This window comes from Pygocentrus nattereri, chromosome 2 (genome assembly GCF_015220715.1).
Source record: "Pygocentrus nattereri isolate fPygNat1 chromosome 2, fPygNat1.pri, whole genome shotgun sequence".
In the NCBI taxonomy this organism is placed as follows: Eukaryota; Metazoa; Chordata; class Actinopteri; order Characiformes; family Serrasalmidae; genus Pygocentrus; species Pygocentrus nattereri.
The window spans coordinates 28,164,524-28,236,612 of NC_051212.1; the positions used below are offsets into that span (position 1 = coordinate 28,164,524).

Sequence of the window (72,089 nt, forward strand, 5' to 3'; positions counted from 1 at the left end):
TTCTTTACATTTACTTTACAGTTACTGCCTTAACCCAACTACTGCTGCACACATAATTGCCCCTTTCTACCCCACCCATCAGTGGAAAGGGACCACCACAGGACTGCTACTGACCAGGTGTTTTCTGGCTTGTGGACCATTACAGCCCAGTGAGGAGTGTGTCAGATACAGAGACGCTGATGAAGGATCAAACACTGAATGTTTAATTTGATACTCCTTCTTTTGATGGTACATCTTGAGGGTGTTCGATTAGGGACAATAGCTCATCTGCTGCACAGTTTGTGACCACTGTTAGGGGGATATGTTTAGGTGCAGCAGTGACACTAGGTGTGTACAAACTCCAGCAACTCTGCTGTGCCATAAACACTCATAATATGCCTAATAAACTGGCAACTCAGCATGTATTAATAGATATTCATCTCAGAAGTCCTACTGACATTCAAGGCTAAGCTTCTCAAAAGCATCACAGACTTAATATCATCTGTACTGTTACACTGAACGCTCAAGGTCACATTGAGATCTCTGAGGTTTCAGAAAGACGTATTTGAGGTGATTACATTATCTAATCACTTTTGATTCCTTAAAGAACCTTTTCTTTTTTATTTGACCAATATTCACATCTTCGTGCATGTAACCTTAGTCACAGTGCATGTGGCCCAGCTTTCTGCATGTGCAGTTTGACTGTGTGAACTGAACTTTATGGAAACTCCCACATGTTAAAGAGAGCTCACCATCACTTCCTTCCTCTGAAACGAATAGTGATTGAGCTGACAATGAGAAAATAAGTGAAGAAAGAAAAAAGGGGGAAGGTTTAGAAAAGACACTGACTTACATCGAGAAACTTTTATTAGATTAGAACATATGAAGAAGACATTTTTTTCTTCCTCTTCTTCATATCTTACTTAGTAAGCCCGTAGGAGGCTTGAACAGAAAGTGAAGAGGAAACAGTCTGACAGCGTCTGCATCAACGACGAGCCATGAATAAGAATTCTCTCCGTGTGTTTTTCGTCGTTGCCTTTCTGCAAGCAGGTATGTCTAATCTGTGAGGAACTTTTGTGAGGAAAGGTGCTGGAGATTATTAACAGTACAATGCCGCACATCATGACATTATTAAGCGTCATCACCAACGCATGACATGCATAAGCATTGAATACCATGTTTATGATGTAAATTAATTATTAATACAACACTTTATTTATAAACAGTTTATGCCAATATTAGTAAGATGATATAAGATATTTTATGAAGTAAATTGTATTATCACAAGGGCCTAAAAATTGACAGATTGAATTTATGATTAAATGTATAACATTGTGGTAAAGTATAATTCCCCAGTGATGGAACTTATAAGATAGAGGCCTAGTTAAGAACAGCACATATCAATTATATATGTCTCTACATGATTTAAAAGTACAAAAACAACTATTACAGGCCTTTTTGCTGTTATTATAACTTTACATCAAATAGTAAATCAAATATCCATATTGTCTATACGTGATTTTGCAATTGTAAAAGTAAACACAGTGAATAACATCTTTTACCAGAAAAATACTTTTTCCAGGTTTTTACACGTTTTTTATGCATATTGATACATTTGGGAAAATACATGGGAAAATAATCACTTAAATTTGAGCAGATCAAAATAACACACACCAGGTGATCTTAGCTAGGCCTCTGCTTTACAAGTTCCATTATTTGGGAATGATGTTTAATTGCAGTTTTATAAATTGAACAAATGTGTGTCACTTTAGTTTAAGGCCCAGTATTTCAACAAAATTACTTCTTTAAATATCATGTCAGACGGTGCATAAGCTGTTTGTACCTGAAATGTTCCAATTCAAAACGCTATGCAACAGTTTGTGACAACTTTGGATATAACAAGATCAACAGTCATCGAATAATGCAAAATACATTTTATTTCTCATATTAAAGTGATTTTAAACTAAATATAGTGTACTTTATGTGTAAAGCTCACACCCAGCAACATATATCCTAAAAAAAGAAAAATCCTGAAAGTGGCCTGGAATGTGATTTGCAACAAAACCCTTCAAATATTCAAGTATTGCTTTATATACATGTTATTTAATGCTTATGCAAGTGTTATGAAGACTCTATAGATTTGAAATGAAGTGTTACTGAAAATGCACTGTGGTGCAATGAGGTTCTGAAACTTGCAATGAGGTTCTGAAACTTGCAATGAGGTTCTGGAATTTGCAATGAGGTCCTGACACTTCAAAAGAACTTCACAGATGTTAATAACATCTAATGAATGTGGTAAACAGGATGGCACAGAAGATCAAGAGAAAACATCGAAAGCCATCAATTACTACACGGGACCAAATCACACTGAGGAGAAATGAAAGTCAGTTAATCACCTTTGTCATGTGGAAATATGTGTGAATTTTATTTGCAGAGAAAGCTGCATTTGTAAGGCAAAGAATCATGTTTCAAAAGTGACAGTCTGAAAATGCATGAATGTGAATTTTGGAATACATCATAGGGATTTTAGTCAGATCTTGTATTTTTGGCCTGATCACTCATTTCAATGCCTTATAAACGCTGAAGATATCTAGTCTTAAAAGGCAGCTGAATCTTCACTGATTAGTGCTCGGACAAATCATTTCAAAATAATCAGCGACTGAATCATCTCTTTTTACTTAGAGCGCACATTGTATGTCTATTACAATCACAATGTAATATAATTTAGTTCAATTGTTTACTTTTTATGTTGCTGGACATATGAAATGAAAAGAACATCTGCAAGTGCATGACCTACAGAGACACTGTAACCAGTGCAAGACAATATAACACATTTGACTTGTGCATTGAAGCCCTGATAAAAGCAATGGCCACTGAGCTGTTTAAGTGGCTTGAAAACGCAAACCACAGCCACAGAATCACTGTGCGATACATACGATACACAGACAGGAAGAGGGTTTCCATCGAAATTCATATATACTGGGTGTACATCATGACCATAATATTTAGGCCAAGTTAAGAAAGCCTCTCAGGAATAATATTAAAAAAGAAAACACCATGTAAACTATCTGTTGTAGCCTTTTAATATTTCAAGCAAGAGCATGAATCAAAGTCAGTGTGGGCTTTTTCTTTCAGCCGAAACCTCTGGTAAAATAGACAACAAAAAAGCAAATCTCCAGATATCCCAATAGAGCAATAAATCATTAGAAAAACATAGTAATTCTTTTTTAGAAACCATAGATGGCCATATTATCATAAAAGAGGAATAAAAAATGACAAACACACTTTTCTTGGCACAGGGCCTTGATTTTTCATGTTCAAGTTTCTATAGAAACATTTTGCTTACACTCTTAAAATGCAGGAGCTCAATAGGCTCTTTTGAGTAATGTCTTAGAAAAAACACTTTTGGTTCCCCAAAGAACCTTTAACATGTTCTTTAGAGAGAGATGCACTCTTAAAAATAGATGCCAGGAGTAATAGCATGCACCATTTTTAGTTCCCTAAAGAATCATGTGTGAAAAAGAGATGTGTGAGCGCAAAGAACATAAGGTTTTTAAAAAAAATGAAAGGTGAAGGTTCTGTACTGATATAAGTGTGTTTTTTAGCACAAGATGTTCAGGTTCTTTAAACTTTAAAAAGGCTTTTAAAATGGTTTTCTTTAAGACAATACCCATTGTGCTAATAAAGAACCTTCTTTTAATTAAAAAAAATGGCACATAATATAAAACCTTTTTTCCTAGAGCCATATGTCCAAGCCAAGAACCATTTAGTAATGTTTACTTTACTTGTTATAATGTCAGTTTTCTGCCTAAGTATAAACAAATTCTTAATATTTTTAAAATTACATTAATTCATGATAGAAAAGCTCCAGAATGAATGGAATACAATCGCTTTACATTAACTGACTTTGTTTTTGGCCTCACCTGTGAAGTTGCCATTTTGGAGATAACTGAGATGCAGAATGTGGTATATTTTTGCAGTTAGTGTTGACAGTTTTAGTGGGTGTAGGTTTGATATTTAAAAAAAATCAATTTTTTTTTTTACAATTTCTGTCTTTTGTTTTACCCTGGGGAAGAAGCAGCTTAGAAAATGTGTGTCTTTTGTTTAGCTCAATTTGACTAAGAACTGTGTTGATGTAACATGTACAACCAACTGACAAATGTGAACAATCTAAATTCAAAGTAAGTCTAGTCTCCTCAGGGGTCCTCATGACGAGCTAGTCTGTAGCTTCAAAGCCATTGTACAAAGATTCTTATCGACTAGCTAGGCTGTGACTGAGAAGAAAAAAATTAAACCTAGGCCTGATGTGCAGCTGATATGATTCAAAACAGCACACCTCTTTGCACGCACATGAGAGAACACTCTAATTTACATAACTTTTATAGCATGCATATATCAAGAGGATAAGACTGGTATTACGAACTACTGTCAGCTAAATGATAATCACTCTTTCTGAAAACCATACCTACATTTTTCTTTTCTTTTCTTTCTTGAGGTCAACTTATAATATTTGTTTGGTTGTATGTACAAAAAACAGTCTTATTCCATTTTTTCTACCTAGTTTTATTCCATTCAATTAAACAGGCTGTTTTTTGTTACTCTGCCTTTAAAACTGATGTAGATAAATGGTCTCTGTTCTGACTGGCTGCCCTGTATTGTGCCTCATTCAAAAATCACTAAGAGCTGAAACGTTACAAGGTAATATTTTCATGCAAGTAGTTGAGCTAGAGTGAGAACTAGAGTGAGAGCTGTGTTCATATACTCGGCATTAAGTCAGACTCTTTCAGTGTTAGCGTTGGCCAGGGTTGTGCTCTGTCTCCACTCTTGTTCGTGATATTCATGGACAGAGTGTCAGGGCGTAGCCGGGGTCAGGAGGGCATTATGTGTGGAGGCCGGAGGGTGGCGTTTCTGCTATTTGCAGATGATGTTGTTCTTTTGGTGGAATCACATGGATGCCTCCAGCGCCATGGTCTTGGCCCGGAAAAGGATGGCCTGCCCACTCCAGGAAAGGGGAAAGGACCTGCCCCAGGTGGAGGAGTTTAAGTATCTTGGGGTCTTGTTCACGAGTGATGGGAAGAGGGATCGTGAGATTGGCTGCAGGCTGGGACAGGCGGCAGCAGTAATGCGGTCACTGTACTGGACTGTAGTGGTAAAGAGGGAGTTGAGCCAAAAGGCGAAGCTCTCTGTTTACCGGTCAATCTACATCCCAACCCTCATCTATGGTCATGAACTGTGGGTAATGACAGAAAGAACGAGATCGCGAATACAAGCGGCGGAAATGAGCTTTCTTCGTCGGGTGGTGGGCTACACGCTATGCGATAGAGTGAGGAGCTCTGTCATCCGGAAGGAGCTCAGAGTAGAGCCGCTACTCCTCCGCATTGAGAGGAGCCAGCTGAGGTGGTTCGGGCATCTGATCCGGATGCCCCCCGGACGCCTCCCGGTGGGGGTGTTCCAGGCATGGCCTAAAAGACCCCAGGGTCGTCCTAGGACCCGCTGGAGGGATTATGTCTCCAAGTTGGCCTGGGAGCGGCTTGGGGTCCCCGGGAATGAGCTGGAGGAAGTTGCGGGGGACAGGGTCATCTGGGATTCTCTGCTCTCCCAACTGCTACCGCGACCCTGTCTGGACTAGCGAAAATGATGATGGATGGATAGTTGCATATTGTGAGCTGCCTGCATCATAATTTACATGGAACTTGTTATAGTTATATGAAGCAATTAAAAGACAACAGTGCTCCTCTACACTGTTAGAAATAAAGGTACTGCACAGGTACATTTTTCATTCATCAATGTAAATGTTACCTCAAAACTACAACAGTGTATAGCACCACATGTACTACCCCAGGCTCAAGGAGGACGCTGGAGGCAGGGTTCAGAGCTGCAGCAGGTATTTTTAGTTCACAGAACACAAACAAACCCAACCAATGCTACACTGGCCACTTTTCAGTGGCTGATGCTACCTAGACTTTTCAGTCCTTTCTTCACTGAGCTTTTCAGCTCTTTAAAGTCTTTTTTATCTTGTTGCTGCAGCTTGTCCCTAAGTGTGAGCACCCGAGCCGAGAGCTAACAAGAGCTCACTGCTCCACCTCCTCGTTATTGCCCCCAGCTGGCAGCTCTGCCACCCGGGTCAAACGTGAGATGTAGTGTGGCGGCCTTGCTGTGTGATCGGGGGGCGGGGCCCAGGTGGCGGAGCTCGGGACTTGCTCTTTGCCGGCACCATCGTCGTCCTCCTCCTCCTGCCGTCACTCCCATGACTTGCGTCACTCTCATCTATGGGGGGAGCACTGGCTTTGCACTCCACCCCCTACACAATCGCAGTTCTCTCCTCAGTGTCCTCGCTGAGGTTCGTCACTGCTAGGTATTCAGGCCCCACCTTGCTGCCAGCTCTTGTGGCCGTTATTGTCGGGGCCTGGGGGGTGGGCGCATGCCACACAGTGGTTTTAAGGTCAGGTTGTGTACCTCAAATACATTTTTCCCAGGTGAAATGTACCTTTTCATAACCTAATGTTTTAAAACAGAGCAGTAAAATTAAAAGCCTGGGAACGAGATGGGGTGTGTGAAGTCAACACAACTTAACACATGTAATTTTAGTGGATTATGGTACAGTTATGTTCCCTGACTGTAACGGGGAGCAAGGAGGCGGACGCACGTGCTGAGATAAGCGAGATTTATTAAGGGCAAATCCAAAATCAGGGTCGAGACAGTCCAGGGTCATAGAGCCAACACGGACTGATCGGAGGACAGACATGACAGACACCAGAATCCAAGAAGCAGAACAGTACAAAGACTACAACACAACCAAAATACATAAAACAAAGACCAGCACTAGACTAATGAAAATGCAGGGCTTAAATACAAGAGATTCACAAGACAGAGGTGGAAACACAGGTGAGAATAATCAGTGGAGGAGTCACCAAAACAAGGGGCCAGACTAGGAAACCAAAACAAATGCACATGGAAGATCAAAACACAATATGAACACATGGACAGGACTGGGAGGGGCTAATCGTGACACTGACTAAAGGAACTGAGATGTGCCCTTGAAGGTACTTCCCCAGCGACAGTTTCATACTGAACACTACACTATAGCATTCTCACTATAAAAACATGTGAGATGTGTAATTTACGTATCTGCAACATTCTTCTTGTTTTTTTTGTCGCTGTCATTGTCATTATTGTTTTCCTTACCTACAAAAGTCTTTACCTTTGTATGTTTTTTTCATTAAATATTTAATTTTTATATCTGTTGAGTGAACATTAGGCCTTTGAAAATGAATGTTTAAATAGTAGTAACAGTTCTAGCCTACGTGTCTCACTCATACTGTCCTAAAAGCACAACAAGTTCATTATGGACTATGTGGGACTTACATTCCCTTTCTGTAATAATTTAATTCGAAGCTCTGAATTTTAGGGGGTAACAAAACAGAAAAAATATGAATCTAGCTATGTAGCTCATGATTACACAGGATAATACAGAATAAACAGTGGCGCACGCAGCTGTTCAAACAGCTGTTAGCATTAGCTGGCTAGTTAACATGGTTATAGAAATGTACCTCACGTTTTTTGTCATGGTTCAGAAAACGGACAAGATGAAAAAGAACCATCTTCATGCAGTTCAACATGATCATGTGATGTGTTTTTGCCGTTTTGATTGGCTGTTTTGAAATGGTTTGCAGGATGCTTTAAATTATGCAACTTGAGTTCAATTTAGTTTCATGTAGGTCTTCATCAACTAAAGTTGCATAAAAGCTTTCACAGTGTAAAGCCTGCCAAAACTAGTGTAGGCTGATTAGGTGGATATATGTAAATGAGTTGGTTTTTCGTGACATCACAGAAACAATGTATTCAAAACGGGCTGTTTTTACACCACAGTTTCCACATATGGGCCAAGTGGGAAGTGAATAGTATGTTTGAATCTGTAACAATGTTTACATATCAAACTCAAAAATTCAGTTTTCCATTATATTAGCTCTTAAATATTTATGGCATCTTAACCATGACTGTTGGCTGCAACTCCAGCTTGTCTTCTCTCTGTCCCTCAACAGGCGTCTCTAACAGCAGTGTAAATATCAGACAGAGGCAGGAGGGAGATCGCCTAAACGTCACCTGTGTCCTGTTTGGTAAAGAGAATCTAACCCAGGTCACCTGGGAGAAGCTGCAAGACACGAATCGCACCAGCATGGGTGTATTTCATCCCCACTATGGCATCCACATAGAATCCAGGCAGGCCGGCAGAGTAAAGATCGAGGGGACTCAACGTCCTCTTGCCTACTCGTCTCTCTCTGTGGAGCTGGAAGCTTTAAATAAGAGCGGGCAGATCTGCTGTGTGTTCATGACGTTTCCTTCAGGCAACCTGAGGCAATGTGCCAAGATTGGTGACAGTGAAGAAATGATTGACAGCAGTGCCACAAAAAGTATTAAGACTGTTTTGTACACACTCCCTCCTCTTTAATACATATTGTCACCTAGCATTTGAGCTGTTACTTTTGCAAAACATTAGATTATATCATTGATGCTGTTACAAAACCTTGTATTTCTGAAACAGCAAGTGTAGAAGAAAGAATAGCATTCTTGACTTTAATTCCAAGTCATTTTAGACTCATGAAACATTTACACAACATAAGGGTCAGCTGGTATTTTTAAAACCTATGAAGTTTTGAGGTTTTGACACGATAGTGGTGATATAAGGTTGAGGCTGGGGAAGGTTGTAATACATCTTAAGTGGTAACACCCCCAGTTTCATCCGTCATAAATAAACTGCTGGTGTGGTAAAATCATTTATATACAAACTCAAGCCCTTTATGTGACATAGTGATGTGCTTATGCAACAAAATCTGAGTTTCTGTGCTTGCATTGATAGGTTAATACACTAGATCATCTAAATCAGCATTTTCTCTAGTTTAATTTGATGTGTAAAATGTACGTTACTTTCAAACATATATGTTAAAAAAATCTATCGGTGTCACCAGGATGGAGAGGCTTGTAAGACACAATGTAATGTAGGGTGACTGACAGACTCACTTACATTTGTGACATGAACTCATTTGAGTAAGGTAAACCAAGTGTCCTACATCATCTGCAGCTTCGTTTTCTGTCCTACATTTTTCTTGTATTTCATCTTTTTCCTTGAGGTTATTGATATTGATTTATGCACCAAAAAGCCATAATTCATTCTAATAAGTATAATAATTTTCCAACCTCTCTATCTCTATGATCAGACGGGCTGCTTTTGTAACTGTATCTTTAAGGTCATTTATATATATATATATATATATATATATATATCCATTCTGATGGGATGTCCTGTATTGTGCAGTTTCAGTCTGTTTTGGGGTCCCTCAGTTCAGAATTGGATTCTAGAAAAATAATGAGTTCATTACATTTATGGAAATATCTGACAAGTCACCTCCCATTCTACTAGCAGAATGGCCACTAGAAGGTCTGCAAATGAAATTAAACTATCATGTATACACACAGCTGTATGAAGTGTTTACAACCCCCCTCGGTCTTCCCTACTACACTGTGCATATTTTTAGTTAGAATACAGAATATTGAGAAGTCACTGTGTGCGTATGGATGTGTACAGCCCTGATTTTCTCTCTATACGTTTGTGTGTCTTTGTCCAGCTGCAGCACATGGTGCCAAACATGAGCTGGGCATATTCGGACAGCTGGGAGCAGTAATAATCGGCTCCATTCTTTCCCTCCTATTCTTCATCACCTCTTTCTACTTTTGTCACAGGTGTTGCTGTAGAAGGTAGGACCACATTTTCACTCCTTTTGACACAATACAGTATTAGCTTCTAATGTGTGACCTGAATGTGTTAACTTGTCTAGAAATTCAATAAGAAAATAAAATTGAACTCTGGAAATTGATTGACAAATGTATTTGTACATCCTTGGAAAATGTAGAAAATCGCTCCTTAAAAAATGTTCCTTAATAGGTTTTAGCTTAGATATATTATTAATTAAAATGATTGATGAACTGTTTTTTTTTTTTCTTGGAACATCAGTTATTTTGTTTTCTTTTTATTTTATTAAAATTTTACATTAAAAAGCCAAACTATGCTTTATTCACATTTTAGTAATCCTTTTGTTTTGAATACAGGGCATCAAAGAATACCATACCATGCTTATTTACAGAAAAAAATATCAAATATATTGTTTGCAGATACAAGGGCATAATTGGTTTAGACCTTTTACAGGTTCTTTAAACTTAAAAAGAATCTTGATCCTAGAACATCTTATTTAGCAAAGTGATTCTTTAAAGAACCATCCACTGAAAGGCTTTTCAGGGAACCAAAAGTGGTTATCCTATGTCATAGCTTTCTATAGTTTCACTTCTAATAAAGTGGCAGAACTGACATTACTCTTTAATGTTTGAGCATTGAGAAGAAAGACTGTAAACAACCCAGATCATTTTATTCTTTCTACATATTACTGTAATATACAGCTTTATTCTGAAACTGATATAGTTTTGCAGTAAGTGTGACAGCTTTTGGGGGCGTAGTGTTGACATTTAAAAAATATCAAATCAGATATTTGACATCAACGCAATTTCCATTTCCAACAGCACAGTTTACTCCATTTGAGTAAGAACAGTGTTAAGGTAACATTAGTGCAACAGACTGACACATTAGAATGATGTAAAGTCTTTTCATTTTTAAGTGTGAAAGAGTGCTGTAGATACTTTTTTTTTGGAGTCTTCATACCAAAAATTTTTTTTCCCAGGAGACGTGTGTTCAATGTGGAGCAGCCGTATCTCACAGACCCTCCGGCATCTACAGAGGTAAGACTTTAGCTCAGACACAGATAAAATTAACCAAACTGCGTCATCTTAGCTTTTTTGAGAAGTCTTTTTTTGTACACAGTAATGTACTTTAAATTATGATCAGATTACAAATTATAAACAGAAATCTATTTCACATCTTCAAAACTGTGAAACCAAACACAAAACAGGTCATTTGTACACACTGATGTTTTTATTTCAGTCAATTGTTGAGTTCCAAACTGACCGTAGATATAAAAGCACATAGTTGTGGTATGTGAATTTCCTGTGTGTTTCTTCTGTCAGAGATACATGTAGTGTATGCAGTGTGGTTGAGGTGTTGGCCACTGCTCCACTCAGCATGTTCTCAAACACAGATAAGTCTCAACATTTTCCATTAAGTCACAGCAAAAGATCAAGGACAGGCACAGTTATGACAACCATGAGACGAATTGTTTGAAGACTTAACATTTCCTCAGAAGCTCAGACATGCAAGCATTTAATCAGCCTTTGAAAAAACTAAAATAACATCAAGACGTTTATATTTTTATGAGGGTACAGAGAAGCTGGGTGTGGCTCTTCATTAGCAAGCCATGCAATGCAAGATAGGCCATTATTGCAATAGGCTTCATAATTATTAGCGCCCCTGTTTTTCAAGCTTGACGCAACCTGTGCATTTCTTTGCCACTTCCTATGATGTTTGACAAGGTCCAAGAACACATGTGAGGGGACAGAGCTCCATGACAAATCTTTTGACAGTTATTACTGTGCTTGGAAAGCCCAGTCAATGTGCATTTATAGGATTTCTGATAAGCCTGCCCTCAATATATGTGAACATGTAAATGGTACACCAAAGCTGCTGTGAATTTCTCATCAGAATAGTGGCTGATTTGACAGACTGGTGGAGAATCTGTATTGCTTGGGTTTCAGTTCCTCTTTTCAAAGCATATTTTAGCGCTCACTACTATTAAAAGAGACAACTGTTTCGCACTGTGCTTTATTTTCCAGCTGTTGTCGGCCACAGCCATACTATAAATAAGAGAGTTTTTCTTAGACTCAAATCATGTCTCTTTCGCTCTCTCTCTCTCTCTTTCTTTCTCTCACATACACCCGCACATATCACACACCCAGAGCGGAGCCATAGCAAACAAACCACAGCAATAAATGCTAGAGAACACATTCCATAATACATACACATACACACACACACACACACACACACACACACACACACACACACACACACACACACACACACACACTATCATCTAAGCCGCTTCTCCTTCTGGGTCGCGGGGGGTGCTGGAGCCTATCCCAGCTATCATTGGGCGAAAGGCACATTCCATAAAACGAACAAATGAAAACATTTCTCAAACATGCTACAGTATTAAGATTTCTGCATTTTATTTGCCATTTGTGCTTTTTGGGAACGTAGAGCCTGGTCCATTTCTTTGTCAGCTCAAGTGAAGGGTGTGGGGTGAGCCACTTGAGGGGTGAAGGAACATGTGAACATAAGTATATGCCATAATTATATGACCTATTTAACCCCCCAAAAATCAAAGACAACGCTATTTATAAGTCTTAACAGGTAAGTACTTAAATGGATTTTCCAGGCTTTATATTGAAAAGTGCATCACAAAGTTTGCAAGGCCAGCTGATTAGCATACCAAGGCTAAACTAGCCGAAGAGAAGTGTGATCCGACTGAAAGGTGAGCTCCTCGGTGACCCCTCCTCCTTTTGAGCAAGTGCCCACTGACGTAGGTGATGGTGGATTCGAAGTTGTAGAAGTCATGTTAAAAAGGATTAAAAAAGGGATCCTGATCAGGCATAACATGTGCAATAGCCCCCTTCCCTTGTTTTTTCCCCTCTCCCTACACACTGTTGGTTGTCTGTAGGACTGTGCTGCTGTAAAATAACATCCATTGCATGAATGTATGTAACTTCATTCTGTGCAGGCCATGCATCATAATGCAGTCAATAAGAGGTCATTCTGCTTATCTTTCTTCAGACACACACAGAGGAGAGACCTGCACAACATGCTGCCCCTGGCTTTGACCCCACAAAACTGTATGCAAAGATTAAAGAGGATTTCTACTATGGCCGGCTTTGGAAGTCCTACCAAGGCAGATCCAGGATACCTACACAAGGATCTCCGTCTCCCCCGAGACAGATTTACTACCGTCTAGGTGAGAGGCCTGTACCACAGAGAGAGGAGGAAGGAGCAACCAAAGGCCCAGACACAGTGACGTCATCACCATCAGACACCAGCAACTGAGCGTGTCCTCACCCACTGCTGACTACAAGCCATCATTTGCTACAATACAACAAAAAAGCAATAGCCTGTGCAATCATGTAAGAGGAAGTAATACTGGAAAAGGATTACTATAAGCAACATAATGCCCTAGCATGCACTATATATCAATGCAAAAACTGCTGTTTTTGGTCTGTATGTCTTAGACTCTGATTTATAAGAGCTTGCTTGAAACTACGTTGGAATCGAATACACTTGCACACTTGCATGCAGCTGATACAGTAAATCTCAATGTGTACGAAGTTATTTTTTGTTTGAACTGAAAACAGGTTCACATACTTTGATTATTACATATGATATATTTCAGGTAAATAAACTATAGGTTAACATTTGTAATTGTGTCAATGGATTGATTTCAAATTCCCCTTATAAAAAAAAGGTAATAACTACTGAAACAGGACACTGAACAGGACACCACACAAGCATTATACATTATGTATACAATTCCTCACAGAAGCCAAAATATCACATATGTAGAAGTTCTATAAATATTATACTCATTTCTAATTTCCTCATAATACCACATTTGTTTTAGTATTACTGCGAATAAATAATTCATGTTACAGACAAAAATATATTGTTTTCTGCGTTTAACTCATAAACTTTTATTGTTGCCCCGTATATCCGATCTTACATGGTATTTAGCCTGCTCGTTTTAGCCTTTCTGACATTTATATTCCTTTTTATCACCTCGCAGTGTTTTTTTTTCCAGATGTAGGCGGCGTATGGCGGATGTGGCGTGCGGGTGCTGCTCACTGTAAAACGAGTTTCTCTCTGTCTAGTTTCTCACGCGTGGTGGCGACAGAGCTCAATAAACACCAGCCTGTGAAAATGGCGCCAAGTTTTAGCTCGACTCGTGAATGGCCTGCTCATCAAGCTGGCTTAATCGCTGTGAGGGAGGCTGCTGCGTCTGAAACAGGTGCTGGGTCACACTGCTGGCTGTCACCGCGGCAGCCATCTGCACTTAGATAAAGCTCGGTCGCGCTGTCGCCACTAAAGGTTCAAGTGCGCGTCTAAACCGCATTTTACGGTAGCAGCTCGCGCTTTCAGCACAGATATTTAAGGGAGGGGGGCTTGTCTTACAGCCTAATAAACACAACTAAAGCAAGTCTAATACACAAACGCACATCATGATATCACTCTGATTTGCCTGTTTTATAGGACTTCAAATTGTGGTCTATAGAACCGAATATACAGTGTAGACTTTTTAATAACAGATAATGTGTTGATTTCTAACGTGTTTGACTGCTCCACATATGTTTTATTTCTGGTACATGTGTGTTTGTGTATTACGGTATTTTAATATTTTAATTCAATTTTAATTTTAAATATCTGTGCTGAAAGCGCGAGCTGCTACCGTAAAATGCGGTTTAGACGCGCACTTAAACCTTTAGTGTCGACCGAGCTTTTTCTAAGTGCACATGGCCTGACCACAGTTGGCTGTGGACCTGTTGGGTTCATCGTTTTACCTCAGAGTGAAAGATTAACGTGCCTAAAAATACCAGCTGCACAAAAATGAAAGCCAGGCGTGACTGTCGAGAGAGCTGCTGTGTTTGAGGTTAATGAGCACCAATAACCGCGGGGTGAAGTTCATCTGGACGCAGCTCTTCCTCCACATCGACTGAACCTGTACTGTCTGACCAGCGTGAGGTCCAGGCCACTTCAGTCGAGTCACGAGGTAAGTTACTTCAAGTTTCAAGATTATTTGTCATTTGCACAACATGTCAGGACATTTATGCATTGAAACGCTTGTGGTGAGGCTCAGATAATCACTCTACAGAAAGTACGTAAATAAAAGTAAAATATAAAAAACAAATTGAAATATACACAAATATACACAACATATAAAGAGAATATACACAAAATATAGAGACAATATACGTTTTAAAGTGGCTTCAGCAGACTTACTATCTGAACTGCAGTGAGATCTAGGCTTATAATAAATGACTCCACTCAAACTATCACAAACTATAAAAATAGACTTTATGAGTTTTGATTGGCTCGATACAGTCGTGTAGGCTGCTGAATTAACAGTATTGTTACAGGTGCATTGACTCATGTGAAAGTACTTTTCCAAAATGAGTGACAATACAAAAGTACCAGGTCAGTAATGAAGCACTGTTATTGAGCCTCAGTTCACAGAGGAACTGAACCACCCTGCTGAAAAAAATAGCTGGTTTTAGTTGGTCATCCTACATGGCCATGCTGGTGGACCCACATACACAAATGCTGGTCTGTGCTGGTGACCAGCAGTGCTGGTCTGTGCTGGTTTTTCTAGCAGACTTTTCTTAATTTTCCCATGACTTTTGACTTTTAGTCTAAAATAAAATGATAAACCTCAGAATTCTGAGGTGCGACCACTGTTAAAGCTGTATAGATGCAGATGTCAATGTACAGTAATGAAATGAAACATGTATAAGGATTAGGGACTGAATAAAGAAATAGGAACTTAAGGTTAATAGTTGAAATATAACTAGTAAAATGTAGATTACTCACAAATACATTTGAGCAAAACTAAAAGTATCGTTGCTTGAAAATACTCAGACTTTAGTGTATGTAGATAGCAAGCATGTATCGGTTCACTGGCTTGATAAAGTTGGTAGTTTGCCACTGCTGGTTGACCCTTGGACAGTGGTGGACACTAACTAAGTAAATGTAATTCGTTACTGAACTTAAGTAGTTTTTTCTGTATCTATACTTTACTTAAGTATTTCCATTTTGGGTGACTTTTTACTTTCACTCCACTACATTTCAAAGAGAAAATATCTGACTTTTTCCTCCACTACATTTTGAGAAATCTGTCGTTCCTTTTGGTTTCTGTGTGTATAAAAATGTAACATGTCAAAACATAAGAAGTGCAAAGCAAGAGCACCAATCAGGGCACAGCGGTCACTTTGTTCTGAGCTTGTTTTGACCTGTTGGTCATACCGACCCAGTGCAGCACACAGTTCAACATCAGTGCAGCAGTGTAAAAATTTGGGAGCACATATGTCACCTAAATGATGAACTAACCTAACTTTGTGTACATAGAGCACAATATAGAAATATGTACACACATGCAATCGTGACTGACATGTTTCTTTTTTTCTGAATTCATACAAACACTTTGAGTTTATAGTAAATTAGTTTTGGTTAGTTTATGTTTATGAAGAGACCTACAGATCAACACAGTAAAGGAAACTCTTTTGTGAACCTGAGTTTAAAGCAAGTTTTTATTAAACTTATAAGTTACGAAGTAATTTTAAACTGAAACTTTGCTTGTTTGTAAAAGTGATTTCAGAGCCACTCGGTTCTCCCTGATGGAAACGGTTTTGTGTTTTGTGCTTATGATCACTTTAATAGACGTCAGCGTCACTAATTAATGACGTTCTATTAAAAGACTGGTTTACTAAGAGAGACACTGGAGGATTTTCACCTAAAATGAGCTCAGCAAGCAAGTCTTGTTATAAGAGTGATAACAGGACATTAGAGCCATAATCTTTTAGTACTTTTACTTTCGATACTTAGGTACATTTGAAGCCAAATACATTTGTACTTTTAGTGAAGTGGAGGTCTAGAGTAAGGACTTCTACTTTTACTGGAGTAATATTTTACCTTGGGTATCTCTACTTTAACTCAAGTGCATGATTTGTGCACTTTGTCCACCTCTGCCCTCGGACTACCCAGATTATTGTCCTGCATACACGCCCTAGTTTTTAATCTCCTCAAACAGATTTTAAATGCACAGTCTTATATTTTGAAGACTAAATTAAGAAAAATTTTACCAACTTCTGAGAGTACTAAAAATATTAACGACTAGACCTAATATAGAATAATTTTAATGTTGATAAAAAAATGTTGATTATAATGAATAATAATGTTGCTGCTGAAACAGTGCTAGATTACAACTAATTTACAAAGGGTGATGAAAGAAAAAAATGGAGGGAAAGTAAATTGGGCTACGAGTGGAAAATGAGCGATGAAAAGTGAAATTTTGTTTTATGCTCTGCTTACCTGTTGGTGGACCGGCCACAAAACGCTGAGCAGTGGGCCAACAGTGGCCTACTATCCTCTTGGGTATCTGGGTAGCTGAAAAAATATAACTACTTACTACACACCTTTGTACAGTATTACATTCAGAATAGGATTATAGGTTTTGTCAGAATATATTCATGCTCACCATTTACAACAAAGGATAAATGGACTTCATCAGCATTTGAGCTTGATTAGCTAATATCAGCCTTTGTAGCATTACAATTTCAGATCAGTAAGAACACGTATTCACTATTTGTCAACAGTTTTATTGCACTCTGTTTGTCATTCTTCTCTATATTCTGTTATAATGAGCATGGCTACTGTGCCATGCTTAGCATTTTATGTATATGTGTAAATTCATTGCCATTAGAAAGCCACACATCTGCTTATAATGGAAAAGGACTTCTACTGCTTAGCTGAAAAGAAACATCCTAATTCTTTGTCCCCAGAGAAAGCCATGGAATGTGAAATGGGAGTGTGTGTGGGAGAGAGTGATGGACTAACGTTTTGGCTGGCCAGACCACAGGACTATGATGAGGTGATGGCCATATCGAAAGGCATCTATGGAGGTACAGACTACCTACCTCATCGTTATCACAGCTGGATGACCGAGCCGAATAGAGTCACCATAATCGCCAGGAGAGATGGGAAGCTGGTAAGACATGCTAGGATAATTAAGTGGTTTCCAAGCTGCTTGTGGAATTACAAAAAATATGATCTATTCCATTTCGATGCAGAAAAAAAGTTGTATATTGTCTACAGAAGGGCTTCTATAGAGATTTATGGATAAGGGGGCTAAGCGTTTAGTAAGTGCATCTTTGGGCATGCTCCCCTAGGAGGTTGTCTTTTAATGGCCCCAAAATGTCTGTTTGTCACGAACCTGTAGAGTAGCGGTAAGCAGAAAATCTACCATACAGTGGCTGTTTGGTCAAGTTGGTCACACAGAAGATTTCTTCATAGTGTGTTAAGCAAAGATCTTTTACAACTTAATTACCTGCTCAGATCAAACTACTCAGATCAAACTAGATCACCTACTCAGATCAAACAAAGGTATCCAATTCAAGTAATGCTGTCTTCTCCACCTTAGATAAGCTGCAGGTCCTAAATATGTTCTGTAGTTGCACTTACAACAACAACAACATTTATTTGTGTAGTGCTGTTTTACAGCTAGTGCTGTCCCAAAGCAGCTTTACAGAAAAGCAGTTTATGGAAGGATCAAAAGAATATAAAAAAGCAGTTCACTTACATATTTCATAGTCTAGGTGACCTGGTTGGAGTGACATTTGACAGCACAAAAATGTTCTCTTTTTTATTTAGTGTCACAAATTAGCACATAATACTGACTAACATTTGACTAACATTTATATGAATAATATGACTAACATTTCTATAAATTCAGTATATATTTTTACTTATAAGTTTTAACAATACTTGCTTTTGTCTTGATCGCTAACCTTTTTCAGCTCTGTCAGACTCCTTCAATTTCTTAGTAACATGTTATTTTTGTTAAACTCAGATTTACATGGTTCAATGAGTTCATTTTTCAGGGATAGTCAAAACAATATATAGCTAACACTGGTGTGACTGTTTCATAATACTTAATAGAAATATGACAACAAATATCTGTAAAGTTTGTAAAGTAATCTGTAAAGTTTCTTAAAATTCTTAAATGGTTGGCTCTTCAGCTAGCTACCATTCATGCTTTATAGCCTATCCCCTTCCTTTACCACAGTTTCAGCCAATCCATACTGTAGGTGTAACCTGTAACTACTTACTGATTTAGACTGTATATTATATTTTTTGAATAAGGCCAATATTTATAGTAGGCTGTATAATACATTTATTTTAAAAATACAAACCCAATTACCAATGAAGTTGGGACGTTGTATAAAGCATAAATAAAAACCGAATGCAATGATTTGCAAATCTTTTTCAAATCTTTGTCTCCGTTGTCGTATTTTGAGCTTCATAATGCGCCACACATTTTCAATGGGAGACAGGTCTGGACTGCAGGCAGGACAGTCTAGTACCCGCACTCTTTTACTACGAAGCCACGCTGTTGTAACATGCAGAATGTGGCTTGGCATTGTCTTGCTGAAATAAGCAGGACGTCCCTGAAATAGACGTTGCTTGGATGGCAGCATATGTTGCTCCAAAACCTGTATGTACCTTTCAGTATTAATGGTGCCTTCACAGATGTGCAAGTTACCCATGCCATGGGCACTAACACACCCCCCCACACCATCAGAGATGCTGGCTTTTGAACTTTGCGCTGATAACAATCCAGACAGTCCTTTTCCTCTTTGGCCCGGAGGACACGAGACGTCCATGATTTACAAAAACAATTTGAAATGTGGACTCGTCAGACCACAGGACACTTTTCCACTTTGTAGTGGCCTTTGTAGTATATTCAATTGAATATAGGTTGAAAAGGATTTGCAAATCATCGTATTCTGTTTTTATTTATGTTTTACACAACGTCCCAACTTCACTGGAATTGGGGTTGTAATAAAATGACACAACTGAATAATAAAGAAATTATAAATAAATGCAAAATACCATTAATGATTTAAATTAATAATGGACATTCATTCTGGAGGGCTAAATAATATTTAAGGAGGGCTAGTATTGTGGAGTTTTCAGTATTGTGACATGTTCAAAGTTTTTTTTTTTTTTGGAAAAAGAAAAGGAAATGGCCTCTGTTTGACTGCAGGTGGCACTGGAGTCTGGACTGGTAGTAGATGGGGGCACAACAGAGGTGGTGACAGGGCTACGGGTGTGTCCGAGTGAACGAGGTCGTGGTCTGGCTGGAGTGATCCAGAGAGTGACTGACAGATACATTAAGCAGGTTTACCCAAGTGTAAATATCAAGCGGCTAACAAGAAGTGATGACCCAGGACCTGAAAAACTATTCACTGTTCTGGCTCGACGGGTGAGTTAGAACACGTCCTTATGCACAAATTCTATAGAGTTCCCTTTACAGACCACACTAAAAATTACAGTACTTCTCCACATTGTCTTTAGTCAAATCTTACTTGTTAGATGCTTCACCATTATTGGTAAGATGACCTTTAATTTCACTCATTTTAAATCAATGAGCAACATTTTATGTATCATAGTCTTCATAATATTGGCTCTGGCCAAACATTTTTAAGATACCAGCATAGATCCACTTAGTTCTTTCCTTCTGTACAGCTGTTTTTTCACACATTTCTCTTGCTTTTATATATCTCCCTGGGTCTGTGTTTTAGGCCGTGCTGTCTTTACAAGGAAAAGCTGAGACCTTTGATAGCTTTGTTTTAGGCCTGAAAGCAAAACTGGCCAACATGGAGAAGTCAGGTGAAGTCACAGCCACCTCCCACGAACTAGTTGTTCTGAAGGACAGTCATCACCTGAAGGCCTTACTCCTAGACCCTGACCTGTCGTCCAGATTGCAGCTTCCAGGAGGTGCCATCATCCAAGACTGGCTGCCTCTGAAGCCGATGGAGAGCAATTTGGAAGTCTTAAGAAGAAGTAACCTTTCCTGGTTAGCTGACATTTCCAATGATAAACCCACATTCATGAGCTGTTGCACACCTCCCTACCCTGTTCCATTTAATGGAGGGTCTTTAACTTTGAACATAGATATGTATGGAGAAGTTCTTTTCCTGGCAATAAAAGCAATGATAATCCATTTGGAGCAGGTAAGGGAGCAGATTTACGGAGGTGTGGTGGTTCATATCTACATACCTCATAGTCTATGGGAGGGCATGAAAAAGTTCTGTGAGGGAGATGAGGGAGTGAAGCAATACATGGATTTCTGGGAGCAGCTGTTTCTGGAGAGAGAGTTGTCATGATGGGTAGAAGAAGACAAAAAGAGAATCGGATACATCTTTGAGAATCTCAGGGCGAGCCCTAAACATTATTGGGAAAATCTAAGGCGTCACTTAGATCAGAGGGTATTAAGTAGCAGTATTTTTAGCAAGTACAGTTAATTGTGTCACAGCAGATATTTTGTGCCAACATCCAGAAACACGGTTGCTATGGTATATGCATATGATAGGAAGTCTTTTGTATTTATAAGCATATATTTTATACAAAAGCATTTTTAATGGCTTAGTCATCCTGTAATTACCTGCATATCAGGCATTAGTGGTTTTGTTAAAACTTGATGAAAAAAGCAGACACACTAAGCTCTATTCTTTATCCACATAAAATAGCAACAAATGCTTTATAGAAATGTTAGTGCATTGATATTTCTTTGTTCACTAAAAAGAATTTTATATAATATTCATGATTTTATAATAAATATTTACTTTATAAAATGCTTAATGTAATAAAAATAATGTTGTAAAAATACAGTTCAACCTGTTTTATTTTAAATATAATTGCTGTCCACTGGTATAACTGTCTGGGGTAATATTCCATATCTTCAACCTACTGTAATTTTAAGAAGAAAAAAAAATGGTATATATGGTACATATATACAAAAAAATATATATATATATACATACACACACACACACACACATATATGTATATATATATATATATGTGTGTGTGTGTGTGTGTGTGTGTGTGTGTGTGTGTGTGTGTGTGTGTGTATGTATCTGTGTGTATGTGTATATATATATATATATATATATAGTCATAAGTGACTATATATAAGTTTATGAAACTCTAGGTTGTAGGTCTTCATGGTTATCATTTACATAATCATGATGGATTGCATTATTGATTTATGATGGCATTATACAGATGATTACTGAAAAGGGTCTTTTTAATCCAGGAAATATGGAAGACCAAGAGAACAAGATAAGTTTCTATTATTTTATAGCTTTGTTAGAAATTAGACCCATCCTTTGGTGTGACAGTTAAAAATTTGTGGAAGGAATAATGTCAATAAGAAAATTAATTTTTTTAATATGTAGTCATTAGGACTACACAATACTCTTATATGCGAATGAACCATCTTACCAATCACAATATTTTTATTGAGTGCTCTGAGCAATCACAGCTTCAGATGGGTTTTGTGTAGGTGTTAAGTTCTACAATAACAGACTGTAGTCCATCTGTTTCTCTGCATATTTGTTTAGGCCCCTTTCACCCTGTTCTTCAAAGGTCAGGACCCCCATAGTTGTCACTTCACAAACACACTTTTATTGCTGAAAATTTTAATTCATCCAACTTTCTAGTCTCTTAATTGGTCATAATCTGCTTGTTTCTCAAACCACCTAGCACAAAATAGCATATTTTATTTGTTGCATTTAAACATTTAAACAAAACCTAATCAACATGGAAAAACAAACACTATCATGGGTGTAGGTTTGATATTTAAAAAAAATATTTTTTTTTTTACAATTTCTGTCTTTTGTTTTACCCTGGGGAAGAAGCAGCTTAGAAAATGTGTGTGTGTGTGTCTTTTGTTTAGCTCAATTTGACTAAGAACTGTGTTGATGTAACATGTACAACCAACTGACAAATGTGAACAATCTAAATTCAAAGTAAGTCTAGTCTCCTCAGGGATCCTCATGACGAGCTAGTCTGTAGCTTCAAAGCCATTGTACAAAGATTCTTATCGACTAGCTAGGCTGTGACTGAGAAGAAAAAAATTAAACCTAGGCCTGATGTGCAGCTGATATGATTCAAAACAGCACACCTCTTTGCACGCACATGAGAGAACACTCTAATTTACATAACTTTTATAGCATGCATATATCAAGAGGATAAGACTGGTATTACGAACTACTGTCAGCTAAATGATAATCACTCTTTCTGAAAACCATACCTACATTTTTCTTTTCTTTTCTTTCTTGAGGTCAACTTATAATATTTGTTTGGTTGTATGTACAAAAAACAGTCTTATTCCATTTTTTCTACCTAGTTTTATTCCATTCAATTAAACAGGCTGTTTTTTGTTACTCTGCCTTTAAAACTGATGTGGATAAATGGTCTCTGTTCAGACTGGCTGCCCTGTATTGTGCCTCATTCAAAAATCACTAAGAGCTGAAACGTTACAAGGTAATATTTTCATGCAAGTAGTTGAGCTAGAGTGAGAACTAGAGTGAGAGCTGTGTTCATATACTCGGCATTAAGTCAGACTCTTTCAGTGTTAGCGTTGGCCAGGGTTGTGCTCTGTCTCCACTCTTGTTTGTGATATTCATGGACAGAGTGTCAGGGCGTAGCCGGGGTCAGGAGGGCATTATGTGTGGAGGCCGGAGGGTGGCGTTTCTGCTATTTGCAGATGATGTTGTTCTTTTGGTGGAATCACATGGATGCCTCCAGCGCTCGCTGGAGCGGTTTGCAGCTGAGTGTGAAGCAGTTGGTATGCGGATCAGCACCTCCAAGTCTGAGTCCATGGTCTTGGCCCGGAAAAGGATGGCATGCCCACTCCAGGAAAGGGGAAAGGACCTGCCCCAGGTGGAGGAGTTTAAGTATCTTGGGGTCTTGTTCACGAGTGACGGGAAGAGGGATCGTGAGATCGGCCGTAGGCTGGGACAGGCGGCAGCAGTAATGCGGTCACTGTACTGGACTGTAGTGGTAAAGAGGGAGTTGAGCCAAAAGGCGAAGCTCTCTGTTTACCGGTCGATCTACATCCCAACCCTCACCTATGGTCATGAACTGTGGGTAATGACAGAAAGAACGAGATCGCGAATACAAGCGGCGGAAATGAGCTTTCTTCGTCGGGTGGTGGGCTACACGCTATGCGATAGAGTGAGGAGCTCTGTCATCCAGAAGGAGCTCAGAGTAGAGCCGCTACTCCTCCGCATTGAGAGGAGCCAGCTGAGGTGGTTCGGGCATCTGATCCGGATGCCCCCTGGACGCCTCCCGGTGGGGGTGTTCCAGGCACGGCCTAAAAGACCCCGGGGTCGTCCTAGGACCCGCTGGAGGGATTATGTCTCCAAGTTGGCCTGGGAGCGGCTTGGGGTCCCCGGGAATGAGCTGGAGGAAGTTGCGGGGGACAGGGTCATCTGGGATTCTCTGCTCTCCCAACTGCTACCGCGACCCTGTATGGACTAGCGGTCAACGATGATGGATGGATAGTTGCATATTGTGATCTGCCTGCATCATAATTTACATGGAACTTGTTATAGTTATATGAAGCAATTAAAAGACAACAGTGCTCCTCTACACTGTTAGAAATAAAGGTACTGCACAGGTACATTTTTCATTCATCAATGTAAATGTTACCTCAAAACTACAACAGTGTATAGCACCACATGTACTACCCCAGGCTCAAGGAAGACGCTGGAGGCAGGGTTCAGAGCTGCAGCAGGTATTTTTAGTTCACAGAACACAAACAAACCCAACCAATGCTACACTGGCCACTTTTCAGTGCCTGATGCTACCTAGACTTTTCAGTCCTTTCTTCACTGAGCTTTTCAGCTCTTTAAAGTCTTTTTTATCTTGTTGCTGCAGCTTGTCCCTAAGTGTGAGCACCCGAGCCGAGAGCTAACAAGAGCTCACTGCTCCACCTCCTCGTTATTGCCCCCAGCTGGCAGCTCTGCCACCCGGGTCAAACGTGAGATGTAGTGTGGCGGCCTTGCTGTGTGATCGGGGGGCGGGGCCCAGGTGGCGGAGCTCGGGACTTGCTCTTTGCCGGCACCATCGTCGTCCTCCTCCTCCTGCCGTCACTCCCATGACTTGCGTCACTCTCATCTATGGGGGGAGCACTGGCTTTGCACTCCACCCCCTACACAATCGCAGTTCTCTCCTCAGTGTCCTCGCTGAGGTTTGTCACTGCTAGGTATTCAGGCCCCACCTTCCTGCCAGCTCTTGTGGCCATTATTGTCGGGGCCTGGGGGGTAGGCGCATGCCACACAGTGGTTTTAAGGTCAGGTTGTGTACCTCAAATACATTTTTCCCAGGTGAAATGTACCTTTTCATAACCTAATATTTTAAAACAGAGCAATAAAATTAAAAGCCTGGGAACGAGATGGGGTGTGTGAAGTCAACACAACTTAACACATGTAATTTTAGTGGATTATGGTACAGTTATGTTCCCTGACTGTAACGGGGAGCAAGGAGGCGGACGCACGTGCTGAGATAAGCGAGATTTATTAAGGGCAAATCCAAAATCAGGGTCGAGACAGTCCAGGGTCATAGAGCCAACACGGACTGATCGGAGGACAGACATGACAGACACCAGAATCCAAGAAGCAGAACAGTACAAAGACTACAACACAACCAAAATACATAAAACAAAGACCAGCACTAGACTAATGAAAACGCAGGGCTTAAATACAAGAGATTCACAAGACAGAGGTGGAAACACAGGTGAGAATAATCAGTGGAGGAGTCACCAAAACAAGGGGCCAGACTAGGAAACCAAAACAAATGCACATGGAAGATCAAAACACAATATGAACACATGGACAGGACTGGGAGGGGCTAATCGTGACACTGACTAAAGGAACTGAGATGTGCCCTTGAAGGTACTTCCCCAGCGACAGTTTCATACTGAACACTACACTATAGCATTCTCACTATAAAAACGTGAGATGTGTAATTTACGTATCTGCAACATTCTTCTTGTTTTTTTTGTCGCTGTCATTGTCATTATTTTTTTCCTTACCTACAAAAGTCTTTACCTTTGTATTCTGCCCCTACTCGTGTGTGTGTGGCTACAAGCTCGGCAGATAGACAACAGGTTTCCCAAGAAAAGCCGGATGCCAAAATTCTCTTCAAGATTCACTGTAAAACTGTAAGCAAACACACAAAATATATCCTTGTTACATTTATTTGCGTGGTGTAGTTACATGACACTGTACATTTAAAAGAACAGAAACCGAATCGTTAGCTTAAGGCTAATGTCTATGGAAAAGTCCATATAGATGCTAGCGATTAGCGTTTGCAAATTAACTTGAGACATAGAACTTATTTTCGTTCATTAACCAAGGTTTACATCAGAAATAGTCTCAGTATAAGGTTATACAGCAACTGAACATAAAAATACTCACAGGCAAATGTTTTCCTGGCCATAAAATTCAGAGTAAGAACCGTGACTGTTTGTTTTCCTCATACAGCCTGAACTAACCACAGGAACACTGAAAGTGCAAATAAACGCTGCTGCGACAATCTTGACCACTGGAGGTCTCCCTTTTGCCCAATGTTAATAACAGAACATCACACTCCCCGCCTGTTATAATGCTTTATAACACTATTCCCTTTTTAAAAGCAGAATAACCTCTGAGATGGGCCTAGAATAAACCTTTTGAGTACCCTGTCTGACTACTTTTACGTCTACTTTGCGGACTTTAGAGTCTTTGCTGGGAATGGCGTTCACAACCACTCCAACAGGCCACTCGTTTCTCTTGACTTGTGTATCTTTAAGAAGCACAACATCTCCTTCTGTCAGGTTTGGCTTGTCCACGTGCCACTTTCGACTTGGTTGCAGTGACGTCAGATACTCTTGACGCCAGCATTTCCAGAAGGCATCAGCCAGAGCCTGGACCTGCTTCCACTGCTTGCTGTAGAGGTCTTTGACGTTGTACTCTCCTGGTGGTGGGGACACTGGATCGATCTTCTGTGTCAAGAGCATAGCAGGTGTCAGAAGAGTGGGCATGTCTGGATCAGAAGAGACGGGAACTAAAGGTCTGGCATTCATTATGGCCATAACTTCGGACATGAGCGTGACCAGAACCTCATGAGTCAGATGGAGTGTTTTTGTCTTAAGCAGCAGGGCATCCAGTATTCTACGAGCGACACCGATCATCCGCTCCCACACTCCTCCCATGTGTGAGGAGTGGGGAGGGTTGTATGTCCATGTGCTGCCTCGGTCTTCAAGATAAGTTGTCAGTTTGGGGTCTTCAGAGTTTATTTTGAGCTCCTTGCATGCCCCAACGAAGTTCGTTCCTCTGTCAGAGCGGAAGAGATGAACAGGACCACGGACGGCCGTGAATCTTCTCAATGCATTTACAAAGCTTGAGGAAGACAGAGATTCAAGCACTTCAATGTGCACAGCTCTTGAAACTAGGCAGGTGAAGATGACTGCCCAGCATTTATCCTCTGCAATGCCACCTCGAGTTCGTCTTGCACTGATGATCCATGGGCCAAATACGTCGACACCCACATTCGTAAAGGGGGGACCCGGGTCGAGTCGTTCAACAGGTAAGTTTGACATTTTTTGTTCTTCAATTCTTCCTCTTAACTTCTTACAGATAACACATTTATGTATGATGTTTGACACCAGCCTTTTGCCTCCAATCAGCCACAGACCAGCAGAACGGACAGCACCTTCTGTCAGATGTCTGCCCTGATGTGCGACCTGTTCATGGTAATGCCTTACCAACAAGGTAGCTATGTGGTGCTTCTTTGGGACAATGATCGGGTGTTTCTCTTCCCAGGGTATATCAGCCAAAGGAATGCGCCCTCCAACTCTCAGCAGACCATCTGCATCCACAATGGGGTTCAGCTTCCTTAGCGGACTGGACTTGGGGACGACATTGCCCCTGGAAAGACATTTAAACTCTTCTGCAAATGCATCATGTTGAGCATTTCTTATTATTACGAGTTTTGCTTGTGTCAGTGCATCCGTCTTGCTGTTTGGACGTTTCAGGCAGGATCTGGCTTTGTTTAGGAGCTTGGCTATAGCCCTACTGAGTGTCCTCCAACTGGAGAAGTATTCAAATCGGTGTGACCCCAACTCACTTTCTGAGGCACAGGTTGTGAAAGCTGCAACCTGTTGCGGGCGTATATCTTCATCTGCATCAGGGTTTATGAGCTCAAATGTCTCTGGTTGTGAGCAGGTGCCTCTGTACAGGAAAGCTGGGCCTTTAAGCCAGTTGGTGTCTTTCAACACAGCTGTTGCCACTGAGCGGGTCCCATGGTCTGCAGGGTTGTGTTCTGAGCTGACAAAGTGCCACTGTTCAGGGCTTGTGGACCTCCTAATGCGAGCAACTCTGTTGGCTACATATATATAAAATCTTCTGTTTGTGTTGTGGATGTAGCCCAAAACAATCCGACTGTCAGTGTAGAATGTGGTCTTGTGGATATCTATGTCCAGTTCGTCAGTGATCAAGTCTGCCATTTCAGTGGCCAGGACTGCAGCACAAAGTTCCAATCGTGGAATGGTGTGCGGAGGGTGTGGGGCCAGCTTTGACTTGCCCATGAGGAATCCAATGTGATTGTTTCTCTCCATGTCTGTTGCTTTGAGGTAGGCCACTGCTGATATGGCCATAGTGGATGCATCACAGAAGACACTTCTTCTCTTGTCTTCTCTGTGGCTTGCAGAGCGCAGAGAAATGGGCACATAGGTTCTGTCAATTTGAAGCTGTTCAAGATCACAAAGTGAGTTAGTCCATAGTCTCCACTGTTCTTCCTTCAGCGCTGGTAGAGGATCATCCCATTCAGCTTGTTCGGTAGACAGCTCTCTGACCAAAGCCTTCCCTTGGATAGTTACAGGAGACACATATCCCAGGGGATCATAAAGTCCATTAACAGTAGACAAGATTCCCCTTCTAGTGAATGGCTTCTGTTCTCTGGATACGCGGAAGGTGAAAGTGTCAGACTGTAAATTCCAAGTCAGTCCTAGAGTCCGTTGTAGTGGCAAAGGGTCTACAGTTAGCTCCACTAGGTTTTTGGCCCTCTCCTCTGGGGGAAAGGTGTCCATCACAGCCCGACTGTTGGATGCTATTTTGTGTAACTTGATGCTTGACTCTGCTAACATTTCCTTTGTTCTTTTCAGGACCGAGATGGCTTCGCCTTCAGTGGGAAAAGAGGAAAGCCCATCGTCGACGTAGAAGTTCCTCATAATGAATTGTTTAGCTTCAGCACCATGTTCTTTCTCACCATGCAGGGCCGCTTTTCTCAGGCCATATATGGCTACTGCAGGGGAGGGAGAATTCCCAAAGACATGCACTTTCATGCGGTACTCAGTGATCTGCTTGCTTGGGTTGTTATCTTCAAACCACAAGAATCTCAGAAAATCACGATGTTCTTCCTGGACGGTGAAGCAGTAAAACATCAGTTGAATATCCGCTGTCACTGCTATGGGCTCTTTGCGAAAGCACATGAGGACTCCCAGTAAGGTATTGTTCATGTCGGGCCCTCGAAGAAGAACATCATTGAGGCAAAGGCCCTCGTGCTTGGCGCTAGAGTCAAACACCACACGGATTTGGTCTCTTTTCTGTGGGTGATAGACACCGAAGATTGGTAAGTACCAGCATTCTTGTTGTGGTTTCAGTGCTGGAGCAGGCTCTGCTTGGTCTGCGTCAAACATTGCTTGCATGAATTTGAAGAAGTGTTCCTTCATGCCTTGTTTCTTTTCCAGCATGCGGCGCAGGGACGTGAGGCGATTGATGGCGTGTTGTATGTTGTTGGGTAGACGCGGCCTGTTTGGTCTGAAGGGCAGAGGTGCTACCCAGCAGTTTGCTTCATCCATGTAAACCTCTCTATCCATGAGGTCAAGGAAAAGTTTGTCTTCAATAGACATGCCAAGTTTGTCATCATACTGTGTTCTTTGAAATGCATTTCTGCTCAGACCGTCTACTTCGTTACTGTGACTGAATGTAGAGACACTTGGAAAGCTGTGGGTAGGCTCAAGGCTGTCAATCTTCTCCTTAACAACTAGGCTGCTGGTGCATGGGCTGAGAATGGAGTGGCGCCCACACGCCAGCGCACAGGTTCTGAAGACGCTGACACCAGTTGTCTTGTGAGTTCTTCCCAGGCACACGTCCCCGATAATCACCCATCCAAGGTCAAGCCGCTGGGCGAACGGTGAGCTGTGAGGGCCGTTACACTGTTCTCGCACCTTGTGCACCTGGATCAAGTCCCGTCCGAGGAGGAGCAGAATAGACGCGTCTGGGTCTACAGCTGGGATTCTATCCACCAGGTGCTCAAGATGAGGATGATGTCTGGCTACCTCTGGCGATGGTATTTCAGACCTGTCGTCTGGCAGCATGTCACATTCAATCAAGGTAGTTAAGGGAATTTGAGTGTTGCCATCTAGCGATTCCACGATGAAGTTGCTGGCACGTCGTCCTGCAGTCTCGAACACCCCCGAGCATGTCCTTAGAGTGTACGTTGTTCCTTCTCCTTTAATGCCGATGTGCTCAAAGAACTCTGTTCTGCCCAGTGACTTGTTGCTTTGTTCATCGAGAACTGCATAGGTCTTTATAGCTCTGCCTCTTTGTCCTGCAGGATACACAAGCACAAGCACAATTTTGGAGCATGACCTTGAGGTGTTAACACTGCCACAGACTTTTGTGCATTTGGGATTCACTGATGGGACAGCCTTCACTTCCTGTCGCTGCTCCCCGCCATGGTCTGTAGAAGCCTGTTGCACCTCAGCTTTCCATGGGGCAGGCCCAGGATGCAGTGCTGAGAGGTGTTTGTCACTGTTACACTCCTTGCACTGCACAAGCATGACACAGTCTTTAGCCACATGGGTAGATGATGCACAGCACCTGAAACAAATGTGTTTTTCCTTCAGATATGCTTTTCTTTCATCCAGTGTCTTGTTTCTGAAGCCGCGGCACTTTCTCAATGGAAGTGGCTTGTTATGTAGCGGGCACCATTTATCAGGATTATCATCAGGTTGGGTTGCAGTGATGCCGCTACTGCCATCGCTGAGCTGAGACTTCAGTCTTTTTTACAGCAACTGATGTTCTCACCTGGTTACTGATTAGGCTGCTCTTTTCTGTCTTGGCTACACACCATGATCCTGTTATGCTGGCGAAGCTGGGGTCATTGCGTGTTTTTGCTTGTTCACAAATGAAGTTTACAAAGACTGAGAATGGTGGGTATGGAATCCTGTGTTGTTCTTTGTAACGTGATCCAACAGTAATCCACTTTTCTTGTAGGGTGTGTGGGAGTTTCTGGACTATGGGGCTGACTCCGCGGGAAGTGTTAAGATATGAGAGGCCAGGTAAGTACCCATCGTCCTTAGCTGCTTCGAGCTCCATGAGAATGTCTCCAAGTTCTCTTAGCTTGTGATTATCCCTGATTGAGATTTTGGGGAAATCTTCTACCTTTTTGAGGAGGGCATTCTCGATCACTTCCGGTGAGCCATAAACATCTTCCAGTCTCTGCCACAACATCCTGACACCTGAAGGAGGATTGTGAATGTGTACTACTCTGATCCTTTTAGCTTGCTCAGATGATGTTGGCCCAAGCCACTTGCACAACAGATCAAGTTCCTCCCTAGCAGAGAGCTTTAGGTCATCAACTGAGCTGAGAAAAGATGTCTTCCAGGCCCAATAGTTCTCTGGCTTGTCATCGAACTTTAGCAGGCCTGAACTCACCAACTCACGTCGCATCAGGTACTTCCCTAGGTCACTTGTAGCCGCTGGACTGGATGGGTTGGTGTACATAGGGAATGAATGCGTTTGGTATGGCTGAGGAGGCTTGTACTCGTTGCCGATATGGTTCATGTTAAGCGGAGGTTCCCTGCTGCTGTATGGTTTATTCTACCTAGTGCTAGTGTGCTGTTGTGAAGTCCAGGTGGTTTGTCCTCTGGACAAGTGATGTGGGGCTAATTCAATAAACTCATGGTCACTGACTTCAATTGATGGCATATCACCCTGATTCCTGTAGCTCTGAACACCATTGTCCATGGTAGGCTGGCACACTGGTGAATGTGAGGTCATAGGTGGTTTTGCATCCGGAAGTGGGGCTGCGAATGAGTTTAATGTGTTGGCTGTTACACTCTGATAGAACTGGTGGCCTGGCTGTTGAACAGGCATCTGCACTGCAGCATTTTCACCATGTAGTTCAGCTGGGGTCTGAGGCAGCATGATGATTTTTCTTTGCTGAGGTGGGCTTGTATATTCATATTCTTCAGCAGCTGCCTCTAATATTTCAGCTTCTGCTTGTGCGGCTGCGGCCGCTTTTTCCATTCTCAATTCATGCAAGTTAGCTTGAATTGTAGCTTGCTGCTTTAACATCTCTGCTTCTTGTTTAGCGAACGCCAGCTCTGCACGTACAGCTTCGGCTTTAGCTCGTGCTTTCAAGGCGAGAGAGCTAGCTACAGACAGTTTGCTGGTTCGTGAGCAGCTGGATACTTGTGATCGCGTTTCCAGTTCCTCTAAATCCACATACTCTTTGTTCTGTGTCATGATGGCTGCTTGAGTTCGTTTTCTACTCACAGTTAGGAGGATCTCTGGCCGCTGGAAGAGGTGCCTTTTTACTATTCTGCCCCTACTCTTGTGTGTGTGGCTACAAGCTCGGCAGATAGACAACAGGTTTCCCAAGAAAAGCCGGATGCCAAAATTCTCTTCAAGCTTTACTTAAGATTCACTGTAAAACTGTAAGCAAACATACAAAATATATCCTTGTTACATTTATTTGCGTGGTGTAGTTACATGACACTGTACATTTAAAAGAACAGAAACCGAATCGTTAGCTTAAGGCTAATGTCTATGGAAAAGTCCATATAGATGCTAGCGATTAGCGTTTGCAAATTAACTTGAGACATAGAACTTATTTTCGTTCATTAACCAAGGTTTACATCAGAAATAGTCTCAGTATAAGGTTATACAGCAACTGAACATAAAAATACTCACAGGCAAATGTTTTCCTGGCCATAAAATTCAGAGTAAGAACCGTGACTGTTTGTTTTCCTCATACAGCCTGAACTAACCACAGGAACACTGAAAGTGCAAATAAACGCTGCTGCGACAATCTTGACCACTGGAGGTCTCCCTTTTGCCCAATGTTAATAACAGAACATCACACTTTGTATGTTTTTTTCATTAAATATTTAATTTTTATATCTGTTGAGTGAACATTAGGCCTTTGAAAATGAATGTTTAAATAGTAGTAACAGTTCTAGCCTACGTGTCTCACTCATACTGTCCTAAAAGCACAACAAGTTCATTATGGACTATGTGGGACTTACATTCCCTTTCTGTAATAATTTAATTCGAAGCTCTGAATTTTAGGGGGTAACAAAACAGAAAAAATATGAATCTAGCTATGTAGCTCATGATTACACAGGATAATACAGAATAAACAGTGGTGCACGCAGCTGTTCAAACAGCTGTTAGCATTAGCTGGCTAGTTAACATGGTTATAGAAATGTACCTCACGTTTTTTGTCATGGTTCAGAAAACGGACAAGATGAAAAAGAACCATCTTCATGCAGTTCAACATGATCATGTGATGTGTTTTTGCCTTTTGATTGGCTGTTTTGAAATGGTTTGCAAGATGCTTTAAATTATGCAACTCGAGTTCAATTTAGTTTCATGTAGGTCTTCATCAACTAAAATTGCATAAAAGCTTTCACAGTGTAAAGCCTGCCAAAACTAGTGTAGGCTGATTAGGTGGATATATGTAAATGAGTTGGTTTTTCGTGACATCACAGAAACAATGTATTCAAAACGGGCTGTTTTTACACCACAGTTTCCACATATGGGCCAAGTGGGAAGTGAATAGTATGTTTGAATCTGTAACAATGTTTACATATCAAACTCAAAAATTCAGTTTTCCATTATATTAGCTCTTAAATATTTATGGCATCTTAACCATGACTGTTGGCTGCAACTCCAGCTTGTCTTCTCTCTGTCCCTCAACAGGCGTCTCTAACAGCAGTGTAAATATCAGACAGAGGCAGGAGGGAGATCGCCTAAACGTCACCTGTGTCCTGTTTGGTAAAGAGAATCTAACCCAGGTCACCTGGGAGAAGCTGCAAGACTCGAATCGCACCAGCATGGGTGTATTTCATCCCCACTATGGCATCCACATAGAATCCAGGCAGGCCGGCAGAGTAAAGATCGAGGGGACTCAACGTCCTCTTGCCTACTCGTCTCTCTCTGTGGAGCTGGAAGCTTTAAATAAGAGCGGGCAGATCTGCTGTGTGTTCATGACGTTTCCTTCAGGCAACCTGAGGCAATGTGCCAAGATCGGTGACAGTGAAGAAATGATTGACAGCAGTGCCACAAAAAGTATTAAGACTGTTTTGTACACACTCCCTCCTCTTTAATACATATTGTCACCTAGCATTTGAGCTGTTACTTTTGCAAAACATTAGATTATATCATTGATGCTGTTACAAAACCTTGTATTTCTGAAACAGCAAGTGTAGAAGAAAGAATAGCATTCTTGACTTTAATTCCAAGTCATTTTAGACTCATGAAACATTTACACAACATAAGGGTCAGCTGGTATTTTTAAAACCTATGAAGTTTTGAGGTTTTGACACGATAGTGGTGATATAAGGTTGAGGCTGGGGAAGGTTGTAATACATGGTAAGTGGTAACACCCCCAGTTTCATCCGTCATAAATAAACTGCTGGTGTGGTAAAATCATTTATATACAAACTCAAGCCCTTTATGTGACATAGTGATGTGCTTATGCAACAAAATCTGAGTTTCTGTGCTTGCATTGATAGGTTAATACACTAGATCATCTAAATCAGCATTTTCTCTAGTTTAATTTGATGTGTAAAATGTACGTTACTTTCAAACATATATGTTAAAAAAATCTATCGGTGTCACCAGGATGGAGAGGCTTGTAAGACACAATGTAATGTAGGGTGACTGACAGACTCACTTACATTTGTGACATGAACTCATTTGAGTAAGGTAAACCAAGTGTCCTACATCATCTGCAGCTTCGTTTTCTGTCCTACATTTTTCTTGTATTTCATCTTTTTCCTTGAGGTTATTGATATTGATTTATGCACCAAAAAGCCATAATTCATTCTAATAAGTATAATAATTTTCCAACCTCTCTATCTCTATGATCAGACGGGCTGCTTTTGTAACTGTATCTTTAAGGTCATTTATATATATATATATATATATATATATATATATATATATATATATATATATATCCATTCTGATGGGATGTCCTGTATTGTGCAGTTTCAGTCTGTTTTGAGGTCCCTCAGTTCAGAATTGGTTTCTAGAAAAATAATGAGTTCATTACATTTATGGAAATATCTGACAAGTCACCTCCCATTCTACTGGCAGAATGGCCACTAGAAGGTCTGCAAATGAAATTAAACTATCATGTATACACACAGCTGTATGAAGTGTTTACAACCCTCCCCGGTCTTCCCTACTACACTGTGCATATTTTTAGTTAGAATACAGAATATTGAGAAGTCACTGTGTGCGTATGGATGTGTACAGCCCTGATTTTCTCTCTATACGTTTGTGTGTCTTTGTCCAGCTGCAGCACATGGTGCCAAACATGAGCTGGGCATATTCGGACAGCTGGGAGCAGTAATAATCGGCTCCATTCTTTCCCTCCTATTCTTCATCACCTCTTTCTACTTTTGTCACAGGTGTTGCTGTAGAAGGTAGGACCACATTTTCACTCCTTTTGACACAATACAGTATTAGCTTCTAATTTTGCATGTTCTCCCTGTGTCTGCGTGGGTTTCCTCCGGGTTCTCCAATTTCCTCCCACAGTCCAAAGACATGCAGTCAGGCCAATTGGACGTGCTAAATTGCCCCTAGGTGTGAGTGTGTGAGTGACTGTCTGTGTCTGTCTGTCTGCCCTGCGATGGACTGGCGACCTGTCGAGGGTGTATCCTGCCTTCCGCCCGAAGACTGCTGGGATAGGCTCCAGCATCCCCCCGCGACCCTGACGGAGAAGCGGCTTAGATAATGGATGGATGGATGGATGGATGGATGGATATCTGTGCTGAAAGCGCGAGCTGCTACCGTAAAACGCGGTTTAGACGCGCACTTAAACCTTTAGTGTCGACCGAGCTTTTTCTAAGTGCACATGGCCTGACCACAGTTGGCTGTCGACCTTTTGGGTTCATCGTTTTACCTCAGAGTGAAAGATTAACGTGCCTAAAAATACCAGCTGCACAAAAATAAAAGCCAGGCGGTTTACAACGGACGTGACTGTCGAGAGAGCTGCTGTGTTTGAGGTTAATGAGCACCAATAACCGCGGGGTGAAGTTCATTTGGACGCAGCTCTTCCTCCACATCGACTGAACCTGTACTGTCTGACCAGCGTGAGGTCCAGGCCACTTCAGTCGAGTCACGAGGTAAGTTACTTCAAGTTTCAAGATTATTTGTCATTTGCACAACATGTCAGGACATTTATGCATTGAAACGCTTGTGGTGAGGCTCAGATAATCACTCTACAGAAAGTACGTAAATAAAAGTAAAATATAAAAAACAAATTGAAATATACACAAATATACACAACATATAAAGAGAATATACACAAAATATAGAGACAATATACGTTTTAAAGTGGCTTCAGCAGACTTACTATCTGAACTGCAGTGAGATCTAGGCTTATAATAAATGACTCCACTCAAACTATCACAAACTATAAAAATAGACTTTATGAGTTTTGATTGGCTCGATACAGTCGTGTAGGCTGCTGAATTAACAGTATTGTTACAGGTGCATTGACTCATGTGAAAGTACTTTTCCAAAATGAGTGACAATACAAAAGTACCAGGTCAGTAATGAAGCACTGTTATTGAGCCTCAGTTCACAGAGGAACTGAACCACCCTGCTGAAAAAAATAGCTGGTTTTAGTTGGTCATCCTACATGGCCATGCTGGTGGACCCACATACACAAATGCTGGTCTGTGCTGGTGACCAGCAGTGCTGGTCTGTGCTGGTTTTTCTAGCAGACTTTTCTTAATTTTCCCATGACTTTTGACTTTTAGTCTAAAATAAAATGATAAACCTCAGAATTCTGAGGTGCGACCACTGTTAAAGCTGTATAGATGCAGATGTCAATGTACAGTAATGAAATGAAACATGTATAAGGATTAGGGACTGAATAAAGAAATAGGAACTTAAGGTTAGTAGTTGAAATATAACTAGTAAAATGTAGATTACTCACAAATACATTTGAGCAAAACTAAAAGTATCGTTGCTTGAAAATACTCAGACTTTAGTGTATGTAGATAGCAAGCATGTATCGGTTCACTGGCTTGATAAAGTTGGTAGTTTGCCACTGCTGGTTGACCCTCGGACAGTGGTGGACACTAACTAAGTAAATGTAATTCGTTACTGAACTTAAGTAGTTTTTTCTGTATCTATACTTTACTTAAGTATTTCCATTTTGGGTGACTTTTTACTTTCACTCCACTACATTTCAAAGAGAAAATATCTGACTTTTTCCTCCACTACATTTTGAGAAATCTGTCGTTCCTTTTGGTTTCTGTGTGTATAAAAATGTAACATGTCAAAACATAAGAAGTGCAAAGCAAGAGCACCAATCAGGGCACAGCGGTCACTTTGTTCTGAGCTTGTTTTGACCTGTTGGTCATACCGACCCAGTGCAGCACACAGTTCAACATCAGTGCAGCAGTGTAAAAATTTGGGAGCACATATGTCACCTAAATGATGAACTAACCTAACTTTGTGTAAATAGAGCACAATATAGAAATATGTACACACATGCAGTCGTGACTGACATGTTTCTTTTTTTCTGAATTCATACAAACACTTTGAGTTTATAGTAAATTAGTTTTGGTTAGTTTATGTTTATGAAGAGACCTACAGATCAACACAGTAAAGGAAACTCTTTTGTGAACCTGAGTTTAAAGCAAGTTTTTATTAAACTTATAAGTTACGAAGTAATTTTAAACTGAAACTTTGCTTGTTTGTAAAAGTGATTTCAGAGCCACTCGGTTCTCCCTGATGGAAACGGTTTTGTGTTTTGTGCTTATGATCACTTTAATAGACGTCAGCGTCACTAATTAATGACGTTCTATTAAAAGACTGGTTTACTAAGAGAGACACTGGAGGATTTTCACCTAAAATGAGCTCAGCAAGCAAGTCTTGTTATAAGAGTGATAACAGGACATTAGAGCCATAATCTTTTAGTACTTTTACTTTCGATACTTAGGTACATTTGAAGCCAAATACATTTGTACTTTTAGTGAAGTGGAGGTCTAGAGTAAGGACTTCTACTTTTACTGGAGTAATATTTTACCTTGGGTATCTCTACTTTAACTCAAGTGCATGATTTGTGCACTTTGTCCACCTCTGCCCTCGGACTACCCAGATTATTGTCCTGCATACACGCCCTAGTTTTTAATCTCCTCAAACAGATTTTAAATGCACAGTCTTATATTTTGAAGACTAAATTAAGAAAAATTTTACCAACTTCTGAGAGTACTAAAAATATTAACGACTAGACCTAATATAGAATAATTTTAATGTTGATAAAAAAATGTTGATTATAATGAATAATAATGTTGCTGCTGAAACAGTGCTAGATTACAACTAATTTACAAAGGGTGATGAAAGAAAAAAATGGAGGGAAAGTAAATTGGGCTACGAGTGGAAAATGAGCGATGAAAAGTGAAATTTTGTTTTATGCTCTGCTTACCTGTTGGTGGACCGGCCACAAAACGCTGAGCAGTGGGCCAACAGTGGCCTACTATCCTCTTGGGTATCTGGGTAGCTGAAAAAATATAACTACTTACTACACACCTTTGTACAGTATTACATTCAGAATAGGATTATAGGTTTTGTCAGAATATATTCATGCTCACCATTTACAACAAAGGATAAATGGACTTCATCAGCATTTGAGCTTGATTAGCTAATATCAGCCTTTGTAGCATTACAATTTCAGATCAGTAAGAACACGTATTCACTATTTGTCAACAGTTTTATTGCACTCTGTTTGTCATTCTTCTCTATATTCTGTTATAATGAGCATGGCTACTGTGCCATGCTTAGCATTTTATGTATATGTGTAAATTCATTGCCATTAGAAAGCCACACATCTGCTTATAATGGAAAAGGACTTCTACTGCTTAGCTGAAAAGAAACATCCTAATTCTTTGTCCCCAGAGAAAGCCATGGAATGTGAAATGGGAGTGTGTTTGGGAGAGAGTGATGGACTAACGTTTTGGCTGGCCAGAACACAGGACTATGATGAGGTGATGGCCATATCGAAAGGCGTCTATGGAGGCATAGACTACCTACCTCATCGTTATCACAGCTGGATGACCGAGCCGAATAGAGTCACCATAATCGCCAGGAGAGATGGGAAGCTGGTAAGACATGCTAGGATAATTAAGTGGTTTCCAAGCTGCTTGTGGAATTACAAAAAATATGATCTATTCCATTTCGATGCAGAAAAAAAGTTGTATATTGTCTACAGAAGGGCTTCTATAGAGATTTATGGATAAGGGGGCTAAGCGTTTAGTAAGTGCATCTTTGGGCATGCTCCCCTAGGAGGTTGTCTTTTAATGGCCCCAAAATGTCTGTTTGTCACGAACCTGTAGAGTAGCGGTAAGCAGAAAATCTACCAAACAGTGGCTGTTTGGTCAAGTTGGTCACACAGAAGATTTCTTCATAGTGTGTTAAGCAAAGATCTTTTACAACTTAATTACCTGCTCAGATCAAACTACTCAGATCAAACTAGATCACCTACTCAGATCAAACAAAGGTATCCAATTCAAGTAATGCTGTCTTCTCCACCTTAGATAAGCTGCAGGTCCTAAATATGTTCTGTAGTTGCACTTACAACAACAACAACATTTATTTGTGTAGTGCTGTTTTACAGCTAGTGCTGTCCCAAAGCAGCTTTACAGAAAAGCAGTTTATGGAAGGATCAAAAGAATATAAAAAAGCAGTTCACTTACATATTTCATAGTCTAGGTGACCTGGTTGGAGTGACATTTGACAGCACAAAAATGTTCTCTTTTTATTTAGTGTCACAAATTAGCACATAATACTGACTAACATTTGACTAACATTTATATGAATAATATGACTAACATTTCTATAAATTCAGTATATATTTTTACTTATAAGTTTTAACAATACTTGCTTTTGTCTTGATCGCTAACCTTTTTCAGCTCTGTCAGACTCCTTCAATTTCTTAGTAACATGTTATTTTTGTTAAACTCAGATTTACATGGTTCAATGAGTTCATTTTTCAGGGATAGTCAAAACAATATATAGCTAACACTGGTGTGACTGTTTCATAATACTTAATAGAAATATGACAACAAATATCTGTAAAGTTTGTAAAGTAATCTGTAAAGTTTCTTAAAATTCTTAAATGGTTGGCTCTTCAGCTAGCTACCATTCATGCTTTATAGCCTATCCCCTTCCTTTACCACAGTTTCAGCCAATCCATACTGTAGGTGTAACCTGTAACTACTTACTGATTTAGACTGTATATTATATTTTTTGAATAAGGCCAATATTTATAGTAGGCTGTATAATACATTTATTTTAAAAATACAAACCCAATTACCAATGAAGTTGGGACGTTGTATAAAGCATAAATAAAAACCGAATGCAATGATTTGCAAATCTTTTTTAGCCTATATTCAATTGAATACACTACAAAGACAAGATATTTCAAGATGTTCAAACGGATAAACTTTATTGTTTTTGCAAATATTCACTCATTTTGAATTTGATGCCTGCAACACGTTCCAAAGAAGTTGGGACAGGGCATGTTTACCACTGTGTTACATCACCTTTCCTTTTAACAACACTCAGTAAATGTTTGGGAACTGAGGACACTGATTGTTGAAGTTTTGTAGGTGGAATTCTTTCCCATTCTTGCTTGATGTACAACTTCAGTTGCTCAACAGTCCGGGGTCTCCGTTGTCGTATTTTGAGCTTCATAATGCGCCACACATTTTCAATGGGAGACAGGTCTGGACTGCAGGCAGGACAGTCTAGTACCCACACTCTTTTACTACGAAGCCACGCTGTTGTAACACGTGCAGAATGTGGCTTGGCATCGTCTTGCTGAAATAAGCAGGACGTCCCTGAAAAAGACGTTGCTTGGACGGCAGCATATGTTGCTCCAAAACCTGTATGTACCTTTCAGTATTAATGGTGCCTTCACAGATGTGCAAGTTACCCATGCCATGGGCACTAACACACCCCCCCACACCATCAGAGATGCTGGCTTTTGAACTTTGCGCTGATAACAATCTGGACAGTCCTTTTCCTCTTTGGCCCGGAGGACACGACATCCATGATTTACAAAAACAATTTGAAATGTGGACTCGTCAGACCACAGGACACTTTTCCACTTTGTAGTGGCCTTTGTAGTATATTCAATTGAATATAGGTTGAAAAGGATTTGCAAATCATCGTATTCTGTTTTTATTTATGTTTTACACAACGTCCCAACTTCACTGGAATTGGGGTTGTAATAAAATGACACAACTGAATAATAAAGAAATTATAAATAAATGCAAAATACCATTAATGATTTAAATTAATAATGGACATTCATTCTGGAGGGCTAAATAATATTTAAGGAGGGCTAGTATTGTGGAGTTTTCAGTATTGTGACATGTTCAAAGTTTTTTTTTTTTTTGGAAAAAGAAAAGGAAATGGCCTCTGTTTGACTGCAGGTGGCACTGGAGTCTGGACTGGTAGTAGATGGGGGCACAACAGAGGTGGTGACAGGGCTACGGGTGTGTCCGAGTGAACGAGGTCGTGGTCTGGCTGGAGTGATCCAGAGAGTGACTGACAGATACATTAAGCAGGTTTACCCAAGTGTAAATATCAAGCGGCTAACAAGAAGTGATGACCCAGGACCTGAAAAACTATTCACTGTTCTGGCTCGACGGGTGAGTTAGAACACGTCCTTATGCACAAATTCTATAGAGTTCCCTTTACAGACCACACTAAAAATTACAGTACTTCTCCACATTGTCTTTAGTCAAATCTTACTTGTTAGATGCTTCACCATTATTGGTAAGATGACCTTTAATTTCACTCATTTTAAATCAATGAGCAACATTTTATGTATCATAGTCTTCATAATATTGGCTCTGGCCAAACATTTTTAAGATACCAGCATAGATCCACTTAGTTCTTTCCTTCTGTACAGCTGTTTTTTCACACATTTCTCTTGCTTTTATATATCTCCCTGGGTCTGTGTTTTAGGCCGTGCTGTCTTTACAAGGAAAAGCTGAGACCTTTGATAGCTTTGTTTTAGGCCTGAAAGCAAAACTGGCCAACATGGAGAAGTCAGGTGAAGTCACAGCCACCTCCCACGAACTAGTTGTTCTGAAGGACAGTCATCACCTGAAGGCCTTACTCCTAGACCCTGACCTGTCGTCCAGATTGCAGCTTCCAGGAGGTGCCATCATCCAAGACTGGCTGCCTCTGAAGCCGATGGAGAGCAATTTGGAAGTCTTAAGAAGAAGTAACCTTTCCTGGTTAGCTGACATTTCCAATGATAAACCCACATTCATGAGCTGTTGCACACCTCCCTACCCTGTTCCATTTAATGGAGGGTCTTTAAGGTTGAACATAGATATGTATGGAGAAGTTCTTTTCCTGGCAATAAAAGCAATGATAATCCATTTGGAACAGGTAAGGGAGCAGATTTACGGAGGTGTGGTGGTTCATATCTACATACCTCATAGTCTATGGGAGGGCATGAAAAAGTTCTGTGAGGGAGATGAGGGAGTGAAGCAATACATGGATTTCTGGGAGCAGCTGTTTCTGGAGAGAGAGTTGTCATGATGGGTAGAAGAAGACAAAAAGAGTATCAGATACATCTTTGAGAATCTCAGGGCGAGCCCTAAACATTATTGGGAAAATCTAAGGCGTCACTTAGATCAGAGGGTATTAAGTAGCAGTATTTTTAGCAAGTACAGTTAATTGTGTCACAGCAGATATTTTGTGCCAACATCCAGAAACATGGTTGCTATGGTATATGCATATGATAGGAAGTCTTTTGTATTTATAAGCATATATTTTATACAAAAGCATTTTTAATGGCTTAGTCATCCTGTAATTACCTGCATATTAGGCATTAGTGGTTTTGTTAAAACTTGATGAAAAAAGCAGACACACTAAGCTCTATTCTTTATCCACATAAAATAGCAACAAATGCTTTATAGAAATGTTAGTGCATTGATATTTCTTTGTTCACTAAAAAGAATTTTATATAATATTCATGATTTTATAATAAATATTTACTTTATAAAATGCTTAATGTAATAAAAATAATGTTGTAAAAATACAGTTCAACCTGTTTTATTTTAAATATAATTATTGTCCACTGGTATAACTGTCTGGGGTAATAATCCATATCTTCAACCTACTGTAATTTTAAGAAGAAAAAAAATGGTATATAAATGGTGTATATATATATATATATATATATATATATATATATATATAAAAAAATAAAAATATATATATATATGTGTGTGTGTGTGTTTGTGTGTGTGTATCTGTATCTGTGTGTATGTATATATATATATATAGTTATAGTCATAAGTTCACTTTATGAAACTCTAGGTTGTAGGTCTTCATGGTTATCCTTTACATAATCATGATGGATTGCATTATTGATTTATGATGGCATTATGCAGATGATTACTGAAAAGGGTCTTTTTAATCCAGGAAATATGGAAGACCAAGAGAACAAGATAAGTTTCTATTATTTTATAGCTTTGTTAGAAATTAGACCCATCCTTTGGTGTGACAGTTAAAAAGACACATTGTTATTACTTAATTTGACAAGTAATGAAAACATTACAGGACAAAGCAGCTTCACATATAATTAGGCCAAAAATCAAGCATTTATTGGAAAATGTCTGCTGCTGTAACAGCCATGTGCTACAGTGTAATATGAACTCATCAGGCCAGAACACACACCATGATAAATGGCTATAAATGTAGTTGTTATCATGTTTATGATATCAAATAATAAGTGTTTGTTTTTCCATGTTGATTAGGTTTTGTTTAAATGTTTAAATGCAACAAATAAAATATGCTATTTTGTAAGCCTGTGATTCAGCTAGGTGGTTTGAGAAACAAGCAGATTATGACCAATTAAGAGACTAGAAAGTTGGATGAATTAAAATTTTCAGCAATAAAAGTGTGTTTGTGAAGTGACAACTATGGGGGTCCTGACCTTTGAAGAACAGGGTGAAAGGGGCCTAAACAAATATGCAGAGAAACAGATGGACTACAGTCTGTTATTGTAGAACTTAACACCTACACAAAACCCATCTGAAGCTGTGATTGCTCAGAGCACACAATAAAAATATTGTGATTGGTAAGATGGTTCATTCGCATATAAGAGTATTGTGTAGTCCTAATGACTACATATTAAAAAAATAAATTTTCTTATTGACATTATTCCTTCCAAAAATGGTTAAATGCACCTAAATAAAAAAATATTGAAAAATAAAAAATAATATTAATATAATGTGACGTGATGTTATGACAACTAATCAGCCTAATACTTGGAAAGTTTTAAGAAGTATTGGTTCAGTGTTGTTCAGAATGTGTTTGATTTACAGAAGATATGAATGAAGGGTCAAATTAAAAAACTTGCCTTTTCATTTGGTGTGACATAATGTCACGTGGCTTCAAACAAAAGAAAAATAAAAGATGTTCTGATTCCTGAGAAAAGCGCAGAATTGGAATAGTAATCATTGAACACAATAAAAGAAAGTTGAATTCTATCAAATTCTGCATGCACATGGCACCAGGACACCCTAGGCCGCAGTTCAATGATTGACTTTGTAGTCATGTCATCGGACTTGCGGCCATGTGTTTTGGACACTCAGGTAAAGAGAGGAGCTGAGCTGTCAACTGATCACCACCTGGTGGTGAGTTGGATCAGGTGGTGGGGAAAGAAGCCGGTCAGACTGGGCAAACCCAAATGGGTTGCTGGGAACGTCTGGCAGAAGAACCTGTCAGATTGATCTTCAACTCACACCTCCATCAGAACTTTGACCAGATATCGGGGGAGGTGGGAGACATTGACTCAGAATGGGCCATGTTCCGCTCCTCCATTGTTGAAGCGGCTGACTGTAGCTGTGGCCGCAAGGTAGTAGGTCCCTGTCGGGGCGGTAATCCTCAAACCCGGTGGTGGACATCCCAGGTGAGAGATGCCGTCAAGCTGAAGAAGGTGGTTCCATGGTTGGCCTGTGGGACACCAGAGGCAGCTGGCAGGTATCGACAGGCCAAGCGATCTGCGGCTTCAGTCGTCGCCAAGGCAAAAACTCAGGTGTGGGAGGAGTTTGGTGAGGCCTTGGAAAGTGACTTTAAGTCGGCTCCGAAAATATTCTAGCAAACCGTCAGGCGACTCAGAAGGGAAAAGCATTGTGCCACTAGCACTGTATATAGTGGAGATGGTGTGCTGCTGACTTCGACTGAAGACGTCATTGGGCGGTGGAAGGAATACTTTGAGGACCTTCTCAATCCCACTGACACGTTCTCCAGTGAGGAGGCAGAGTCTGGAGACACGGGAATAGGCTCGTCCATTACTGAGGCCGAAGTCATTAAGGTAGTTAAAAAGCTTCTTAGTGGCAAGGCTCCAGGGGTGGATGAGATCCGCTCTGAGTTCCTCAAGGCTCTGGATGTTGTGGGGCTGTCTTGGCTGACACGCCTTTTCAACATTGCGTGGACATCGGGGGCGGTGCCACTGGATTGGCAGACTGGGGTGGTGGTGCCTCTTTTTAAAAAAGGGGACCGGAGGGTGTGTTCCAACTACAGGGGAATCACACTCCTCAGCCTCCCTGGTAAGGTCTGTGCAGGGGTACTGGAGAAGAGAGTCTGGCTTATAATATAATATATTCAAACCTCTGATTCAGGAGGAGCAGTGCGGGTTCCGCCCTCGTTGTGGAACACTGGACCAACTCTTCACCCTCTCCAGGATTCTGGAGGGCTCATGGGAGTTTGCCCAACCAGTCCACATGTGCTTTGTGGATCTGGAGAAGGCATTCGACAGTGTTCCCCGGGGTATTCTGTGGGAGGTGCTTCGGGAGTACGGGGTACATGGCTCTTTGCTACGAGCCATTCAGGCCCTGTACAAACAAAGCAGGAGCTTGGTTCGCATGGCCGGCAGTAAGTCAGACTTGTTCCCAGTGAGAGTTGGACTCCGTCAGGGCTGCCCTTTGTCACCGATTCTATTCATCATTTTTATGGATAGAATTTCTAGGCGCAGTCAGGGGACGGAGGGTGTCCGGTTTGGTGGCGTCAAGGTCACATCGCTGCTGTTTGCAGATGATGTGGTCCTATTGGGGACATCAGGCCATGAACTTCAGCTTTCGCTGGATCGGTTTGCAGCCGAGTGTGAAGCGGCCAGGATGAGAATCAGTACCTCTTAATCCGAGACCATGATTCTCAGGCGGAAAAGGGTGGAGAGCCCTCTCTGGGTCTAGGATAAGGTCTTGCCTCAAGTGGAGGAGTTTAAGTATCTCGGGGTCTTGTTCACGAGTGATGGTACAAGGGAGCAGGAGATTGACAGGCAGATTGGTGCTGGGTCAGCAGTGATGCGGGCTCTTTACCGGTCTTTACGGGTGTCTGGACTCTCCCTTAGAGATAGGGTGAGAAGTTTGGTCATCCGGGAGGGACTCGGAGTAGAGCCGCTGCTTCTACACGTCAAGAGGAGCCAGTTGAGGTGGTTCGGGCATCTGGTTAGGATGCCTCCTGGACGCCTCCCTCATGAGGTGTCACAGGCAAGTCCACCAGGGAGGAGACCCTGGGGAAGACCCAGGACACGCTGGTGTGACTATATTGCCCAGCTGGCCTGGGAGCGCCTCGGAATCCCCCCGGAGACCTAGTGGAAGTGGCTGGGGAAAGGGAGGTCTGGGCCTCATTGCTTAAGATGCTGCCCCCGTGACCCGAACCCTGGAGAAGCGGAAGATGATGGATGGATGGATGGATGGATGGATGGATGGATGAAAAAATCTATAAAATAAATGCCTCAAATTGAGCACAATTTTTGATTATATATAAAAGACACAGTGATTTTGAATAAGCATGTTTTTGTGTTCATTTGCTAATCTCAAAATTAAATATCTTTAGGGATGTCACACCATTGGAGATTTTGTTGAGTATCTGCACTTTATTAAAATATTTGCATGTATTGAAAGCTAGCAACAGCCATACAGCTACAGCAAATTGTCAGACTGGTGTAATGGTGTAGGAGTTGTATACTTCATCAACCACTGTAAGTCACATTAAGTGAAATACCATCTAAACAAGCGTTCTTTATCCAAATAAATAATAAACAGACAGCAGCGACTGTAGGCGGATAGGCCTAGCTCCTAAGTGGCAAGAAATTGATGGAAAAGGTGATGGAGTAAAAAGGAGGTTAACAATGTGGAAAATCAGCCTCTTTTTCCACCACAGCTATGCGTAACTGCCTTTTAGCACAGAGCAGTGCACAAAAAGTCCTTGGAGAAAATGTGTGATGTATGTAAAAGGAATCAACCGGTAGAGCCAGGAATTTATTCACTGGAAACATATAATAAATTTGGCCTTTTCCTTTATCTTGTTCTTTCCTTTGTTCCCTTCACTTCCTTCATATTATATTTTGTCCTGTTTATAGCTTCACTCATTCACTGTCTTGTTCTTCACATTCTCTGATTTTTCCCCTTGCCAGCACAATACCTGTTTCTGCTTTGTTCTAGTGTTCTCTTTCCATTGCCCTCCATCTTTTCCTTTCTTCTCTTTCATCTGTTTCACATTACTCCTGTTCTGCGGAATCACTTGGTTTGCCATTACATTCGTTTAGCTTCAATTTAGTCTCTGGAATGCAGTACCTCTAGCCAGACCTTATTACCAGATACATACACACACACACACACACACACACACACACACACACACACACACACACACACACACACACACACACACACACACACACACACACATTATCATAATAACCACGAACCCCATTAAACTCACTAATGGAATCAGCGGAAAGCTCTTGCATATTATTTTGTATTTGTCCAACAGCCACAGAATGTTCGTCAGACTTATATATTTAGCACGCTTCACATTATAAAAGATTGTTTTGACCTTTACCTCACCAGATTTCGACAGACAGATAATCCAAATCATTATACCTCTTTCATGAACATCTGCACTATGACTGTCTTCTGACAGCTTTTGAATTTGCGTCAGAATGCTAACTGCCACTGGACATTTACCCTGTGACCACATGTCTCATCATCAGCTATTACACAATACCTGCTCTCAGTGAAATTACATCTCGGTGCAGAATACTAATTGGAAAGTGAGAATCTAATATTAGCAATGAATGAACTAATAGTGGCTAATTTGCGAACAAATGAGCAAGGTTAAAGCCATTTGTCGTATATTACTCTCATGACAACTTGATTGATTGGTTTATTCATTAATCAAAGTCATTTCAATGCACAAGCTTCATACAGCCTCAGCAGGGAAAAAAGGATGCTTTGTTTTGTGCCTAATATTCTGTAGAAAGCTGCATTGGAATTATATGGCTTTCAGAGCAGATTCTTCACATCAGTTTATTCTTTTATGCAACTTACACAAACCATATAACCTGTTCTGTTTTCTGTGTAAATTGGTGTGTGGATTGGGGTGTGCTGATGGTTGTTGATGATTGTTTTACTGCTGGCTGTGCAACAAATTGTCCCTCTGGAGTAATACATTTTACCTTGACCTTGACTTTAGTTATAGCTCAACCTTTACTATCCACAATCACTGTACAGTATACAGTATATGTGTTTTGGCTTAACAAAAGCTTAAAATCTTTTGCATTTGTGGTTTAACGACCCTTTGCTCTGTGCCTTTTTGCCCCCACTACACAACTGACCCAGCCAATGAGGCACTGGTTAATTAGTTAATGAGGTAAATCAGGTGAGTCTGACAAGCCAAGTCACAAAAAACATGGGTAGTGTTGGGTCACCATAACTGGGATAGGAACCCCCTGTGGTATTTCAATCAGATATCTGTGCTGACTGACGAATCCACTGACAATAAGGAAGTGAAAAACATCTTGTTTTTAAAATACTTAAAGCAAGTGGACGCATGTTAGGAACTCACTCACTCAAGCACATTTGACAGTCTGAAGTCACTTTTGTGTGCACTAAGAGAAGACATACTCATGTAGAGCCAGGATTTTTAAAAAACAAAATATCGTCCTTATTATTTTAGATATCGCCCTACTCAGAAGTGCCAAAATTCCCTAATATGCAATATTTCTTATATATTTATTTCTTCTGAATGTACTGCTTTAGCAAACAGATAAAACAGTAATACAGAGCTTTGAACAAAATAAGAAATGCATGGTTCTGAAAACATGTTTGAAGCATGGATAAGAAGTTGAAGCATGCCGGATTCTACTTAATTCTTTCCATCAGGCACCAACAGACACAAACTGTTTCACTTTGAACTTCTTTTCTATGAATGAAATGCAGCACAGTGGTATGCCTGCACAGTAATGACAGATGCAGTCAGTATGCAAGGGAGGTCTAGTAGTAATATCACAAAAATCAGTCTTCTTTGAATTACATGTGCAGGCCTTGCCAGGAGAAGCACAGAGAAGCCTTTTCACATTTCTTGTGAATGAAATGGTAATGCCTGAGGCAGGCAAGAAGAAAACAACCAACCAAACACAAAATGTATGAATATTTTTGTGAGAACAATGGACATAACCTGAGACCAAATGTAAAGCAACTATATGAAAGCTGTTCCACTTTTGTCTCTCTTACTCTTCTGCTTTTGTCGTTGCTTATCTTTGGCTTGCTTTGGCTACATTTGGAAAATAATGACAGAAATCACATTTTATTTATTTATATTCCAATTTCCAACAGTGATTAAGTACAAGTTATTTCTTTTTCAGGAGATATTTCTGAGAAGATATTTCCAGGATAATCCAGGAAGGAATCAGGAAGGAAATCTAATAGAAAATAAGTGAAGAATCTGGGCTGTATAACAGAAATGTCCTACTTTTTTGTTTTAAGATCTGACAATTAAGACAAGATTTTTCATGAATTTGTATTATAGACGTAAATCTTATTTTAATTAAGGAATCCTGTCTTAAGGGGCTGTGTGACAGAAACCTCTTAAGTCTGAAGCTTTATCTTATCTTTTTAGTCACCATGACAACTTCAGCTAGAACTGAATTTAGAGCAGAAGCTATTAAAGAACAACAATTAAGTTCATAATCTTATTCTAACTCAAGATAGGAAAACAGTATTACAGAAACATCCTAACTAGACAAAATGTCCTTTTCCTTTTTCCTATTCTGTCCTAAATTTAAGACAATCCCAGAGGTGTCCCATTGTCTGTTTAAACCACTTGTTTCTATTGTTTTATGCAGTGACATTCAGAACAGTTCACTATAACTATGTCATGGTGTCATGGTGACTAAACAGACAAGATTTTAGAGTTAAGAGCTTTCTGTAAAACAGCCACTAGTGGAAAAAAATGGTTACAAGTTACAGAGAAAATTGGACTCCTGATAACCAGGCAAGACCTGGTAGCCAATCAAAACTGTCCACATCAGATAAACAGTAGCTTTCATCTTTGAGATAGAGGGGAAAATCAAGCTCCATTCTTGTTTCACATCACCAGGTGTTTCTGTCCATCCTTCCACTGTAAGAAGTCAACTCAACACTATGAGTCTGAAAGGATCAGTAGCTGACAAGAAGCTGTTGAACAAAGGAAATAGACTACGAAGAAGAAAAACTGTAAATCAAACAAAGCAACTACTGGTGTTTTCAGAACAATTTACTGACCACCACAAAGTGCAGACCTCAACATCACTGAATATGTATGTTACTTTGTGAGAAAAAAGGAACCAACTTCTAAAACTAAATTTAAGAGGTGTGGTAAGGAAGTAAGTCTCTTGAAAACAATAGAAGCTGTGATAAAAGGCAAAAAAGACATTAAATGCTACAACCCCATTTCTAAAAAAAGTTGGGACACCGCACAATGTAAATAAAAACAAAATGCAATGATGTGCAAATCATTTAAACTTTATATTTCTTTTAAAATAGTAGAAAGACAACATATCAAATGTTGTTTTTTGAAAAATAAATGCCTATTTTGAATTTGATGCCAACAACATGACAGGGCCAAGCCCAAAAACCAGTATTTGCTGGCTGTGATCTTCACGCCCTCAGACAGCACTGCATTAAAAACAGATATGATTCCATAGTGGAAATGACTGCATGGGCTCAAAAACATTTCTGAAAATACTTGCTATGTAAACAGTTTGTCACTGCATTCACAAATGTAAAAACTCTAAAATACAAAGAAGAAACTGTACATAAACAGGATCCTGTAATGCTGCCACCTTCTTTGGTCCCGAGCTCATTGAAAATGGGCTGAGGGGAAGTAGAAAATTGTCCTGTGGTCTTTTTGGAAATCATGGACACTCTGTCCTCTGGGCTAAAGACCATTCAGCTTGTTATCAGACCACAGTTTAAAAGCCAATATTCATGAGGGTATTGGGGTGCATTAGTGCACATGGCATTGGTGATGTGCACATCTGTGAAGGCGCCATTAATGCTGAATGATATGTATATGTTTTGGCAACATATGCTGCCATCCACACAATGTATTTTTCATGGATGGCCTTGATTATTTCAGCAAGAAAATGTGAATCTACATTCTGCATGTATTACAACAGCATCACTTTGTTTTAAAAGAGTCTGGTTGCTAAACTGGCCTGTCTGTCAAGTCCTTTCACCACTGATAACATTTGGCGCATTATTAAATGAAAAATATGACAATGGAGAGCCTGAAATCTTGAGCAGTTGAAATCTTATATGAAACAAAAATGGGAAACATTTCACTTTGAAAGCTGGTCACCTCAGTTCCCAAATGCTTACAGAATGTTTTTAAAAGAAGAGGTGATGAAACACAGAGGTAAACATGCACCTGTCCTGACTTTTTTGGAACAGGTTGTTGGCATCAAATTCAAAATGGGTATATATTTTTCAAAAAACAATCAAATTCTCAGTTTTAACATTTGATATGTTGTGTTTGTACTATTTTCCTTTAAAAATATGGTTTACATGATTTGCGTATTGTTACATTCTCTTTTTTATTTACATTCTTCACAGCATCACAACTTTTTTTGGAAATGGGGTTGTAAAAATGTTTATATTGAATTGTCGAGGCATACATTTCAGTTAAACTTTTTTTTTCACTTTTTTCCTGATGCTGAAAAATGTATTACTTAAAAAAGGTGGTCTCTGGTGTCTGCATATTATTGTACATTGTACATGATACATATACACAATTCATGTGAATCACATTTTTTCACATAGTAATATGAATTGTGTATATACGTCACATAGTTTACAACATATAAAACATACAGTAACATCATATTCAAGCAAGTTTTTTTTTCAAATGCAGCACAAAGAAACCAAGTATAGGATGTGTGGCATGGCAGAGACCAGGGTCTGTTTTCACACAACATCTCAGGTGGTAGGTATGCTGAACTAGAATCAGACCAAGATCATCATAAATACAAAGGAATCTGATCTGACATTAGTCCTTTATATTTTTCTACATCCATTAAATAATTTAAAAAAATCAAAAACTGTTTGGAAAATAAGATCTTTCTATACTAAGCTACATTAAAAATGAAGACTCCTGTCTTTGGAGATACTTGTTTTTCTTTGGGCACTGACGTGGAGGCTTCTGCTTCTTTAAGATGATCCTCTGCAGGGAATCTGCAGTGAATCTGCTCTTTGTCCCTGCCTTTTTATGAATGGGCCTTGTTTGGCCATTAAGAATGTAGCAGTGCAGACAAAAAAGGACCATTAACACCACGTGGAGCAAAAATATGTGTGCAGCAGACCAAAATTAATGTATGTGCATTGAAACGACAAGTGCATCATAAAACTTTTGCATCCCCTGAATTACAATGACACTCCCAGTGCCATTAATACAATGCCTGTTTTCTGCACCACTGTCTTTGGGAATGATTAGAGACTATAATAAAGAAAAAAAGCAGCAGCAGCACAGCAGACGATGTTCAAATTAAAAAGATCCTCCAAAGTATATACTGTATCTATGAAACATCTGCACAAATGCTATCAGTAAAGAACAAAGACAATTAAGAAAACAAGAATAGTGTTTGTGTGGAAAGAAATTCATTCACAAATCTGCCTTTGTTCTTTTTGCTCCTTTCATTCATGTTTATGAATGAAACAAAGTCTGTACAAAATGAAGCAATGCAGACAAGCACAGCAACAGCCACATCAAGGAGACAACTGTTTCAAGCCCTTCAGCTGAGTGTAATAAAACAGAAGCTTTCCCATTCGTCATTCCCAATCATTCTTACCTTCCTTTGAGTTTTTGTGAATGAAATGTGGAATAGTCTCAGTACAATGCCCTTCAGATACACTTCTAATCCAGTAGTTGGCAGCACTCCGCTGTCTTCAAGGCTGCGTTACAAAACATTGTTGCATTTTACACTGTTCAGATAGAATTCAGTCGTACAGACTAGTCGTACTCATCTTGTCTACAAGCGTATGAAATGACATCTGCTCTATTAACACTATTTCTGTCTGAACAGATCTTTTTGTCCTATTTTTTTTTGTATTGAGCTCAGCCCAGCTTTGTGACTCATACACATAATAGCAGATGTGGTGAGTGTGCAGCGGTGGGGGAGTCAGGCTGAGTGGAGGGGGGCGTCAGTGATAAGTATAAAGAGTGCAGGAAATGTTTGTCAGTGAAGACTTGTTGGAGAAAACGGTGTACAGGAGCCAATGTGCAGTAAAAGGTTGCTGTCACTCTGCTGAGATCAGAGTAAGCAGTGTGGCAGACTTTGAGAGGACTATTTAGCCAAACAAGGAGAATGATACGATCTCGGCCAGAGGGATTTGTTTCGCTCTCTTTTTCACTTTCTGTCTCTCTCTTTATCATTCTCTTTTTGTGTGTCTCTCTCTGTTGCTCTCTTTTTATGTTTCTGTCTCTCTCTGTCTCATTTGGGGTCTCTCTCTGCAACTCTGTTTCTCAGTCTCTCTCTCATTGGTTTTCCCTGCATCTCTCTCTTTGTGTCTCTGTCTCCCTCTCTGTGTGTCTCTCTCAGTCTATTTGTGTCTCTCTCTGCATCTTTGTCACTCTCTACCTCTCTTTCTCTCTGTCTCTATCTCTGCATATCAGTTCTTCTCTTCTATCAGTTCCGTCTCTTTTTTTGTCTCTTTTTTGTTTGTCTGTCTTTGTTTCTCTGTCTTTCTTTGCATCTCTCTTTGAGTCTCTCTGTGTGTCCGTCCCTCTTTGTTTCTTTCTTTCTTTTCTATTTCTCTCTGTTTCTTTTTGAGTCTCTTTTTGTCTTTCTTTTTGTTTCTTTTTCTCTCACTGTCTCTTTTTGTCTCTCTCTCTGTCTCTCTCTCTCTCTTTATGTTTCTTTCTCTCTTATTTTGTTACTCTCTTCTCTTTCTTTCTTTCTGGCCCTCCTCTCTGTCTCTCTCTGTCTCTTGTTTATTGGTACTTGTACAGTTTTGTCCCAGCCATATTATACATCCCAGAGATGGAAGACAGAGAGAGAGAGAGAGAGAGAGAGAGAGAGAGATAAAGAGAGGAGGGGTGCCTTAGCTGTTGGTGATAATCATTATACTTATGATGATGGTGATGATGATGATAATAACCTGCTCTCTGTGTCAATTTTGGTACGTGCTGCACTTCTGTTATAAATTACCGCCCATTTTATCATTGTGTGCTACCACAGGGCACTAGCATCCCACATAGGTCCCCAAAACCCTACGTTCTTCTCTTAGAGCCTCGCTTTTTGAAAAGATGGGTATATCTCTTGTTGTTTGTCCGTGTCAGTTATAGGTGCACCTTACAGTAGCTGAAATCACTACTTAGATGTGCATAGTTACTTTTGGACATATAGTGACTCTTTCGACACCAGAGAAGAAACTGCAGCTGTTCCTGCATCTTGAGTCCATTTGCCTGCGTAAACCAGATGACACTGGCCAGACCCTTACTCATACTCTTTAAGCAGTGTGAGCTCCTTGTCCTAATTACACACTGCAGCACAAAACACAACACACCAGTCCCACATAATTTCCCAAACAAAGCAGCCATTAATCTAGCCACACTTCCTCTTCGGTTTAGCACTAGGCTAATTAGCCGGCTGCTTGGAGACAGTGGAAGGGCTTTAATTGATAAACGTGGGTATGTGAGTGTACAGAAGCGACTGCGGTGCTATGGCAGGGCTTAATCACAGGAAATAAGCCTAGGAATGGGGGGACCACGAGTGCCATTAGGCCCAGAGCATGCTGGGTAAAGAGGCAACCATTAGAGAAACATTAATTTAAGCTAATTCTCACTCAGGGAGGAACGGACTAGTGTGGTAGAGAGAGAGAGCACAGATGAAAGTATAAGGCAGGGAATGAGTCAAATGGAAGTACTTGAAGGGTAAACTGACTGCTTTCGTTTCAGGATAAAGCGAATAGAGAACACACTAAGGAATTGAATTATATCTGCTATTACTTTGAATTCTTCCTGTATTTTTTACTGACATGATATATCCCTGGGTTTGCTGTACCTGCATATGTACAGATCTTCCCACATCTCTTTAGCTCCCTTCACACTGGGTCATTATTATTAGTATTATTTGTAGTTTTATTTCAATTTGTCTCTTACTTAAGTACTTGTTAAGAGCCTGTTTGCTTGTCTGGTCTGTTTGAGTATATGTATCATTTATGTGTGCACAAGTCAAATTCTTTGCATGTGAAACTTACTTGGCAGAAAGTGATTCCAATTCAGATTTGCATTTTTAAAAAGAAAGGAAAATTAAAAGATTAAACTAATTATTCTTTATAGGTCCTGACAGTTCAAAGTTTCTCACAGACCAAAATCTAAGAACTTCGCCACAGTCCATTTTTATTTGGTACAGTTCCATTCACAGTAAAAGAGAAGCATCCTGCTGTTACATTTTAGGGGGCTAGCAGTGTCTCATAATTAAAAGCCATCAGGAAAGTGCCAGCGGTTGGTCATTTTCAATAGCCAGTTCTTATATAACTACTTTCTTGCCCCGAATAAGTAGAATTTTTCACTTTTTTTTCTTTGCTTGCCAGGTGATCATTTGACAGGCAATTATTGAGGACCATCAGGAGGTAAAACCCTTCAAAGTTTTCCTGAGCACTTGTGTTAAGAACGCTGTGGCAAATCATAAAGTATCAGCAGTAGCCCTTAGATTGCAAAACAAGATGAACAAAGCTGTTTGAAAAGCACAGAGTTCTGAAGTTTTTGAGTTGCTGTGTCACATGAAGTGAGCATGCTTGCATTATTGATTCATTTAACACAGTAATTCAGGAGCTTCAGAGCTCTCCAGCTTGGTTCAAATGACAGTTAAATTACTTGTAATACAGTAATTCAATTGTCATTTATCAGAATTACAACATCTGCGTGCCTGTGCAAACATTACACAGTGAAAGGTACACTCTTTTAATGATAGTTAACACCGTATGCAGTTGCTGAAAGGTTGCTGATCCTAATGGCAGGCAGTAATTTCTGTTAATTGCTAGTTGAGTGATTTAATGCAGCAGCTGGTCGTTGGTTTGTCTCTCACCTGAAACCAGAATAGACTTGTTTATCGTAATGAGGGAAGAAAGTGGAAAAGTAGAAAGGATGACATATAAAGGTGGAAAGAGGAAGGTGGTGAAAACTTTTGTAGAAGAGAAAGGAATGTGTAGGACGGATATAGAGAGAGAAACAAAGAAATGGCAGATGCAGTCAAGATAAACACAAACCAGGTCATCCTTATGTGTAGTTATGGTTGCTTAAACAGATGCATGAATATGTGACCCTGGAAGGCTAGAAAGGAGAGCAGATGCAAGGCCTCATGTACTAAGCCTTTGTGCTGGTTTCACTTGCAAATTTCAGCCCTCATGGCACAGGAGCCTGAACATGCAATTTACGGCCTGTGTGCAGGCCATGTACTTCTCTCCCTCGAGCATGGTGATTGTTGTAAGCTTATTAGAAGATTATTTCATTTATTTCTAGACTTTTGTTGTTTATTTTAGTGTTTTTAGTAGGTCAAATTATCTTACTATATTGCATTTTGCTAGTTTCAAGCACATTTCTTATAACAAGTTATCTGCTAAAATAGGTAATGTGACTAACTAAAATCATATCATGAAATAAGTAAAACTGTCTGTAAATCTTGAAATAAGCTCACAACAATGTCAAAATAAGAAATATCTGACATATCAATTATATTTAAGATGCAGTTTATTATACATTTTATTCCATTTACTAAAGTTTGAGGAACGATTTTGAGAGCCAGCAGTAAATGAATGGGGCCATGCACAGTTTGTAAGTCCAGTGTTAAACTCAGGCACACAGCCTACTGCACATTTGTTGCTGCGTCTGTGCTGGGAAGTCAAAAGGAGCTGATGCTCTCTTAAAGACCTGTAATTCACATATGCACTTTGTTAATCTTTGGTTGAATTATCAGCAATGCAGATACTATTACACATGAGCAATCGGCATGTGCTCTTCACTGTTTTCATCTGCTCAAAGTGACCTTTTCTATCGAAAAAAAAACTGACATTTGTTCCTGACATTTACCCTCTGCTCTAACAGAAGATATTTATTCTTCTCTTTATAGTTCATCTTTGTCTCACTTTTAATACAGAAGATTGTGAATCATTGCAAAGACAAGGTTTCTTGTCTTTTCTCCATTGCTTCATGCAGTGCTTCAACCATCAACGCTCTCATGCTGTTTTATTGGCACTTTTATAGATGCAGTGATATTTTACTTCTTTTTACTATGACTAGTAAGCTCAAATAAAATGCAGTGGCAATGTATGCACATTTGTGTGCATTCACTCTTAAAAATAAAGGTTCCTGAAAGAGTTTAATGTATGAGAAATATTTAGTCGCTACAGACATCGATATTGTGTAGAGGTTCTTTCAACTTTAAAAAGATTCACACTCATTTCTCATTTATAAACATGGTTCCATTTACTTTCGTGGCATCTGGCAGATGCTCTAATCCAGAGGTGTCCCTTATCCACAGAGGTGTCACCCACTACACTATACCAACACCTGAAGTCTTTTTTAGGAACCTAAAGGTGGCTCTTCTGTGGCATTACTCTTTTTAGAGCCTTTTTAGAGCCCATTATTTCTGAGACTGTAGAACCTTTATACTGGAGGTTCTTTGAATTTTGAAACATTCTTCATGCTTGCACATCATTTACAATAATCGTTCTATAAAGAACCTTGTACTGAAAGTTTTTTCAAGGAACTGAAAGCATTTTTTCTATGACCTTGTTCCAAAGATTCCTTTTCAGCACCTTTTTTTTAAAAGCGTATCCTCACATCTTTCCATTTTTAGTATTTTTTTTGTTCTTGAGTTCTGAACCACAGTGATCAGACTATTGCCTTTATTAAATGACTTACAGTACTGTGCAAAAGTCAGAGAATACTCATTTATTAATTTCCAATCAAAACTAGAGATTATTAAGTACAAGTAAAGCCCTAAGCCCAAATCGAGCTGGAATAGCTTTACCAAACGGGGTCCGGTAGTGCAATGTAACATGCATGATCTGACTGGCCGTTTCATACAGAAGAAAAAAATCTGTGTAATTTCACTAAATTACCCCAAGTAGCTTGTATCAAAACATCACTGCACAAATGTTTACATCAGCTTTATATGAGAGACACCACACTTTTCAATAAAAACACATTATGCAGCTAAACAGCATATAGAGATATTTGCCAACACCAAAATGTTGTGGATTTCAGTAGTCTTGTCATAAACAAGACTTATGGAATTGAGTCTAACCAGCTCTATGTTAATTGTTAGCCCTGTCTTTGGCTTGCAAACAAAAAGAAAAAGAGAAAGAAATGGAGGGGCTTTTCTAATACCCAGGTTTTTATGACATTACTGTGATGTTGATTACAACAGGATGACTGTTACTGGGGGAGCTCAGAGTTCAGCAAATTATAGCAGGTGATGCACTCTGGAATTATTACATAGCACATTTGTAACTTATTTGCACTGAATTAAAATCATGGATCTTACTGGTAATCACTCATATTAGGGGACCTCCCAAGGTAAAACCAACCCTGCTCAAAATGGACATCATTCCTTTTCAGCATCAGATAAAAAATGAAAACATTTAACATAAAATTACACAGAGGCCTCAACAACTAAATATTATTTTCAGTATTTATTTTACTCATTTAGTGTGTCTGGATTGCATCCATCTAGACTCTTGGCACTCAGGTGGTGGAACAAACTCATGTAAAAAAGACCAATGTAAGTCATTCTATAGGTCACTCTGGACAGCTACACATCAATTAAACTCACAGTGGAAGGGTGGACAATGTTTAGATCTGAAGTAAAAGTGGAGCTTGATTTTCTCTCAAAGATGAAAGCTTTAAGTATTTTAACTACTGTGGTCTACCAGGTCTGCCATGTTTGTTAGAAGGCCCATTTTTTTCTACATCATTCAATCATTATTTTAACTACAGTATTGAAACCTCTGTGTTTATTTATATCCCTTTGACTTATGCCTTCCTTATGCAAGTGAGTTATCATATCTAATCCTCCTCTCCTAAAAAATGTCTCTTGAAAAATGAATATTTTGACTGGAAAGTGCTGTACATGATTCATGCAATTATTCTGCTTTCATTCAAATATTGACAGGGTAGGCTATTATTCCAGTCCGAAGCTAGAACTTGGCTTTCCATATGAGCACAATGCCCACCAGTTTTTTTTTGCCATTACTTCTCATTAGCAAAGCTTTGCACTGCTCTCCCAAATCAAAGCGATGACTCATCATCACGTTGTGTGCTGATGTCCATAATTCCAGACTCTCTCTCCTCCTCCTCCTCCTCCTCCTCCTCATCATAAACCCGCTACCATTTGCCCATTCACATTTAAATTAGCTTAGCACGGCACTATTGTGTTGCCAAACCAGCAGCACGGTGGCCAGCGGTAATCTGCAGTGACACAATGGCAGGAGAAATAGTGGGGCTCGCACGTCTGCCTAAGGCAGAACAAGACAATGCAACCGCCTCTGCTGCGACACCCAATATTTACTCCACACTCTGGGTAACCCCTGCTAAGCATTGGCCAACATACATATATACGTAAGCTGTCCCTGTCAATTTTTGAAATGAGGTAATGTTTGATTTAGAGCGAGCAGCTATCCACTGCCTCCTAGAGAGCCTAACTCTTCTTCATAGTTCTTCTTCAAGTTTTGAAATACCCCAGATATTACAATGGCACATGCAAGCATCCTTATTTGAATATCAGACAGGGCACACACATAAGGAAAATAGTTCTTATAGAAATGGTATTAATTGTAGATTGGCGACCAAGCCACAATAGCAGTTGAATGAATGAATGAATGAATGAATGAATAAACACTTAACATTGCAATTTTATGAATATGAAAGACTGTCTGATATCTCTCTTATTGTTATTCACATTCCGCAAGAAATGAAGCCTTGGGCTGAGCTGAATCGCAAATAGCTGCTCCCTATAGAATGCAGAATATACTATGTTTATCTTAAAAATATATTTTTTCAAGGATTCTTTGGTAAAGAAAGGTTGTAAATAGAGCCACGAACACTCATCTAAAGTACCATCTTCTCTGCATTGTGAAATGGTTATTCAGATGTGTTGTATACACTTATATATGGAACCTTTTGAAAATGGTTCTATATGGCAAAAAGGGTTCTGCCATTGTTATGATGTCAAGCTTTTACAATAGCAGGATCTTTTTATGTGCACAGTTCCCTATAGGACTTACAGTGCACTACATGGGTGTAGAAGCCAAATTTCCATCGCAACTCCATTCCAACTCGCAAAGTGCACTATATAGACCACTGCAGTCCTACAGTTAAAAAACAATTAAGTATTCAGACTTTAAACATTTAGAAAGATTTTGATTTAGAAGCCAAGACATTAACTGATAGTAATAAGCTTAATCTATACAAAATCATCATTTATTATTAATTATATGGACAAAACTATTGGGACACACCTTCAATCATTGAATTCAGGTGTTTCATTGCCAGAGGTGTACAAAAACAAGCACCTAGCCATGAAGTTTTCCTTTACAAACATTTGTGAAAGAATGGTTCGCTCTAAAGAGCTCACTGAATTCGGTTGTGGTGCTGTAAGAGGATGACACCATTGCAACAAGTCAGTTAACGTCAGTTTTTTTTCCTCCAAGTTATTTCACAATCAACTGTGAAGGGAATTATTGAAAAGTGGAAGCGTTTAAGAACCACAGCAACCTGAGCAACAAAGTGTCAAACTACATAAAGTTACAGAGCAGGTTGCTGAGTACTGAGGTGCACACTGCAAAAAAGTCACCAACACTCTGCTGACTCAGTAAATTCCAAAGTTCCAAACCTCCTCTGGCATTAACATCAGCACAAAAACAAAACCAAGAGCTTCATGGCATGGGTTTCCATGGCCGAGCAGCCGCACACAAGCCTTACATCACCAAGCACAATGCCAAGCACTGAATGGAGTGACACATCAAGATCCTCTATCAGGCAATCTGATGGACAAGTCTGGGTTTGGCAAATGCCAGGAGAATGTTACCTGCCTGACTGCACTGTGCCAAGTATAAAAGTTGGTAGAGGAAGGATAATGTTTTAGGGTTGTTTTTCAAGGGCTGGCTTAGACCCCTTAGTTCCAGTGAAAGGAAATCTTAATGCTTCAGCAGACCAAGACATTCTGAACAACTGTATTATTCCAACTTTGTGGGAATAGTTTGGGGAAGATCCTTTTCTGTTTCAGCATGATTTTGCCACAGTGCATAAAGCAGACAATACATAATAAAGGAACAAAGTCTCTCAAAGCACAAGGATTTTAGTCAAAAGTCCAAGTCAGTTAAAAGTCCAAAACAGGTTTTGAACTCTGACTTTCAACCAATCGGTAGAATGATCCATACAGGGAGTACGAAGTCATTTGAGATTTAGCCCTGGTGGCTAACATATTATGAGTAATTGTAATAATTATGGAAAATATAATTTTCTATGTTTTTGTTTTCAAATAAAGGAGTCAAACAAAGTTTCAAAATGTATGGTATAACATAACATAAGCCAGAATAAAAATAAAGAATCATTTATGCTCCACTGTTCACTTTGTATGTATATTTATTTGCATGTATTCTCCAACCTCATTCGTCCTGCTATCTTTCCTTTGTGTAGCCCTTTCATCTTTCGTTCTCCTTCCTCTGCTCCAGGTCCCTGCGTCTGTTCATGGTCTGGCAACTGGACTGCAGGCATGAAACCTCATTACAGAAAGGAGAGAGAGAGGAGACGAGAGAGTGGAGGAGAAAGTGAAAGAGCGAGCGAGAGAAACAGACGTGTGTGGATGATGAGGAGACACAGACAAAGATGAGGGAATGATGCGAGGCCATGAGGGACAGTGAGATTAGGAAGATTTAGGAATGACAGAGAGAGAGAGAGAGAGAGAGAGAGAGAGAAAGAGGAAAAGGGAGACAGGAAAAAATGAAAAGAGAAGAGGGAACTAGAGCAAAAGAAAGAAATCAAAGAGAGAGAGAGAGAGAGAGAGGAAAGGGAGAGACAGATAGAAAATATCAAAAGACAGCAAAAGAAAGAGAAGTAAGAGAGAGATATTGAGAGAGAGAGAGAGAGAGGAAAGGGAGAGACATAGAAAAAGATGGAAAGCAAAGAGGGGTGAGAGCAAAAGAAAGAAGTCAGAGAGAGAGAGAGAGAGCGAGAGAGAGAAGAGGTAGACATAAAAAAATGAAAAGAGTAGAGGGGGTGTGAGGGTGGTGTGGGGGGGGACTTGAAAGATTTAATGTAGGACCTCCAGAGTGGAATGAACGAGCAAAGCCTTTATAACCCTCAGCATGGAGATAAATAAAGGTAATTGAGAAACATATATCTCCAAGCAGACACACTCCTCTTTCTCTCCTTCCCTATACACACACACACTTACACATGGACACAATGAATGGTCTCCCAAAGGAGTGAGTGGACTAGCTGATAGATTGGACACCAAGCTCTGCAGATAAAGGCAGTCTGAGGTCGCCACATAAGGAACAAAAAAAGCCAGAAGAGGTAAGAGCTCTGTCACATTGGGCCTTATGGTGAAGTCACTGTCATATTGGCATTTACCTCAAGTCCCCTACTGAAAACAATATCTGAACAAGAGTGAGGTTCTTGGCTCTACACAACAGCTCTCATGAGCCTAAAGCTGTGCTATATAAGCCTGTTTTGTTAAAACTGAAAGACATGGCATTACTGAGTGACGAGAAAAAACAAGCTAAAAATCAGGTTTCTGGGCATTGCTGTGAATCCTGAAATTCTTATTGAAAAGTCAGAGGCTTTGGGTTGAATTTCACAGTAATGTTTTGGCTAATGGTTAAGTCTGAAATGCAAAATCAACATCGTACTGTTGAAGATATGATGACCTTAGTAGGTAATTCACTCACATCCTCAAGACACGTCCTTCACCAAGCTCATTACATTCATCTGTCCAGGGAAGGGGTCTGAAGCACAACCCTTGTTACAAAATGTTCATTCCCACACGAGAGGACTCCAAATCAGCAAGTCTTACATAGTGTAGCTTTAACAGCCCCATATGAATTTATCATTTTTATCATCTCTGTGGTAAGACGACAGTACCTTCTTAGAAGAGGTGTAGTGGTTAATACCTCTGCCTTCTACGCAGTAGACTGGGGTTCAATCCCCAACTGGGCAAACACCCTACACTATACCAATAAGGGTCCTTGGGCAAGACTCCTAACATCACCTTGGCCTACCTGTGTAAAATGATCAAATTGTAAGTCGCTCTGGATAAGAGTGTCAGCCAAATGCCATAAATGTAAATGAAAGCAAACACATTGGGCCTCATTCACCAGACATTCTTAAGAAGAAATTTGTTCCTAAACCCACTTACGCAGTATTCATGAAGATCCTGACATTTACCAGTGTTTTCTTATTTGGGATTTGTTCTTAGGCAAAAACAGAATCTGCCCACACTTGAGCATGAAGGTCATCATCATAATGATTCAAAATTCCTTTATACGACAGCAACAATATAAGAAACAGAAAGAAAAATATCTTAATGTTTTCTGAAAGGTGATTTTTATAACTAACTTCTCTGTCGCAAGATAAGGGGCATGATGTCTTTGACCTCAGAGATTCAGTGAGGAAACATCTTGTCCATTTGGCCAAACCATCTGCTTGGCCTCCACCTCAATTAACAGTTATTTCCAGCCATCTCCCTCTGAAACCCTGCTTGTTGAAGTCATCTGTCGAAGCAGCGCCCCGAAAGCATTACAATACACAGAAGCAGTTTAGTCAAATTATCAGAAGCTGTGCTTCTTAGATTTGATATACTGTTCAGGACAAAGCACTTATTTGGTATAGAACCCTTGTATTATATGGAGGTTATTTAAATCCTCTATTAAACGGTTCTCTAAGGAACCAAAAACGGTTCTTCTACAATAGTGCTCATACACGGCATGTCAAATGTTTCAGTTTCAGTTTGCTTTGAAATGCAGCAATCTAGTCTGAAAAAGGGTTGGTGCAATAGAAAAAAAACAGTTCAGGCTCTGTAAAGAACCTTTCGATGCAAGGTTCTTAAAAAACCCATTTTTGTAAAGCAGTGTAAAGAGCTTTTTAAAGTTTAAAGACATATGTAAGGTTCTATACAAAATAAAGGATTTTCCTAGAACCATATGTCCACACAATCTTTCTGGGGGCTTTTATTTTTAATATTTAGCGTATGTCATGTGCAGTGAGCATCTCTTATTATTGACATAATGAACCAGATAACATAATGAACCTTATCATCTATATTTGTTTATACTGAGTGAACACACTTCATGCTCACTACAACAAGCCTTTGTTAGGTGTTTTAAGTCAGTGGCTAATATTAAGATGATGCACCACATCATCTGATGCTGTCGTTATTAATCATGTAAGTGTTTGTAGTGTTTGTTGGCGGCGATGTGTTCAGAGAGAAACAAACAGGGCCCGTCACTGTCACTGCCACAAGCTGTTCCCTCATCTGCTCCAACAGCAGTTTACTCACTACAGAGAGCCAGGCTAATATGTGTGTGTGTGTGTGTGTCCCTCATGTACACAGACATACACACGCATTTTTCACGAGGAAGTGCTTCAAAACACACACACACACACACACAACAAGACATCTCTATGTTAACACTGAGATATTACTGTACAACACAGGAACACATGCAACACAGAATAAACTTGAACTTCAGAGATGGAAACATGCAGCAGAAAAGAATAACACAAAAACAAACAAACAAAAAACAGTAACACACACATGCAGCTGAAAACAATACAAACAAGCAGCTGAAAATAACAAATTGCAGCAGAGAACACTGCAAAAGTACAGTAAATAAAACTAAGCCAAAAGATGCAGCAGAAAATAATGCAAACATGCAGATGAAAATAATAGCATACCAAATAGGAAAAAAAACTTTCAAACATGCAGCAGAAAACAATAATGCATACAAGCAGGAGAATATCAAATAAATTGCAGCAGAAAACAGCACAAAGTGCAGCAGAAAGCAGTAAAGCAACACATGCAGCACAACACATGCAGGAGAAAATAATAATGCAAACATGCAGCATGAAACAAAAGTACACAAACATGCAGCAGAAACAAAAGTACACAAACATGCAGGAGAAACAATAACGTAAAGATGCAATAAGAAACAAAAATGATGCAGCACAAAATAATAGCATATAAACATGCAGAAGAAAAGAAACATGCAGAATAAATGATAAACATGCAACAGTAAACAACACAAGAATGCAGTAGAAAACAATAACACAAACATACAGCATAAAATATGTCACAAACATGTAGCAGAAGGAATAACACATACAACAGAAAAAGTAAAGCAAACACACAGCAGAAAAACATGACACAGATATTGAGAAAAACACACATGCAGAATTAAACAAAAAAAACACACAAACAAGCAGCAGACTAAATGACAAACGTGCAGCAGGAAACAATACCACAATGACCTGTGCATCTTGGTTCTATTCAGCATTTGGATGTGTCATGTTGGCTGTTTATTTACGTTCGCTTTTGCTTGTAATGTCCCTGGCGTGACTTTGGGGCTTCATTGATCTCACTGTCATCATGTCATCTGTGTATTGAACTAGACACACTGCTTTTCAGCAGCAGCCACAGTTGCAGCGCTGTGTCACTGAGGCATGTATGTGAGTGAGTGAGTGCAGGCATGGTTGACCTTTTTTCAGTCAATCTCCACATCTGTTCCTTGATGTTTTTTTTTTGTGTGTATCCGTGTGTGTGTGTGTGTGTGTGTGTTTGTGTGTGTGTATCACTCCAGTGTGTATAAATTGGCAGGCGGTAATTAAATGCAGAGCTCTCCACTATCTCCTCCTCCACACAGCCCCGCGCCAGTGACGCACAAGCCAGCAGCAGGAGCATGAGTCATACAGCCCCCGGGGATCCGCACCCCTCCCTCTCTGTCTCTCTCCTTCCCTATCTCTACCTCTTTCCCTCCGTCATTCACTCTTTCTGCTCCAGCTTTCCGTCTCTCCGTGCTCTTTTTGCTTACTTTAACAGCTCATAGCTCCCTTAAAAGTCTCCTTTTATCTTGCTGCCCCCTCACCTGCTTTCGTGTTTCTCATTTTACATCGCTCTCACAACTGTCCATCTCTTTCACCAAGCTCTCTCTCTTTCCTTGTACCTGTAAAACACAAACAAGTTGTTTTATATATGTCAGGACATATAAATATATATATAAAATATATGTCTTATATATATATATATAATATAATGTACTTATATGTAAGAATAACGTGTCCTTTACCTAGTGTGTGTATATCTATCTATCTATCTATCTATCTATCTATCTATCTATCTATCTATCTATCTATCTCATCTCATATATATATATATATATATATATATAAATAACTTATTTTATATGTAATGACAACATGCTAATATATGTAATAAGAATTTTACTCAACCAAAAAGCAATGTTTTAGCCTTTCAGTTCAAAAAACAAATATTGTATGTATCTTTTGTACATAGAATTTTACATTGTCATGGCCATTTTGATGCAAGATAAGACCTGTTTTTTCTGGTTTTATATAGGGCAGATGGCATTTTTGTCCTAAAATGTATGAAAACAAACACAAACACGCTACCACACACAGTATGTGCTGCCTATCCCGTGTGAGCTGACTGGCTGGCCCTGGTGCAGCAGCCTGTGAGCCGCATTCTGCTGACGAGTCGTGCTATTGACTGTGCTTCTCCTGCTGAGCAAAAGCAGCCTTTTCAAATTGAATAACCAAAGGGGGGCAAAGCTTATTTAGCAGCGCTACATAAACCTGTCCACACATTTCACACCAGGCCAAACACTCAGAGAGCGAGAGTGAAACAACCCGCTTCATTACACGTTTACAGGAATGTGGATACACGAGACAGAGAGAAAACAGAGAGAGAGAGAAATAGAGAGAGAGAGAGTAAGAGAGAGTGAGATAGAAAGAGAGAGACAGAGAGAGTGAGAGAGACAGAGAGAGAGAGAGAGAGTATCTTTTGCAATGCAGAGGAAACTGTATCAACAGATGAATCTGTCATGACACACACCAGCTGGGGCTCAGAGTGTATCTGGATGGCAGTAGACACACACACACACAGCATTGGAAAGGTGCACACCCAAAAGTGTGTATGTGTGTGTGTGTGTGTGTGTGTGTCAAACAAATGTGCCTGCTCAGTGGCAGTATGAATTATAGGTGCTGTAATGATTTAGGACTTGATCAGCTCTATGTTGTATCTGAGGTGTGAAAGAGACTCACATAGGTACGTATATGTGTGTGTGTGTGTAGCAGTGAACTGACACTGAAAAAGTGTAGAGCTCAGAAAGCACAGCAGCCATCGCTTTCTTTCCCCACCCACGCATGTGCAGTGAGGGGTGAAAGTGCGTGGGAGAGAGTCCAGTACCAAGCAAGGTGGTAAATTGTCAGGTTCAGTAATATCAGCTCTATAGCCCTGTCTCTCTGAATGCAACATGGGGAAGGGCAGAGGGGCAGAGAGAGAGAGAGAGAGAGAGAGAGAGAGAGAGAGAGAGAGACTCAAAATGGCCATTAAGTATAAGTTATTCATTTTTTTGTATTAAAAAAAGTGGGAAACATATTTTACAGACAACTACACAGAAGGCTTGACAGTTAAATATAATATAAAACTTATATATATATATATATATATATATATATATATATATATATATATATATATATATATATATATATATAATATTAATATAATATTATATTATATATTATACTCTGTATTTAGAATGTGTTTACTTTTCTTTTGCATGCATTCTTTTTGGGAGACTCAGACTGCAGAGATATTTTCCACACTTGTCAATTTCAGTCTTAGAAGATGCATTTTCCGCTTCTCAGGATCCAAATAATCCCAAACACATTCAGTGATGTTGGGGTCTAGAATCTGGTGAGGTCAGTCCATTGTTCTGAGAACACCAGCAGGTTCTTTATTTGGTTTGCAAATGTTCATCTTGTTTGTTTGTTTCCTTTTCTCAGTAAAGGCTTCTTTACAGCTATACATCTTTTCAGACTCATAGTGTTGAGTTGTCTTCTCACAGTGGAAGGATGGACAGACACACCTTTATTTTTTCAGATCTGAAGTAAGAGTGGAGTTTGATATGAAATCTTTAAGTGCTGTTTATCTGATAGGGACCGTTTTGGTGGTCTACACAGATGTTAGGAGTCCCATTTTTTCTGTATCTTTCTATTTTCTTAGTTGGTCTCTGACTTTCTGAAGTGCTGTACACTGACATGTTATGTGTGCAGATGTGCACGTGCACAATTGTGCATGGATTAACTTGTGCCTGTGGTATTTATCTCTTTCTCTGAATTACACTTCACTTTTCATTCATCACTCCCACTCCTCCCCCCACACTGATTCTGTCACACACCACAGATCTCCCGTCTCCAGCACTGCCATCACTCCTTCCTTCCTTCCTTCCAGACAACTTTCAATTTCCACCCGTTCCATTCCTCTGCTTATTTACATTCACAATACATCACATTTTCAATCAACTAAAAAACAAGTGCCTCAGACTTGGGTAAAAGTCACCGATCCTATAAGGATAAAGCTTGGGATAAATGTCAGGAGAGTTCTCTCTCTCTTTCACTCTCTTTTGCTCTCTTTCTCTCTCTCGCCCTCCACAACTTGCCAAATGGAGAACAGAGAAGCTGATATCGGAGTCTTTTTACCCTGCATGGAGATTAAATCCATTTCTGATTCGGTTTGTAGTTGATTGAAAACACAATTAAAAAGTGCTGTGAAGCTAATAATCAAAGATAGAATCAGAAAACAGACATGGAGGAAAAAAAGGCAGATAAGCATCAAAATGACAGTCAAAGTAAAAGACAGGGAAAGAATGCGGGAGAAGTAAGAAGCGAGAAGGGCAGGTGAGAAGGAGGGAATGAGAACATGAAAGATAAACCTTCATCACTCTTTCGGCAGACAGAACATGCCCTGAAAATGAGAAGTGTCACTTATCAGGTATTAGATATCATTTGACTTTTCCCTTTGGCAAAGCAAGCCAGCAAAGGAGAGAAAAAATCTTCAAACATGCACATACACACAAAAAAAGAATGAAAGGAAAATTAGAAGCTAGAAACTTAACTTGTTTTGTCATGCATACCCAGTCATCTTTCAGGGTAACCTTGCCAATATGACCATTTATATGTATGTTGATGCACTACTGGATTACAAGTAATACAATTACATGAAGAGGAGAAACAATTTACCCACACTAAATCTATTTGGTGTCTTAGTTTAAAACAGTAAGTCTGCTGCATTCAATTTTTGAGTTGAACCTAAAATAATACTAGAGAATGTAAGAGATTTTTTTGGTGAACTTCAGTTAACACAATCTTAAGGCATACTTTGTTTTTTGTTTTGTTTTGTTTTTTTTGCCAGTGTATGCTGCACCTACAGTGGCATTCTGTCATAGCAATTGTTCCTATTTTGGGCAAGCCTTACAGAAGACTAGGAAAAATCCCATTCAGCAGAACAGGAAATTGTAGCATAATTTACAGTGTGCTATAAATTTCAATTATTTTTTCTGTATGTGTGTGAAAGGTCTGTTAGGACTCGATGAAGTTCGTCACGCCTACTGCTGACGTCGCTCCTTATTTCTGTTACTTGCTCCGTAGTATCCATGGACTGTGAAAAGCAAAACAACTCCCACAAGTCTCTGGGGAAACTTGTCTCCACCCTCCTCTCTTTCAGCCAATGGGTTCTCTTTTCTATGCTCCACATCCCCTGAGTTCTACTGTCTCACCTGTTCGTTATAACATGTAATCAGTTAGGTAGTATATAAGCCCAGGCTTTAGGTTTTTGTCACATAACTGAGCTAAAATTAGCGCTGTGGGAAAATACCTGTCATTTCAACAACTCTGTCCAGCTTAGTAGTCATTTTAGTTTGAAATTAGGATTTCAACCTGGACAGCCAATTATGCAGTGAATCTACACTTCAGTCTAAATTCAGTGGGATTTCTGAAAACACTCTCTAATGCTTGTTCCAATCATATTTATACATTTATAATCATTTAACAAATATGCTATTTCTTTGCAGCTCAGTGTGGAGTTAAATCCCATGGAACATTCTCAAACTGAAGAGGAGCTTCAGCAGCCTGTAAAACTCAGACTATTAGATGATTGCTCTTGACTCGTGATTCCAGTGACGTGAGTAATGCATCAGTCTTATTGCAGAGAGGTCAAAGCCAAATGCCAGGCTAACTATGCTCACGAAAAAGGCAAAAACGCCTGCCATTCAGAGCCACTAAACAGAGCTACTAAAAAGGTTTCTTGGAACAATGCCCAATGCCATAGAACAACCACTTTTGGTTCTCTGAAGAACGTTTCAGTCATGATTCTTTGAAGAACCATTTTTTTTAATGAAGTGTGTGACTATGGAGAACATTTTTTACAGTATAAAGAACCTCCACATAATATGAAGGTTCTATGCTGATATTATATATTAAAGGTATATTGCTGCTGTCAGAACAAAACCTTGTATCTTCATTTTTGTCATTTTTCAGTTTTTGACATAATTTGAAAATAGCCATAGGCCTATGTATTGTGTGTAAACTCCATGATGATTGGACCAAAAGAAAAGGCCTAAAATTACTTGGAAAAAGGTCTGGTTCCATTGACTTACATTAAAAGTAGAGTATGTTTTTACCTTCTGCTGTAAAGTTGCAGTTTTGGAGATACAAGGTTTTGATCCAACAACAGCAATATATATGTTTCTACTAGAGAGGTAGATTCAAACAAAGAACCATTTATTTTTAAGAGTGCAAATGAAAATTGAAGGAATAATGAGAGCAAGCTGGGCATTCCTGTCTCACTAATGAGAAGCAGCATCGTGCCAAGATCTATAAAGCTCTTTGAAAACTCCTCATCAGTCTCACTGAATAAGATAAAAAAATTCACTCCAAAGAAATTCCAAATCAAACAATCCATACCTTGATTGATTATTTAAAAATAGGGAACGTTCCAGATCATGGGCAAACTACCAAGAACAGAATGCAGCATCAGATTCTGCTTGCTAAACTGTGATGAAACATGTCTCCCTGAATCTAAGGGGGGATCAAATGATGCACAATGATTTCCAATTATCTACAATCACATACACTAGAATCAGCAGTCATAAAGAGTTTGCACACATTTGTACAATCCACAAGGGAGGTCAGGAAACACAAACTGATTTGAGAGAGAATGTGATCAGAAACAGCACATAATGGAGAATACTATACGATTCATATAGCATGCTCTTAGTGTAAGAGGCAAAAAGTAGACTGGTTTAGCTACAATTCCTGAAGTCATGTTTGAGGCAAACCCTAAAAAAGTTATGAATGATAAGTCATGAATGATGTAATGAACGACGAGGAGAACATTATGGATGGAGGGAGCTTGCTACTGAATTAAATATGTGAAATAATCTGATAAAATGTAAGGGTGAACAATCATACAACACATTTTAAACTCACCAATTAAAAGCCATAACAAAATGATTCAGTTAAAACTGATGGATTTGTGGAACTACCATATGTACAGATTAAAACTCTGGTTCTGTTCAATGTCAGAGTCTGAATCAAAGCTAGCACATCACAACAGCCCTCACAAGCAAGTATGTGAACATCACACATACAGTATTCAGCACAAGTCAGGGACCACCCTTCATTTATTTAATTTCCAGTCATGCTACGCTGTGGGTACACAAGAATGTGGAGCTGTCAAAAAAGCTGATACTGAGAAAATGAAACCGACGAAAACGAACATTTGGCAAATCTTTGACCTCTAACTTTGGAGGTGTGGAAAAATAACCCTC

General features: G+C 39.7%; 3 protein-coding genes across 3 annotated transcripts; all 3 read left to right on the plus strand.

Moving 5' to 3' along the window:
* The first annotated feature begins 756 nt into the window (after positions 1–756).
* On the plus strand, positions 757–13,390 carry si:ch211-196f2.6 (immunoglobulin domain-containing protein). Its single transcript, XM_037545602.1, has 5 exons — positions 757–1,029; positions 8,022–8,390; positions 9,603–9,732; positions 10,707–10,764; positions 12,752–13,390. Exons 1-5 carry the CDS (start codon positions 978–980, stop codon positions 13,016–13,018), a joined length of 876 nt encoding a protein of 291 aa, XP_037401499.1. The 5' UTR covers positions 757–977; the 3' UTR covers positions 13,019–13,390.
* A 1,259-nt stretch (positions 13,391–14,649) lies between these two features.
* LOC119262516 (histidine N-acetyltransferase-like) lies at positions 14,650–21,310 on the plus strand. Its single transcript, XM_037534933.1, has 4 exons — positions 14,650–14,732; positions 17,518–17,723; positions 19,782–20,000; positions 20,320–21,310. Exons 2-4 carry the CDS (start codon positions 17,526–17,528, stop codon positions 20,902–20,904), a joined length of 1,002 nt encoding a protein of 333 aa, XP_037390830.1. The 5' UTR covers positions 14,650–14,732; positions 17,518–17,525; the 3' UTR covers positions 20,905–21,310.
* A 14,396-nt stretch (positions 21,311–35,706) lies between these two features.
* Positions 35,707–42,861, plus strand: LOC108443963 (histidine N-acetyltransferase-like). Its single transcript, XM_017724888.2, has 4 exons — positions 35,707–35,996; positions 38,782–38,987; positions 41,322–41,540; positions 41,860–42,861. Exons 2-4 carry the CDS (start codon positions 38,790–38,792, stop codon positions 42,442–42,444), a joined length of 1,002 nt encoding a protein of 333 aa, XP_017580377.2. The 5' UTR covers positions 35,707–35,996; positions 38,782–38,789; the 3' UTR covers positions 42,445–42,861.
* The last annotated feature ends 29,228 nt before the right edge of the window (positions 42,862–72,089 follow it).

Bases quoted from the DNA above. Each gene is read 5' to 3' on its own strand.
- LOC119262516 (XM_037534933.1), top strand. From the start codon at position 17,526: ATGGAATGTGAAATGGGAGTGTGTGTGGGAGAGAGTGATGGACTAACG. The intron at 17,724-19,781 runs GTAAGACATGCT...GTTTGACTGCAG, and splicing joins CCAGGAGAGATGGGAAGCTG to GTGGCACTGGAGTCTGGACT. The intron at 20,001-20,319 runs GTGAGTTAGAAC...TCTGTGTTTTAG, and splicing joins TCACTGTTCTGGCTCGACGG to GCCGTGCTGTCTTTACAAGG.
- si:ch211-196f2.6 (XM_037545602.1), top strand. From the start codon at position 978: ATGAATAAGAATTCTCTCCGTGTGTTTTTCGTCGTTGCCTTTCTGCAA. The intron at 1,030-8,021 runs GTATGTCTAATC...GTCCCTCAACAG, and splicing joins CGTTGCCTTTCTGCAAGCAG to GCGTCTCTAACAGCAGTGTA. The intron at 9,733-10,706 runs GTAGGACCACAT...TTTTTTTCCCAG, and splicing joins CACAGGTGTTGCTGTAGAAG to GAGACGTGTGTTCAATGTGG.
- LOC108443963 (XM_017724888.2), top strand. From the start codon at position 38,790: ATGGAATGTGAAATGGGAGTGTGTTTGGGAGAGAGTGATGGACTAACG. The intron at 38,988-41,321 runs GTAAGACATGCT...GTTTGACTGCAG, and splicing joins CCAGGAGAGATGGGAAGCTG to GTGGCACTGGAGTCTGGACT. The intron at 41,541-41,859 runs GTGAGTTAGAAC...TCTGTGTTTTAG, and splicing joins TCACTGTTCTGGCTCGACGG to GCCGTGCTGTCTTTACAAGG.